Source organism: Natator depressus, chromosome 1, assembly GCF_965152275.1.
Source record: "Natator depressus isolate rNatDep1 chromosome 1, rNatDep2.hap1, whole genome shotgun sequence".
NCBI lineage: Eukaryota > Metazoa > Chordata > Testudines > Cheloniidae > Natator > Natator depressus.
The window spans coordinates 2,191,689-2,263,400 of record NC_134234.1 but is presented as its reverse complement, the minus strand read 5'-3'; the positions used below and the strand labels follow the sequence as shown (position 1 = coordinate 2,263,400).

The 71,712-nt window shown below is 46.7% G+C and overlaps 4 protein-coding genes across 4 annotated transcripts; all 4 read right to left on the bottom strand.

Annotated features, from left to right (window-relative positions):
* Nucleotides 1-6,561: 6,561 nt before the first annotated feature.
* Nucleotides 6,562-7,559, bottom strand: LOC141996710 (olfactory receptor 52R1-like). Its single transcript, XM_074969012.1, is given in 2 exon segments — nt 6,562-7,535; nt 7,538-7,559. Coding segments are annotated over 2 exon segments (996 nt in total).
* A 9,163-nt stretch (nt 7,560-16,722) lies between these two features.
* LOC141996650 (olfactory receptor 52E4-like) lies at nt 16,723-17,721 on the bottom strand. Its single transcript, XM_074968883.1, has one exon. It carries the CDS (start codon nt 17,719-17,721, stop codon nt 16,723-16,725), a length of 999 nt encoding a protein of 332 aa, XP_074824984.1.
* Nucleotides 17,722-38,423: 20,702 nt separating this feature from the next.
* LOC141996579 (olfactory receptor 52M1-like) lies at nt 38,424-39,371 on the bottom strand. Its single transcript, XM_074968765.1, has one exon. It carries the CDS (start codon nt 39,369-39,371, stop codon nt 38,424-38,426), a length of 948 nt encoding a protein of 315 aa, XP_074824866.1.
* An 18,658-nt stretch (nt 39,372-58,029) lies between these two features.
* On the bottom strand, nt 58,030-58,977 carry LOC141996517 (olfactory receptor 52B2-like). The gene has a single exon (XM_074968635.1). The coding sequence runs from the start codon at nt 58,975-58,977 to the stop codon at nt 58,030-58,032; it is 948 nt and encodes a 315-aa protein (XP_074824736.1).
* Between the last annotated feature and the right edge of the window lie 12,735 nt (nt 58,978-71,712).

Genomic DNA, 71,712 nt, shown 5'->3' with positions numbered 1-71,712 from the left:
AAAGAAGTATGGGCTGGATGAATGGACTATAAGGTGGATAGAAAGCTGGCTAGATAGTCGGGCTCAACAGGTAGTGATCAATGGCTCCATGTCTACTTGGCAGCCGGTATCAAGCAGAGTGCCCCAAAGGTTGGTCCTGGGGCCGGTTTTGTTCAATATCTTCATAAATGATCTGGAGGATGGTGTGGATTGCACCCTCAGCAAATTTGCAGATGACACTAAACTGGGAGGAGAGGTAGATACGCTGGAGGGTAGGGATAGGATACAGGGGGACCTAGACAAATTAGAGGATTGGGCCAAAAGAAATCTGATGCGGTTCAACAAGGACAAGTGCAGAGTTCTGCATTTAGGACGGAAGAATCCCATGCACCGCTACAGACTGGGGACCGAATGGCTCGGCAGCAGTTCTGCAGAAAAGGACCTAGGGGTTACAGTGGACAAGAAGCTGGACATGAGTCAACAGTGTGCCCTTGTTGCCAAGAAGGCCAATGGCATTTTGGGATGTATAAGTAGGGGCATTGCCAGCAGATCGAGGGACATGATCATTCCCCTCTATTCGACATTGGTGAGGCCTCATCTGGAGTACTGTGTCCAGTTTTGGGCCCCGCACTACAAGAAGGATGTGGAAAAATTGGAAAGCGTCCAGCGGAGGGCAAAAAAAATGGTTAGGGGACTGGAACACATGACTTATGAGGGTCGTCTGACAGGAAGTCGAATGAGATGACTCCAAGGGTGGCAGTAACATGGGAGGTAGAGGGGGGAAGAGATGGGAATGGCATCGGGATCAGGGATGGGACTGGGGTCGGGGCGGGATCAGGGAGTGGAGCAGATCTGGGATCGGGGGCCCTGGTAGCCAAGCTATCAGAGTGTGGCACCTCTTGGATGGACTCAGGGGTTGGGGAGCAGGAGCAGGATGAGGGCCCTCGGTGATGCTGGACTCGGGCACCACAGCGGATTTCACACCAGTAGGGATGGAAGGGATGGAAGTTCAACAGTGGGGCCCCCACCTGGGAAGGAAATCAGCTGCCCTACTCCAACATGGGGCCCTCCCAATGGCTCAGGGCCTTGCCGCATGGCACTGGCTGTCACCTCAGAGGGCTCAGTGGCCACTGGTGGGGTGCCGTGTGCTGCCAGCCAGGTAGATGATTCCGGGAGCGTCCCGGGAGTAAGAGTAGGAGAAACAAATAGGGGAAGGGAAGGAAGGAGGAGCAGTGTGAAGCCACCCAGATTGAGGTCCGCTGACAGGGGGACGTCCTCCCCTTGGGTGACTGGGGTCAGACCCAGGGCCTTGATTGCTTCAAAAATGGAGGAGAACTCTCCACCCTCTACCCCAGGGGCCTCCCCACCAGCATCTGAGGAAACACTGGAGGGGGGAATGGGGAAGGGGGAGATAAAGGTTGACTGCTCCTCCCCACTAGGCTGCAGGTGGAAGAGGAGGGGGTAAGGGGGCACCTATCAAGGCAGGGAAGGAGAGGTGCAGTCACCATCACAAAATGGGATTACTGACTCCTCCAGCTGCACTAGGGGAGCAGGAAGATCTATAACAGCAGAGGGGGAATGCAGTGAATAATGAGGCTCAATGTAATGGGAGAGGGGATACAAGCATGTTTGGAGGGGACACAGATGCACAGAATGAGGGGGCTGAGGAAAGCAGGGTCACCGCAGAGGAAAAGGGGAGAAGTAAACAGGCTGGGAACAGATGGGGCAGGGCAAGCAAATGAAAAGGACTAGCTTCAGTGGCTGAATCGGGGCAGGCAAGCAAACTGAAGCTGCAATGGGTCCAGGGCAAAAGGTGGGGTAGAAAGGGCTGCAAGGGGTGGGCGTGACAGGTAGCAATGGGGAAAGAGGTAGACTGCTGCAGGGATCAGGGAGGCATGTACCCTTGTAAAAGCTCAGTCTGTGTTTGCGGCTGCTACAGGTCCAAGCGGTGGAAAAAGGGGTGAGGCATGCCACTGAGTCCTGGAGTAAGGAGCGAAGGCCAATGGTAAGTGAGGGTAGGAGGGACAAATGGACGAGGGCAGGCTCCAGGCCACTCCCCCTGTCTCCCCACAGCAAATCCCCACCACAAGAGCAAAGTTGGAAAGTTTCTCAGTCCTGCTGGAAGCCCCCTCTGCAGTGTCCTGCAGGGTTTCTGCGTGCTCCCCCAACAGCAAGGGCTTCCTCTTCTTCCCCCTCAAGGCACCAGCAGCTTCCAAGCAGCACTGGCAGGCAGTCTGGCAAACAGGCGGGAGGGACCCCTCGGGTGGTGTCAGCAAGCTGGGACAGGGTCCCTCACTCCCCCTTCTGGGGAGCAAGCTGTTAGGATGCAGATATTCAGGCCTGTCTGTAAAGGCATAGACTTGAAGAATTTAGGCATATATTTATTAGTTAGTTAGTTATAAAAGTACAAAAAAAAAAGAATTCAAAATCACAGTCCGACTGTGTACCGGCCTTCTCTCACTAGGACAGTCTAAGGCCTTGTTCTTAAGGCCTTTGGCTAAGCAGCAGGGGCAGCCAGAAGCTGGGAAGCGAATGGTCACATCCTCACACATTTCAAACCAGTCATATTGAAATAAGGCAATTTTGGGCTGTTAGAAAGGAGATCCAATCTATCACCTCCAGAGAAAGGGAAGAGCCTAGAGATTTAAAGAAAACTTAGCTTGATAGAGAAAAGGAGGACTTGTGGCACCTTAGAGACTAATAAATTTATTTGAGCATAAGCTTTCGTGAGCTACAGCTCACTTCATCAGATACAGACTAACTCGGCTGCTACTCTGAAACCTTCGTTTGATAGCTTTCTGTTTGGTAACAATATCACTTATCAGTAGATGTGGTTGTGAAACCCCCATTTCTTTATTGTTTTGCCATTATGGTCCCCACTTCCCTATTGTTTGTCTGTCTGATCTCTGTCTGGTTCTGTGATTGTTTCTGTCTGCTGTATAATTAATTTTGTTGGGTGTAAACCCATTAAGGCGGGGGGGATATAATTGGTTAGATCATCATGTTACAATATGTTAGGATTGGTTAGTTAAATTTCTGTAAAATGATTTGTTAAGGTATAGCAAAGAATATTACTATGTCAGTGGGGGACAAACAGGAAGTAAGAAAAAAGGAAATTAGAATCATTGCTTGCTGGAAGCCAACCCCCATAAACTTCGCATTGCAGCATCTCCGCACCCACCCAGGTTTGGGACAAGGTGGGGGGGGGGGGGGCAGGGACTCCTGAGCCAACCCTCTGTCATGCCAGCTACAATTAATGGAAGTCAATTGGAGGTGCCTAGAGAAACCTGCACCTGATTGGCAAAGGGGAAGCAGCTGCCAGCCTAATTAGCTTGGGGCTGCAGAAAAGCCTCAGAGGAAGGAAGCCAAAGTGGGCAGACAGAAAGGAGGAAGCCAGAGAACAGGTGGATAGAAACAGCTTTTCCTTTTTGGCTGTAGAATAGAAGCCCTTAAGGCGGATGCAACCAAACTGTGTATGGCAAAAAGGTGGTGGGATTGCATGGTGTAAATAAATGGCACCTGTGATTGCTGAGCCAGAAGGTCTCTGAGTGGTTTTTCTAGCAGAGGCAGGTCCAAGGAGGGCAATTATAGATAAATGAGGGATAGTGGGGTTACAGGGCACTCCCCTGCGGTAGAGAGGATACACATTAGAATGGCAAACAGACACAGAGTTTGCAAAAGGGGTTGTTAAAACATTTCCTCTACTTGAGACAGGACGAGATACCCAGATCCAGGTCAAGTATGACACCTGCACACCATTCCCTGCCTCTGTGTCCTCGCTGCTTTTGAGCATTCTTTGGGGTTTGGTCAGAGTCCTCTAAGGTATCCAGGGGCCATCTTCTGCAATTCATGGCTTCTCCTCCACTTGGAGTCTGTCTCTGTCATAAAAATAAAGGGAAGGGTAAACCCCTTTGAAATCCCTCCTGGCCAGGGGAAAGCTCCTCTCACCTGTAAAGGGTTAAGAAGCTAAAGGTGACCTCGCTGGCACCTGACCAAAATGACCAATGAGGAGACAAGATACTTTCAAAAGCTGGGAGGAGGAAGAGAAACAAAGGGTCTGTGGGTCTGTCTAGATTCTGTCTTTGCTGGGGATAGACCAGGAATGGAGCCTTAGAAGTTTTAGTAAGTAATCTAGCTAGGTATGTGTTAGATTATGATTTCTTTAAATGGCTGAGAAAAGAATTGTGCTGAATAGAATAATTATTTCTGTCTGTGTATCTTTTTTGTAACTTAAGGTTTTGCCTAGAGGAGTTCTCTATGTTTTGAATCTAATTACCCTGTAAGGTATTTACCATCCTGATTTTACAGGGGGGATTTCTTATTTCTAATTACTTCTATTTTTATTAAAAGTCTTCTTGTAAGAAAACTGAATGCTTTCTCATTGTTCTCAGATCCAAGGGTCTGGGTCTGTAGTCACCTATGCAAATTGGTGAGGCTTTTTACCAAACCTTGTCCAGGAAGTGGGGTGCAAGGTTTTGGGAAGTATTTTGGGGGGAAAGACGTGTCCAAACAGCTCTTCTCCAGTAACCAGTATTAGTTTGGTGGTGGTAGCAGCCAATCCAAGGACAAAGGGTGGAATATTTTGTATCTTGGGGAAGTTTGACCTAAGCTGGTAAAGATAAGCTTAGGAGGTTTTTCATGCAGGTCCCCACATGTGTACCCTAGAGTTCAGAGTGGGGGGGGGGGGACCTTGACAGTCTCTCTGCTGCAGCCAGAGACCTGCAACCAAAGAGTCCTCTCTGCTCCTGTCAGGGTTCCTTCCCCACTCTGAACTCTAGGGTACACATGTGGGGACCTGCATGAAAACCTCCTAAGCTTATTTTTACCAGCATGGGTTAAAACTTCCACAAGGTACAAACTATTTTACCTTTTTCCCCTTGGATTTTATTGCTGCCACCACCAAGCGTCTAACAGATATATAACCAGGAAGGAGCCCGCTTGGAAACGTCTTTCCCCCCCAAAATCCTCCCCAAACCCTACACCCCCTTTCCTGGGGAAGGCTTGATAAAAATACTCACCAATTTGCATAGATGAACACAGGCCCAAACCCTTGGATCTTAAGAACAATGGAAAAGCAATCTGTTTCTTCAAAGAAGAATTTTAGTAGAAGAAAAAGTAAAAGAATCACCTCTGTAAAATCAGGATGGTAAATACCTTACAGGGTAATAGATTCAAAACATAGAGAATCCCTCTAGGCAAAACCTTAAGTTACAAAAAGACACAAAAAACAGGAATCTACATTCCATTCAGCACAGCTTATTTTCTCAGCCATTTAAACAAACAGAATCTAATGCATATCTAACTAGATTACTTACTAAGTTCTAAAACTCCATTCATTTCTCTTCCTGGCAAATGCATCACACACACAGACAGAGAGCGCCTTTGTTTCTTCCCTCCTTCCAGCTTTGAAAGCATCTTGTCTCCTCACTGGTCATTTTGGTCAGGTGTCAGTGAGGTTATCCTAGCTTCTTAACCCTTTACAGGTGAGAGGATTTTTCTTCTGGCCAGGAGGGATTTTAAAGGTGTGTACCCTTCCCTTTATATTTATGACAACTCCCTTGTGCCTCTCTCCTGCCCCGGATTCTTCTGTCTCATCCAGTCTCTGTGTTTTTAAAGGGCTGGACCAACCCCTCCTCTCTCTGCTCCCTCTTCTGGGGAGGTTTCATTCCTTCCACGCCCACCACTCTACAGAGAAACTAGAGAGAACTGGCTTTTATCTAGGGTGCAGTTACTCCCTTCTTCTGTCTGGGCAAAATCTCATTAGGTGCTGATAGTCTTTAATGACCAACCTATTTATAGACAGATGCTGCCGCCCCAGCCTCCTGCCTCTTAGCATGAGCAAAGACTATAGGAAAAGCACAAAGACATAAGCTTAATTCAATCAAACTTGAGTTAACATGGTTTCCACCCATCTGGGTTTTACCCAGACAGTTCTTTTTTTTTTCCCTTCTGTGTCTCGGTGCCCAGTTTTGAACAAGAAAGTCTGGTCAAAAAGGGAACCTGGCAGTGTTCAGTTAATGCATAGCAGTGGGAGGCAGCAGGCCATTAACTCACAAATCCCTGCTCATCCAGGGCCATCTCCTACCTGCAGCCAGGCTCCTCATCAGGCTGCAGTAGCTCCTGTCCCAACCCCAGAGCAGAGGAACCCCAGGTAGGGTGAGGAGGAGGGGAGGTGGAGATGATCCAGAAAGTGATGGGGGAGGTTAGGAGAAGGGTGTGCAACAGGGACAGGCCCTGGGGGAGGAGGTGGAGAAGGGAGCTGGGCCTTGATAGGACTAGGTGGCACAGGGAGTGGGGCATTTGGGGGAGGAGATGGGACGGGGCAAGATCTTGGAGGAAGAGGTGGGGCAGAGGGCAGAGTCTCAAGGTTCCTGTTACCAGCCATTAGAAAGGTGGAAACCCTATGAGTTGTACATAGGCCAATTCCACAGTTTATAACACTGACACCACAGTAAGTTCAGAAAAGGGTTTAATGTCTCTTTAACTGTCCAGTCAGTGATTCAGGGAAGAGGGTCCAACACCAAGTCACCAGCCAGCTCTGCAGAGAGCTCAGTCTGAGAGCCAGAGCACCAGGAGAAAAAATTACGTCCTTTTATGAGAAAAGAGCCGGAGCAGCCTGCCCCGGATCTCTTTGTTCCTCACCCCATAGATGATGGGGTTTAGCATGGGGGGCACCAGGAGATACAGGTTGGCAAAGATAACATGGAAATGCAGGGGCACATTGTGGTCAAACCGGTGTGTGAGGAAGGAGAAGAGAGCTGGGATGTAAAAGGCTACAATGGCACAAAGATGGGAGCTGCATGTCCCAAAAGTCTTGAGCCGGGCATCCTTTGTGGGGAGGCTGAAGATGGCCCTGAGAATCTGGGTGTAAGACATGGTGATAAAAAACACATCCAGACCAGTCACCAAAATTGCCACAAAGAGGCCGTAGTAACTACTGATGCGGATGATGGCACAGGCCAGCTTCACCACGGCTATGTGCTCACAGTATGAGTGGGGGATGATGTTAGCTCTGCAATATGGCCACCGCCTCGCCAGGAAGGGATAGGGCAGTACGAGTATGCTCCCACGCAGCACCACGGCCAGGCCAATCTTGGCCACCACGGGGTTAGTCAGGATGGTGGAATGTCTCAGGGGGTCACAGATGGCCACGTAGCGATCCAAAGCCATGGCCACAAAGATCCCAGACTCCATCACTGAGAAGCAGTGAATGAAGTACATCTGGGTGAGGCAGGCACTGAAATCGATCTCCCTGGAATTGAACCAGAAGATGCTCAGCATTTTAGGCAGGGTGGATGTGGACAGGACCAGGTCGGTGACAGCCAGCATGCAGAGGAAATAGTACATGGGCCCACGGAGGCTCGGCTCCACCTTCACAATGAACAGGATGGTGAAGTTCCCCAAGACAGCTATGATGTACATGGTGCAGAAGGGGATGGAGATCCAGACATGGGCAGCCTCCAGTCCAGGAATGCCCAGCAGGATGAAGGTGGAGGGGTTGGTGAAGTCGGTTGTGTTGGGATCTGACATGGAGTAGGGGAGAAGGTATCCAAATGTAGGAAGAACGGTGTCTCCTGCATGTACCGTACGTTCCCCTGATTTCCTGTATGTGCCCAAGTTCTAAGGTGATGGTCGCATTACAAATGCCTGGATAGAGATAAAATGTTAATATGAATCACTACATGCACTCCTGGAGGCTGTTCTCATGAGTGAAGCAGATTAGTTGCTCTTCACACACTGATAAATGACATTTTCATTATTCAGATAAATGAATTATGAACACCTGAACCTACTAATGCCAATTCCATATTGGATGGTGCTTCATACATCAATAATTCTTACATGTCATGGTGTGGGACATTAATAGTCACCATCAGGAAACATGACTTGTGGTTACGTACCATTGTTCCTTAATGCAATGAAATGCAGGCTAGAGGACCCATACTGTAGGGAGTTCCCCATTTGCCGGGTTGCTCAAAATCTGAAAGTTAAAAAAAACCCAAACCTTTTTGAAGAGATGTGCCAGGGGAAACATCCCAACTAAAACACACCTCAGTGAAAAGACCTGGGCGACATTGATAGCAGCTCCTCGGAAAGACGTGCTCATTCGCAGCAGTGGTTAAAACAAAGACAATGTTCAGATAGATGGCTGAGGAAGGGGATGAAGAATAACCTGCTCTGGAGATGTGATCAGTTTTGGTCACCCAATCTCTATTAAGGATTTAGCAGATAGAAAGGGGGTTTCTGAGACAGGCTGTGAGAATGGGGGAGATTGCTGTGAGAATGCCATATGCGCACAGACTGAAAAGTCTGGGAATGTTTAGTTTAGAGAAGAGACAAAGAAGGGGACATATGATAGAGGAGAACAAAATAAACAATGGAACTGATTACATTCAAATGGACAAATAGAGAACAGTTCCCAACCAGTAATATCGATAGACACTTAGGACTTTGAAAGGGCTAATTCACCAATGCTGAGGCAAATTATCTGCAAAACTGATTTGGAAGAAAAAATTTAGACAAAAAATAGGAATGAAAATTGAGAGTTATTCAAGAGTTTATTAGATAGCTAAAAAGCTACAGTCAAGAAAGCGGACACATTGTACTAAACTCAGTTCAGTGACAAAGTGAAGTCAATAATTGGGGGAAGGAGGAGCAATATAAAACTAAAGGGAAAATAGATGGCCAACAACACAAATCAGAAGTTATAAACATTGATAAGGGATGTTAAAAACCTCCGGGGAAAATCCATGTGTGGCAGGTAAATGGAGGTTATTCAGTATATTAGGAACAAAGGAAATCCTAGAAAAAGGTTTCGACCAATTCCTAGAGGGACAAAGGAAGCTTGTTAATGTTGCAGGAAAGGTAGATGTTTTTCAAGAAATATTTTTGTTCTGGATTTGGAAAGAAGCAGTATGAGGTACTCATATCACATGAGGTGATGAAATACTTTCCAGTCCATTAACAGTCAAGGAGGATACTAAGCAGTATCTAAGGTAGAACCTTAGAGTTTTGAACACCAGACTTATGAACTGACTGATCAACCGCACATCTCATTCACAACTAGTATGCAGTCAGGCACTAGCAGAGCCAAAACGACAACAAAAAGAAAATACAGGACAGCACTGCATTAAACATAAAACAATTAAAATAATAAAGGGAAAGTTAAAAAAGATTTGACAAAGTTCGGAAACAATGGAAAAGCTGGTATTGGTCTAGTTAAAAATATTGTCAGAATATAATTAATGCCAGTCAACAACAGGGTTTATGGAAAACATAACACACAGGTCTTGCTAAATAAAACTTGAATTCATCCTTTAATAAGAATACACATTTGGGTGATCCAGGGAACCACACAGATGCACTAGCCTTTGATTTCTCTGAGGCATTTGATTTAGTAGGGGAAAATATTCAGATAAAAATGAACACTTTTCAATATCAGTAGAGCATATGTAAAATGGACTGAAAACTAGCTAACTGAGAGATCTTAGAAAGCAGTTGTTAATGGGCCATTTTGAGTGAATGGGGGTGTTTTTAGCAGGGTTTTCCAGGGATCAATTGTAGGCCCAATGCTATTCAATAGTTTCATCAATGACGTAGAAGGAAACAGAAAATCACAGCACATTACATTGGTGGATGACCCAAAGATTGGCAGAGAGTTACAATGAGGAGGCCAGGGCAGAAATACCAATTGATCCAGCCTATTTGATGAGCTGGGCTCATACAAACAAAATGTTTTAATACAGTCATACGCAAAGTTATCCCATTGGAACAGAGAATACAGGCCCAACCCACAGACTACGACACTTTATTATGGAACGTAGGGACCATGAATAGAATGCAGGGGTCACTGTAGACGCCCAACTCATCGCGAGCTCCCTGAGCGATGCTGTGGCCAAAAGGGCTGATGTGACCCTTGGATGCATAAACAGGGGAGCGGTGAATTGAATACCTCTGCACATGGCATTGGAACTGTGTCCAGTTCTGAGGTCCACATTTCAAAAAGGATGTTGAACACTTGAAGAGGGTGTAGAAAAGAGACACAAAAATAATTTGAGGCTGGACAATGAGAGAAACTTAAAGAGCTTCATTTATCTTATCAAAAAGATGATCAAGTGAGATGTTCATGGGGAGAAAACTGAGGGTAATAATGGGCTTCTTAACCTAGTGCAGAAAGGCAGAGCAAGGCTCGACTGCTGGAAGTTGAAGCCAGACAAATTCCAGATGGAAATAAGGGCCAAATGCTTAGCACTGAGGGTGGTTAACCATTTGGACACACTGAAAAGGTCACTGGTGGATTCTCCAACTCTCCATGTCAGCAGATCCAGACTGAATGCTTTTCTGGAAGATCTGCTTGAGGGCCTGTCTACACTTAAACCACTACCATGGTGCTGCCATAGCTCTTGAGTGTAGATACTGCTTACATCAATGGCAGGGGTTCTCCTGTCAGCCTCCCCAGGGGGTGGTAGCAAGGCCGTTGGAAGAATTCCTCCATCAACCTCATGCTGTCTACACTGGGGTTAGGTTGGAACAGTTGCATCTCTCAGAGATGTGGATGTTTTTGCTCTTGCAAAAACTGGCAACGCATTAGCATAAGCGTACCGTGCAAGTCACAGGCAGTGATAGTACCTCTCCACTCCGCGCGGGCCAGGCCTCAGATGGAATCCTGTGTCCAGTCTCGGTCACCAATGGATAGGAAGGATGTAGAGAAACTGGAAAGGATCCAGAGGTGAGAGACAATGATCAAAGGTATGCAAGCCATACAAGCAAATGCTGAAGGAACAGGGTATGTTTATTTTGGAAAAGAGGAGATTAAAGGTGGACATGATAGCAGCCTTTTGATAGTTGAATGGCTGTAATAAAAGTATAGAGAAAATTGGTTCTCTCTGGTGGAGGGAAAGAGGCAATGGTTTCAAGCTCCAGCAGAGCAGATTTAGATAAAATCTCAGGAAAGACTTCCTAACTGTGAGAACAGGAGGACAATGGAACAGATGGCTAGAGAAGTTGTGGAAGGTCCTTCATTGAAGGGTGTCACAAGGAGACTGGATAACTAGCTGTGTTGAATGGCTTACACACAAGAAATCCTGCATCCTGGCAGGGAGTTAGACTAGGTGACCCTTGTGGGGTCCTTCTAACCCTGTAGCTGTATGATTCTATGATGTAAAATCTTAGTGTAGACCAAGCTTTAGTCCCACACAATTTTTTGGGCTCAATACAGGGGTAACTGGGTGAAATGTAATGGCCTGTGTTATACAGGAGGTCAGACTGGATGATCTTATGGTCACTTCTGACCATAAACCCTATAAATCTATCAATAAAGAAAGGAGATCAGGTATTTATATTTACTCTTTCAAAACACATGAACAAGGAAACATTCAATTGCACTAAAAGTCTGAACATATAAAATTGATAAAATAAAACTGTTTACGTAATCCATATTTGGCCTGTGGAACTCCTTGTCTGTGATATTATTGGAGCGAATCGCTCAGCTGAATGGGATTCACAAATGGATGGGCCCCTGTAGGTGGTGCTGGTGGCACCACCATTGGTTAAGTCTGTCTGACACCTTCCATTAGGTGACCTCATTTTCAGTGGCTTATAAGTTTGCCGATCTTTAACCATTTGAACAGATATTTTTCATGCTGGGTGTCTCCTTCCAGCTGAACTTTTTCTAAAAAAGTTCCATGCATACCAGTTCAGCTGACTTCTAGAATGAAACTAGGAGAGGATGTCTTGATCATGTTGAATTTTTTTAGAATTATTTCAGTGAGGAGCCCCAGTACCTCCAAGCTCTCCGGCAGATAAAAAGTCAGGGAACATCCTCTTCCCCACTGAATAGCCAGAGCACTGAGATGCAAGAGGAGGAGGTGACAGTCTCTGTGCATTAACACACAGCTGGCTCCTGTGTTCTTTACTCAGTTCTTACTCCAAGGGGAGTTTTGTTTGAGTGGGGCCTGAGCAAGCTATGGGCCATGGCCTCAGAATTTGAACTTAATTTGTCCATCTACTAACACCTACCATTCTGAAGGATCAACTGGGCCACTGAAATGCAGCTGCCTTGGGTCTAGAGGCCATCAGCTGGGAGGTGGGGGCATAGCAAAGAGGGAAATTTTGGTCCATCATATTGGAGAAAACTCATTCCCTGTGAAAAGTGCCCTGGGATGTTTAATGACTGTGCAGAGCAGAAAGGACCCCTAACCTATTCTTTATCCCATCAAACCACATTGCACTGGGTTTATTCAGCAGGTGAGCTCCTCAGCAAGGGATGGGTACCTGTGAATCCTGAGATGGTGGTGTCTTCTGGAAATCCCACTCAGGTAGGCAGGTCTCACACCTCTCTCACCAGAGCATCTGCAGCAACAACCCACACGGACACCATTCATAATAAAGCTCTGTGCAGTCCCAGAGGGGTTCGCCCAGCATCTAACAGAGAAGTGGCATCTTAACATAAACAGGCTGGAGAAAAACCTGTACATGCTCATGTGTTCTTTATCCAGCTTGAGGAGTAAACAGTAATTATCGGACCTTCCCAAAGGGAGATGGGAACTCTTGGGCTCTGGGCTGAGTCAGAAAGGAATTGGCTGCTCTGTGTATATTTGTGTATATTTTAAAATTATAGTTGTTTACGAAGAAGACTAGGGATAATGGATGGGTCGAGCAGGAGACTGCACACATTCCATTCTCCAGTCACACACTGGAGTTCAGCTCAAAGTCAGTGCAACTGGAATTATAGATACAAAGCACCAGACACACAACGGTTTGGTTCATGCACTGAAGGACGCTGGGAGTGTTATATAGAGAGAAGTAGGGGTGCACACAGAATCACAGGGAGTCTGGTTCATTTGCAACCAGCCACATTGAGTAGCAAGCATCACTGAGCTTTGAATATCCTATCAATCCTTAAAGTGTTAACTTGGGATTCTTAAGTAATCAATATAATTAATACACAATCTAAAGATTGGGCAACAGCATCCAGCATTTGACAAGGACCCAGACTGAGGCTCACACAAATATAATCCTTGTAGGGGACTCTAGATAGATTTATAGATTATATGGTTATGAGGGACCCACTCTGACCTCCTGCATCGCACCGGCATAGGACCTCCCTATATTAATTCCTGTTTGAACTAGAGCAGAGCTTTGAGCAAAAACATCCCATCTTGATTGAAAAGTGGCCAGTGATGGAGACATACCACAATTCTTGCTAAACTCTTCCAATGGTCAGTTACCCCACAGTGTTAAAAATTTCCACTTTGTCTCTAATCTCAATTTCTCTGCCTTCAACGCCCAGCCACTGACACTTGTTAGATCTTTGCCTGCTAGCTTTAAGAGCCCACTGTTATCAAGTTTCTGTTCCCAATTATAAGTGCTGATAGAATGCAATCACATCACTCCATAACCTTCTCCTTGTTAAGAGACTGAGCTCATTGAGTTCCTGGGGCAGTCTTGCACTGCTGGATTTCCCTGTCCAGAGGCTTGGTGACCTCCTTGAAGAATTCTAGTGAGGCATGATTTTCCTTTTACAAAAAACATGATGACTCCTCCCCCTGCAAAATATGTTCATCTATGCGTCTGACAATTTTGTTCTTTACGATAGTTTCAACCAATTTGCCTGGTACTGAAGTGAGGCTTACTGGCTTGTAATTGCTGCGATCACCTCTGGAGCCCTTTTTAAAAATGTGCATCACATTAGCTATCCTCCAGTCATTTGGTACAGAAGCTGATTTAAATGATCCGTTACAAACCACAGTTAGTAGTTCTGCCATCGCACATTTGTGTTCCTTCAGAACCCTTGGATGAGTTACTGTTTTCTAAGTAAGACTATGCTATTTACATACATATATCACCTTTGTGTCTGATGCTCTGATTATTGGCACTGTACTGACATCTTACACATGGGTTGTGCTCATGGGTAACACCTACCAGGTAGAATTTAAATTAAGGCCACACAACTACATGTTGATGGCCCATCAAGGACAGTTATCTCTCACAATGGGCCATAGAAGAAATACCCTCAGCAAAAATACAGGCAACGGCTGCCCCTGTGAGTCATCAAAGCGAGTGAGGACGTGTGACATGCTCATGTGACCATGGACTCCATCTTGGGCCAATAACTTTCCACAAACAGAGGCAGTGGGCTTTTTTCGGGACAGTAAAATTCCACACACAGGGCAGAGGAGGATTGGGAGCAGCGTGACCATTAGGTAAGATCTGAGTTATACACTGGCCTGGCTATGTGGCTGAGCTCTTGGGATTGGAAGGACCCGATATGTGGTGAAATTGGTTTTCACTAAATGCTCATCATGGAGTCCGGTGTCTGGGTGGTGAGCCAAAGGCTGGGATGCCTCAGGAGGCTGCATTTTTGGCTTGTAGTTAACCAGTGCCGTTCCCTGTGAGCTGCACAATGGCTATGCAGCAGCCTTCTTAGCGCCACGCACGTGCTCAGCAAACCCTCCTGGGGGACCTGCCGGGGTGGCCTGGCCTGGACCCTTCTGCGGCCAAGGTGCCCTTCCCCTGTCCTGAACTCAGCCCTGGCCTGGACCTGCTGGGGGAGGGGTGCCTATCCTCTGGCCCCAGGCCCAGAGCTGCTGTAGTGGGGAAAGACCATCTTCTCTCCCCCAGCCCAGGTGCTTCTGTGGGGAAGGAGAGCTGGGGGGAGTCCTCTGTCCCTGACATAGCCCCAGAGCACCTTCCTGAACCCCAAATGCCTCATCCCCACTCCAACCCCAGAGCCTGCACCCACAGCCCGAGCCATCACCCCATACACCCAACCATCTGCCCCAGCCCTGTGCTCCTCATCTCTGGCCCTACCCCAGGACTCACCCCCCCCAGTCAAAGCCCTCACACCTCTGCACCCCAACCCTCTGCCCTAGCCATGAGCCCCTCATCCATGGCCCAACCCCAGAGCCTGCACCCCCTGTCAGTGCCCATCCCCCTCCACATCCCAATCCTCAGCCCCACGCCCACCATATGAATTTTGTTAAGTGCACACATCACCTTCATATTGCTGCACATAACAAAACTCCTTCTGCACTTGGGTGGGAAAAATTAGAGGGAACACTGGACTGGTGAGACAGAAATTTATATTTGTTGCTGGCTTGGTATAATCTAATGATAGAATAACCACCAGTCTGGGGTGCATGTGCCCTGTTTCTCAGCAGTTTGTCCTGAAATTGGCATCCTCAGCTGTGTCCCACTGAGACACGGTGACACATGGAAACCACTGACACTCACTACTTGCAGGGGTTATCCACCTTTTACAGATGGAGAAACTGAGGCAGCAGGAAGGGGAGTGTCCTGAGCCAGGAACATAATCCACAAGTCCCTAGCTGCCAAACCCTTGCTTAGTCGCTCTCAGACCTGGCTCATGTGGTCCATGCAGCAGCACAGAGGCCTGGTGCTCTCTGTCCACTGGATTCTCTAGTGAGGGGATCTCCCCTGATTTCAGTGGGGCTGCACCACTTTCACCAGCTCCTCAGCTGGTGGAAGTCACATGGTGCACTGATTTAGTTCCTTGCAGCACATTGGAAGGGATGGAGTCGTTAGCCTCTGTTTGCCAGAGGCTGGGAATGGGTGACAACGGATGGATCACTTGCTGATGACCTGCTCTGTTCATTCTCTCTGGGGCACCTGGCGTTGGCCACTGTCGGTAGACAGGATACTGGGTTGGATGGACCTTTGGTCTGACCCAGTACAGTCGTTCTTATGTTCTTATCATTGGCCTCTATGCATTGCCCAGCAGCCTAGCTAATGAGATTCTAAATTCAGTGATAAAAAGCATCATGCAGAGAATATGTTAGGCTCACCTTCACCGTTCAGCTTCAAGCCCTAGGAAATGGGTGCCCCGTAGTTCTTGATAGGGTGCCATGTACGTGTATAAGTAGGCAGCTTATCTCCCTCCGTGACAGCTACCAAAGCCACCCTGGCCTCTGCCCAGCATCCCACCTCCCCAGCTAACACAGGGGCTTGTCTTTCTGCCTCTCTCATCTGTTGTCTTCCAAGCTTCAAAGCTCATTCCTTGCCCTGCCCCCGAGGCCTGGCTCAGGGCAAAGGGCTCCCAGCCCATCCCCATTGCAGAGACCCTGCCTGCTACAGGTCCCCAACCAGGAGGAGAAAAAGGGAACTAAAAGCTAAAGAAATAAGCCACACAATGGTCTCTGCCCTCAAGACTATGTAGCCCACAAGCTGTATGATGCACAATCTTGCCCACCTGCCACACAGCCCTGCTCCCAACCCTCAGTTGCTTTTATACAGCTTCCTGGCTTCCCTCTTTGCTCCAGACTGGCCTATCAGACCCAGATCTTTGTCCACGCTGCCCTCACTGCAGGCTCCTTGTCAGGCTGTAGCAGCCCCCCTTCCAACCCCAGAGCACAGGGAGCCCAGCTGGGGAGGACTAGGGAGGAGGAAGTTAGAGCTGATCCACCAAGTGATGAGGGAGGGGTGGAGAGGAGAGAGTGACAGGCAGAGCTTTGGAGAAAAAGAGGCAAAACTGGGTGGGGCTTTGAGGGAATATTTGGGGCCTCCAGGATCCAGTTATGAGCAACTAGAAAGGTGGCAACACAGTGAGTTCTACGTACACTGATTCCCCAGTTTGTCACACTGACTCAGCATAGTAAGGCCAGAAAAGGCTTTAATGTCACTTTGACTGTCCAGTCAGTGCTTCAGGGAAGGGGGCCCAGCACCATGTCACCAGCCAGCTCTGCACAGACCTCGGTCTGAGAGCCAGAGCAACAGGAGAAAATTTTACGTCCCTTTATGAGCAAAGAGCCGGAGCACCCTGCTTCTGATCTGTTTGGTCCTTACCCCGTAAATGATGGGGTTTAGCATGGGGGGCACCAGGAGGTACCCGCTGGAAATCAACACGTGGAAATGCAGGGAAACATTGTGGCCAAACCGGTGCATGAGAGAGGAGAAGAGAGCTGAGACATAAAAGATTAAGATGACACAGAGGTGGGAGCCGCAGGTCCCAAAAGCCTTGAGCCGGGCATCCTTTGTGGGGAGGCTGAAGATGGCCCTGAGGATCTGAGTATAGGACATAGCAATAAGAAACACATCCACACAGATCACAGAGAATACCACAAAGAGGCCGTAGTATGTATTGACGCGGATGTCGGCGCAGGCCAGCTTCACCACGGCCATGTGCTCGCAGTGTGTGTGGGGGATGATGTTGGTTCTGCAATATGGCCACTGCCTCACCAGGAGGAGATAGGGCAGTACGATTATGCCACCACGCAGCATCACAGCCAGGCCAATCTTGGCCACCACGAGGTTTGTCAGGATGGTGGAATGTCTCAGTGGGTTGCAGATGGCCACGAAACGATCCAAAGCCATGGCCACTAGTATCCCAGACTCTATGACTAAGAAAGAGTGAATGAAGTACAGCTGGATGAGGCAGGCACTGAAATCGATCTCCCTGGAATTGAACCAGAAGATGCTCAGTGTTTTGGGCAGGATCGATGTGGACAGAACCAAGTCAGTGACAGCCAGCATGCAGAGGAAATAATACATGGCACCATGGAGGCTCGGTTCCCTCTTTACAGTGAACAGAATAATGAAGTTCCCCAAGATGGCTATGGCGTATACGGTGCAGAAGGGGATGGAAATCCAGACGTGGACCATCTCCAGGCCAGGAATACCCAGCAGGATGAAGGTGGAGGGGTTGGTGAAGTCGGTTGTGTTGGAATCTGACATGGAGTAGGGGAGAAGGTGTCCAACTCTGAGGCAGAACGGTGTCTTCTGCATGTACTATATGTTCCTCTCACTTCCTTTATGTGCCCAAGCTCTAGGATGATGGTCGCAGTACAAATTCCTGGATGGGGAGATAATGTTAATATGAGACACCACATGCACTACTGGGGGCTGTTCTCATGGGGGAAGCAGATTGGTCACTCTTCACACACTGAAAAATGACATTTTCATTATTCAGAGAAATAAATTATGAAGAACTGACCCTTACTAATGCCAATTCCATATGCTCTGGTGCACCATGTGTCAATAATTCCTACACATCTTGATATGGGAAACCTTAATAGGCACCAGCAGGAAACACGAGTGTGGATACTGGTTATCCATCATTGTTCCTTAATGCAATGAAACCCAGGCTAGAGAGTCCATGATGTAGGGAGTTCCCCATTCACTCAGTTGCTCCACATCTGAGAGTGGGAAAAAATACCCCAAATCTTTGCCAAGACATGTGGCGGGGAAAACATCCCAACTAAAGCACAGCTCAGGGAAAAGACCCGGGCGTCATTCCCAAAGATTCCCAAACCTGAGCCATCTTTTCTAGGTGACAAATCTGAGGAATTGTCACAGATTGAAGTGTCATTAGAGGAGGTTTTGGAATTAATTGTGAAACGTAACAGTAACAAGTCATCGGGACCAGATGGCATCACCCAAGTGTTCTGAAAGAACTCAAATGTGAAATTAGTGTATTTAGATTTCCAGAAAGCCTTTGACAAGGTCCCTCACCAAAGGCTCTTATGGATGGGTAAGGAATTTTGTACCTACCCTCTGTTTGTCAGAAGATGCAGCTGGATGGCAGGAGAGAGATCACTTGATCATTACCTGTTAGGTTCACTCCCTCTGGGGCACCTGGCATTGGCTACTGTTGGTAGACAGGATACTGGGCTGGATAGATCTTTGGTCTGACCCAGTATGGCCATTCTTATATTTTTGTTGATAGAAGCTCCAAGGAAACACCTGCTCATTCACAATAGTGCCTAAAACAAAGACAATGTTTGGATGCCTAAGGTATGGGATGGAGAATAACCTGCTCTGGAAATGTGCTCAGTTTTGGTCATTCATTCCCTATAAATGATTTGACTGAAAAATCTGGGAATGTTTAGTTTAGAGAAGAGACTTAGAACAGGGCATATGATAGAGGATAGCAAAATAAAGAATGCAACTGATTACATTCAAATGGACAAAAAGAGAACAATTCCCAGCCCCTAACATCTATATATACTTAATGTTTTAAAAAGGCTAATTCCTCAGAGCACAGGGAAATTATCAGCAAAACTGATTTGGAGCAAATATTTAGACAGAAAAATTGAATGAAAAATTGAGAGTCCTTTAAGAAGAGTTTATTAGATAGTTAAAAAAGCCACATTTCCACAGTCAAGAAAGTGCTAAAAGCCCGTTTCAGGGGCAAAGTGAAGGCAGCAATTTTTGGGGTGGGTGCGTGGGAAGCAATATATAACAAATGGGAAAAAGGGAAAATAGCAAGCAATACAAATTGGAAATTATGAAAATTGATAATGGATGTTAAAGACATCAAGGAAAATCCATACTTGGTAGGGCTAAGAATCACAAAAAGGAGGTTATTACGTATATAAAGAACAAAAGAAATCCTAGAAAAGGTTTAGGCCAATTATTAGAGGATGAAAGGAAACTTGTTAACGTAGATACTTATAGGCAGTGATGAAATACTTTTCAGTATGGTAGCAGTCAAGGAGAAGGTTAAACAGCATCTACAGTAGAAACTCAGAGTTATGAACACCGGAATTAGGAACTGACGGATCCACCACACGTCTCATTTGGAACCAGAAGTACGCAATCTGTCAGCAGCAAAGCACCTCCCCTCCACCCCCAGGCAAATACAGAACAGTGCTGTGTTCAACGTAAAGTATTTAAAAAAGGGTTGTTTTTTTTTTAAGATTTGACGAGGTTAGGAAACTATGAAAAAACTGGTTAAAAAAAAGTCTAGGAATATAATGAATGACATTCAACAACAAAAACAATAACAGAAAATGTGGAAATGGCAGAGGTACATAATGACTTCTTTGTTTCGGTTTTCACCAAGAAGGTTGGTGGCATTTGGGCGCCGAACATAGAGAATGTCAGTGAAAATGGGGTAGGTTCAGTTGCCAATAGCTATTATCTTTGCAAAGTCATGGAAGAGAGGAGAGAGTCCAGAAGACTTGAGAGGAGCACGTATAGTGCCTATCTATAAAAAGGGAAATAAAGGCCACCCAGGGAATTACAGACTAGTCAGCTTAACTTCTGTACCAGGTAAGATAATGGAGCAAATAATTAAGCAATCAATTTGCAAACATCTAGAAGATAATAAGGTGATAAGTGATAGTTGGCATGGATTTGTCAAGAAAAAATCATGTCAACCCAACCTGATAGCTTTTTCTGAGAGGGTAACAAGCCTTGTGGATATGAAGAAAGTGGTAGATGTGGTATATCTAGACTTTAGTAAGGCTTTTGATACTGTCTCACATGACCTTCTCATTAAGAAATTAAGGAAATACAACCTAGATGGGCTACTATAAGCTGGGTGCATAACTGGTTGGAAAACCACTCCCAGAGAGTAGTTATCAATGTTTCACAGTCAGGCTTCAAGGGCATAATGAGTGGGGTTCCGCAGGGATCAATTCTGGGTCCGATTCTTTTCAATGTCTTAATAAACTATTTAGATCATGGCATGGGGAGTACGCTTATTAACTTAATCAGACGTCAAGAATTATAACATTCAAAAACCAGTCGGAGAACACTTCAGTCTCTTTGGTCACTCGATTACAGACCTAAAAGTTGCAATTCTTCAACAAAAAAACTTCAAAAACAGACTCCAACGAAAGACTGCTGAATTGGAATTAATTTGCAAACTGGATACAATTAACTGCGGCTTGAATAGAGACTGGGAGTGGATGGGTCATTACAGAAAGTAAAACTATTTCCCCATGTTTATTCCACCCCCGCCCCCCAATGTTCCTCAGACATTCTTGTCAACTGCTGGAGATGGCCCACCTTGATTATCACTACAAAAGTCTCCCCCCCGCACTCTCCTGCTGGTAAAATCTCACCTTAAGTGATCACTCTCATTACAGTGTGTATGGTAACACCCATTGTTTTATGTTCTCTATGTATATAAATCTCCCCACTGTATTTTCCACTGAATGCATCCGATGAAGTGATCTGTAGCTCACAAAAGCTTATGCTCAAATAAATGTGTTAGTCTCTAAGGTGCCACAATTACTCCTTTTTTTCTTATTAACTTTGCAGATGGAACACAGGGATCCTGAAAAGGATTTACAGGACATTGTGGGAAACCAACGCATCATGAGCTCCCAGTGTGATGCTGTGGCCAAAAGGGCTGATGTGTTCCATGGATGCATAAACCAGGGAATGGTGTGTTGGAGCAGGGGAAGGATTTTACCTCTGCACATGGGGTCCACATTTCAAAAAGGATGTTGAAAATTGGAGAAGATGCAGAAAAGAGCCACAAAAATGATTACAGGCTGGAGAATATGCCTGACATAGAGAGACTTTAACTCATCAACAAGACACTCAAGAAAAGACTTTCATGGGGAGAAAGCCTTGGGTAAGAATGGGCTGTATAATCTAGCAGAGAAAGGCGGAGCAAGAACCAATGGTTGGAAGCTCAAGACAGACAAATTCCAGCTGGAAATAAGGGCCAAATGTTTAGCACTGAGGCTGATTAACCATTGGAATAAACTATGATGGGAAGGGGTGGATTCTCCACCTCCACATGTCTGCAGATCCAGACTGGATGCTTTTCTGGAAGATCTGCTTAACGGTTTATCTGCACTTAAAATGTCACAGTGGCGCTGCCATAGCATTTTAGACACTACTTTCCCTGATGGCACAGTTCTCCCATCAGTGTAGGTAATCCGTCTTCCAAAAGGATGGTACCTAGATTGATGGAAGAATTTTTCCATTGACCTCCTGGAAAAAAAACTAAATCCAATATTAGGTTGCATTAGCAGAGGTATACCATGCAAGTCCCGGGACATGATTGTACTGTTTTACTTGGCTCTGGTTAGTCCTCAGCTGGAGTATTGTGTGCAATGTTGGTCACCAATGTATAGGAAGGATGTAGAGTAGCTGGAAAGGATCCAGAGATGAGAGACAAAGATGACCAAAGGGATGTAAAACAAGCCATATGGGCAAAGACTGAAGGAACTGGGTATATTTCGTTTGGAAACAAGGAAATTAAGGGGAGACATCATGACAGCAGTCTTCAAATACTTGAAAGACTGCCATAAAAAGAAGTTGGAAAGTTGTTCTCTCTTACTACAGAGGGCAGGAGAAGAGACAATGAGTTCATACTACAGCAGAGCAGATTTAGATTAAATCTCAGGATAAACGTCCTAACTGTAAGAACAGTAGGACATTGGAACAGATGTGCAGGGAAGTCATGGAAGCGCCTTCAGTGGAGATTTTCCAAAGGAGTGTGGATAGCCATTAGTCTTGGATGACACAACAAATCCTGCATCTCTGCATGGGGTTTGAGTAACTGACCCTTGCCGTCCCTTCTCTTTGGGCTCAATACAGGGCTAAGTGGGTGAAGTTTAATGGAGTGTATTATACAGGAGGTCTGACTGGATGATCTAATGGTCCCTTCTAACATTAAACCCTATGAATCTATTGATAAAGAAAGTAGATCAGGCATTTATATTTACTGTGTCTCACAACACATGAACAAGGGAACATTCAATCACATTGCAAGTCCGAACATATAACATTCATTAAATGAAATTGTTTATATAATCCATATTTGGCCTGTAGAACTCCTTGTCACAGACTTTGTTGGAGCAAAGGGTTTAGCTGAATGGGATTCACAAATGTATTGGCCATTGTAGGTGGTTTTGGTGGCACCACTGTTAGTTAAAGCTGTCTGACACCTTCAATTACAAGACCTCACTTTTAGTTGTTGATAAGTTTTCCAAACGTTAAGTGTTTGGAATGAAATTTCCCTCACTGGGTGTCTGCTTTCAGCTAAACTGTATTTTGAATGTTTCAGGCATAACAATTCAGCTGACTTTCCAAACGAAACTAGGACAATAGTTGCGTTGCTCATGTTAAAAAAATATTATCATTGTTCCAGTTAGGAGCCCTTGAACCTCCATGCTGTCCAGCAGATAAAAGCCAGGTAACAGCCCCCCACCCCCCATTAACAGCCAGAACCCTGAGATGCAAGAGGAGGAGGTGACAGTCTCTGTACATTAACATATAGCTGCCTTCTCAGGTCTTTACTCAGTTCTTACTCCAAGGGGAGTTTTGCCATAGTGGAGTCTGAGCAAACTACTGTCCAGGGCCTCAGAATTTTGCCTTGCATTACAATAATAGAATATCAGAGTTGGAAGGGACCTCAGGAGGTCATCTAGTCCAACCCCCTGCTCAAAGCAGGACCAATCCCCAACTAAATCATCCCAGCCAGGGCTTTGTCAAGCCTGACCTTAAAAACTTCTAAGGAACGAGATTCCACCACCTCCCTAGGTAACGCATTCCAGTGTTTCACCCCCCTCCTAGTGAAAAAGTTTTTCCTAATATCCAACCTAAACATCCCTCACTGCAACTTGAGACCATTACTCTGCTACCACTGGGAACAGTCTAGGTCCATCCTCCTTGGAACTCCCTTTCAGGTAGTTGAAAGCAGCTATCAAATCCCCCCTCATTCTTCTCTTCCACAGACTAAACAATCCCAGTTCCCTCAGCCTATCCTCATAAGTCATGTCTTCCAGTCCCCTAATCATTTTTGTTGCCTTCCGCTGGACTCTTTCCAATTTTTCCACATCCTTCTTGTAGTGTGGGGCCCAAAACTGGACACAGTACTCCAGATGAGGCCTCACCAATGTCGAATAGAGGGGAACGATCACGTCCCTCGATCTGCTCGCTATGCCCCTACTTATACATCCCAAAATGCCATTGGCCTTCTTGGCAACAAGGACACACTGCTGACTCATATCCAGCTTCTCGTCCACTGTCACCCCTAGGTCCTTTTCTACATGTACTAACATCTTTAATTTTAGTGATTAACCATACCACTGAAATGCAGCAGCCTTGGGTTCAAGGCCATCAGTTGTGGGCAGGGGCACAGGAAAGAGGGACATTTTGGCCCATGATACTGGCCCTGGGATGTTTAATAGTAAAGGACCACAAACTATTCCCTATTACATAACATGCGTGTTGCCCTGGGTTTGTTGAGCAGGTGAGCTCCTCAGCAAGAGATGGGTACCTGTGAATTCTGAGACAGAAGCATCTTTCCTGAGAATCCCCCTCAGGTGGCCGTGTCCGACACCTGTCTCACCCCAGCATCCTCACCAGCATCCCACGCTGAGAGCTGACACAGGGATGTGCACTGTTTATAATATAGCTCTGTGCAATCCCAGGTGGGTTCACTCAGACTCTAGGGGAGAAGCGGCACCTGGATGTACACAGGCTGGAGACAAGCCTGTCTACGCTTCTGTGTTATTTATCCAGCTTCAGGAGTAATTAAGGGACATTCCCAAAGGGAGATGAGAATTCTTGGGCTCTGGGCTGAGTCAGAGAGGAATTAGCTGCTCTGTGTATTTGCGTATATTTAAAAATTATAGTTGATTACTAGGAAAACTAGAGATAATGTCTAGGTCTCCATCGGGTCCGATACACTGTAAATGCTCAGGATGGATGGATAGGTAGTAGACAAACAGATCTGGAAGAAGATGACTGAGGGAAGACACAAACACTTTCAGGAGGCACATGGGGCTGTCGCTAAGGCATCAGAGATCAGTAATTCTCATCAGTAACTGTCATCATACTGCATAGCACATTTCATTGAGGGATCTTTAAAACACCTAACAAAGGAAATTCACAGCGAACTTATCCCCATTATACAGATAGATGAACTGAGACACAGGGAGAAATGAATTGTCCAAGGTCACAAAGAGATTGAGTAGCAGGATGACAGACAGAACCCAGGAGTCCTGACTTCCCTGCTGTAACCATGGTCTCTTCATCACACCAAGAGGGAGCTTTAATGATGCAGACAGGAGAACTCTCTCCTATCGGCATAGAACAGCTCCATGGAGGTCCTTACCATGGCTCAGCTGCAGCAGTACAGCTGTATCAGAGAATCAGAGACTCATAGAAGATCAGGGTTGGAAGGGACCTCAGGAGGTCATCTAGTCCAACCCCCTGCTCAGAGCAGGACCAACCCCAACTAAATCATCCCAGCCAGGGCTTTGTCAAGCTGGGCCTTAAAAAGCCATAAGGTCTGTCTTGTAGATATATCCTCAGTTAGACAGAGAGAGCCTGTACCGGGACAGTCCCTCCACTCCAGCCAGAAAGGGGTTAAAAGCAGATGAGGGAGGCTGGTGGGGTAGTCAGCCACAGGTGTGGTTGCACCCAGTTAGGACACAGCTGGCCCTGATAAAAGGGCAGGCTGGGAGAGTGGGAGTAGAGTCTCTTGCTCCAGCTTGAGGGTGGAGAGCAGAGCAGAGCAGAGCAGAGCAGAGCAGAGCAGAGCAGAGCAGAGCAGAGCAGAGCAGAGCAGAGCAGAGCAGAGCAGAGCAGAGCAGAGCTCAGCTCAGCTCAGCTCAGCTCAGCTCAGCTCAGCAGAGCTCAGGAGCTCTGGCCTGGTGAGTCCCCAGGCTGAGGCCTTGCTAAAGGCCAGGGGAGGTCCTAGGGAGGCAGCTGGGGCTAGAAAGGCAGCAGGTCCAACCCCTTTACGAGTGATGAGCAGCCATTACAGACTGCAGTTTGCCCCTGAGAGAAGGGGCTAGATGACACCTGTCAGTAGCCACTGAGGCAAGGTGGCTATAGTGGGTTGGGGTCCCCTGGGAGGGGAGATCCAGAGTGTGGGGGCACTGCCATGGGGCAGCAGCCCAAGGTAAGGGGCACCGGGGTCCGGGAGGGACACGGGGCCAGAGGTGGTGGAGACAACACGGTGGGTAAAAGAGGATGGGACACCAGCCCATAGAGGCACTCCAGAGCTGTGAGAGCTAATTCCCTGAGGCAACCAGCGGGAGGCACTGTACCAGTGATTCAGCGCTATGCTACAGAGCCATTTTTTTTTGCAGACATATGAAGAGCCTTTCATATTGAAAAATAGAAAACCATTCAGAGGGTAGAAGTTTCACCCGAGAAGAGAAATGTAAGTTGAGTCCTTTGAAGAATTCCTAAGAGATGGAAGCAGGGGAATGGTCGCTGCTGTTGTGGGGAACTTTCCTGGCTTAAACACCACCCTGATGCAATGGGCTAGTGAAAGGTTCTGAGTCCTTGCTCCCACTCCCTTTACCCAGAGGCCTGCCTGACCTTGAGGGCTCCCCTTCCACTGTCCTGGGTGGCAGAGTCCACATAACCCCAACAAGGCTGGGCTCAGAATTCCTGGGGGCTCACCCCTAATCTTGTCCTGGTCACTTAGGACTCCTTGAGTATGGACTGAATTGCCCAGGTGTGGATGTGAACCTTCAGTCAAAGAAGGCTGCACCATAGCTGCCAACTCTTCAAAATCAGGTTGCCAACTTTCATGCTGAAAATAAGCAATGCTCTGCCCACGAGCATCGCCTCTGTCTTGCTTGGTGTCATAAATATAAAGGGAAGGGTAGCCACCTTTTTGTATACAGTGCTATAAAATCCCTCCCGGCCAGAGGCAAAACCCTTTAAACTGTAAAGGGTTCGGAAGCTAAGGGAACCCCACTGGCACCTAACCTAAAATGACCAAGGAGGGGACAAGATACTTTCAAATCTGGAGGGGGGCGGGACAAAGGGTTTGTCTGTCTGTGTGATGCTTTTGCTGGAAACAGATCAGGAATGCAGCCTTCCAAGTCCTGTAAAGTTAGTAAGTAATCTAGCTAGAAATGCATTAGATTTTCTTTTGTTTAATGGCTGGTAAAATAAGCTGTGCTGGATGGAATGTATATTCCTGTTTTTGTGTCTTTTTGTAACTTAAGGTTTTGCCTAGATGGATTCTGTGTTTTGAATCTGATTACCCTGTAAAGTATTTATCATCCTGATTTTACAGAGGTGATTCTTTTACTTTAATTAAAATTGTTCTTTTAAGATCCTGATTGCTTTTTCCTTGTTCTTAAGATCCAAGGGTTTGGGTCTGTGTTCACCTGTACAAATTGGTGAAGATTCTTATCAAGCCTTCCACAGGAAAGGGGGTGTAGGGCTTGGGGGAATATTTTGGTGGGAAGACATCTCCAAGTGGGCTCTCTCCCTGTTCTTTGTTTAACACGCTTGGTGGTGGCAGCACAAGTTTCAAGGACAAGGCAAAGTTCGTATCGTGGGGAAGTTCTTAACCTAATCTGGTAAGAATAAGCTTAGCGGGTCTTTCATGCAGGTCCCCACATCTGTACCCTAGAGTTCAGAGTGGGGAAGGAGCCTTGACACTTAGGTTCAGCTTCAGCCAGCTGTTCCATCCAAGACCTGGGCCATCTTGGTGATAGTGGTGTGGATGGACCACAGCTGCATACTGCTGGCATTTAAGTCTATATTGTATGGCCAGTTCCCATAGAGGCTGCATGGAGATGTTGAAAAGCCCAGAAACAGGGAACTGATCCTTCTGGGACTCCACCGGGGACAGGTCTAGTGCTGGAGATGCAATTTCCCATCACCACTAATTGTGTGTGTCCCTCAAAGACCATTTTAGTGCATTCCTCTGGACTCCTGCTGCCTCTCAGGTGGTACAGCAGTATTTCATTGTCAATAGTGTCAAATAATGCAAAGAGGTCCAGGAGGACAAGCATGGATGTCTGACCCCTGTCCATTGATGGAAGATCATCCATCCGTGCCTTTAAAGCAGAGGAAGTGGATAGCCATTGGTAGAAATGAGAAGTTATGAAGTATAGAAAATGGTGAAGGAAAGCAAAAGACACAAGACAAATCCATGGCTAGCAGGGCTAAAGAAAATAATAAGCCTTTTTTAGTATATTAGAAACAATGGAAATCCTAAGAGTGGTATAGTCCTTTACTAGCTGGAGATGGTAACACTGTTAATAACTATGCAGAAAGGGCAAAAATGTTCAATAAACCTTTCTGTGCTGTATTTGGAAAGAAGCAGGATGATGCACTGAGATCACATGAACTTCTTTCCAGTCCACTGGTAACTATGGAGAATGGTAAACAGCACCTAATAAGGATCAGTATTTTTAAATCAGCAGCCCCAGATATCTCACAACCAAAAAGTCCTAAAGGAGTTGCCTGAGGAGATCTCTGTCCCACCAATGTTAAATTTTAATAAATATTGGAAGACCAGAGATCCTGCATTATGCCAGTATTCAAAAAAGTGTGTCAAGGGTATTAAATGCTGGGTAGCTTGACATCAGTCCTGGGCATAATAATGGAAAAGCTGAAAGGGAATTTAGTCAATAAAGAATTGAAGGGTGCCTCTTTTAGGTGACAACAAATTTGGGTGATAAAGGGAACTGGGGAGATGTAATAGATTTAGACCATTGCAAGCTTGACCTAGTACCACATGACACTCAGATTAATTAACTAGCACTAGACAGAATCACTAGACCACTCATTAAATGGAGTGAGAACTGGCTAATGGATAGATCTCAGAAAGGAGATGTCCATGGGGAATCCTCATTCAATGGGATTCTTTCTAGTGGTTCACAAAGGTCCTTCAGCACCTAACACCAACTGATGTATGCCTCTAGGGTGCTGGTTCATTGCCAACAGAGAAGTGCCTATTTCCATGTGGGACTGTTAGCTGTGAGCCACTGCTGGAGTGAGATACAAAGGAAAAGTCAGCACTTCCTTATGAGAGACATAAGAACAGCCATACTGGGTCAGATCAAAGGTCCATCTAGCCCAGTATCCTGTCTTCTGATAGTGCTCAATGCCAGGTGCCCCAGAGGGAGGGAACAGAACAGGTAATCAGCAAGTGATCCATCCCCTGAAGCTCATTCCCATCTTCTTGCAAACAGAGGTGCGGAACTCCATCCCTGCTCATTCTGGATAATAACCATTGATGGACCTATCCTCCATGAATTTATCTAGTTCTTTTTTGAATCCTGTTATACTCTTGGCCTTCACAGCATCCTCTGGCAAGGAGTTCCACAAGTTGACTGTGCGCTGTGTGAATAAATACTTCTTTTTGTTTGTTTTTTTAAACCTGCTGCCTATTAATTTCATTGAGTGACCCCTAGTTGTTGTGCTATGGGAAGGAGTAAATAACACTTCCTTATTTACTTTCTCCACACCAGTCTTGGATTTATACAGCTCTAACATATCTCCCTTTAGTCATCTTTTTTCCAAACTGAAAAGTCCCAGTCTTTTAAATCTCTCCTCATTCAGAAACTGATCCATACCCCTATTCATTTTTGTTGCCATTTTCCAATTCCAATATATCATTTTTTGAGATGGGGTGACCACATCTGCATGTATTGTTCAACATGTGGGCATACCATGGATTTAGATAGAGCCAATATATTTTCCGTCTTATTATCTATCTTTCTTAATGATTCCCAACATTCTGTTTGCTTTTCTTTCACTGCCGGTCTGTTCCAACCCGAATCTTCTATGACTCTACAATTCTATGACTAGCAGTTCTGCAATTTCGCATTTGAATTCCTTCAGAACTCTTGGGTGAATACCATCTGGTCCAGGTGACTTTTAATACATTAAAAAGTAATATTTCGTTCCAAAACCTCCTTTAATGACATCATCTCAATCTGGGACAGTTCCTCAGATATGTCACCTGAAAAGAATGGCTCAAGTCTGGGAATCTCCCTCACATCCTCAGCCATGAAGACTGATGCAAATAATTCATTTAATTTCTCCGCAATGGCCTTATCGTCCTTGAGTGCTCCTTTAGCATCTCGTTCGTCCAGTGGCCCCATTGGTTGTTTAGCAGGCTTCCTGCTTCTGAGGGACTTAAAAAATTATGCTATTACTTTTTGAGTCTCTTAGAATAAGAAAGAGCAGGTTGGGGGGAGGGATAGCTCAGTGGTTTGAGCATTGGCCTGCTAAACCCAGGGTTGTGAGTTCAATCCTTGAGGGGGCCATTTAGGGATCTGGGGCAAAAATTGGAGATTGGTCCTGCTCTGAGCAGGGGGTTGGACTAGATGACCTCTTGAGATCCTTTCCAACCCTGATATTCTATGACCCAGAGGTGGATTTGAATATTAGCTTCTTTATTATGATACTTGTTCCCCCTCAATACAATCGTCGAGTAAACACCGTATTAGTTACAAGTATAAGGGAGTAACCATGTTAGTCTGTATCCACAAAAAGAACGAGGAGTCCGGTGGCACCTTAAAGACGAACAGATTCATTTGGCATAAGCTTTTGTGGGTAAAAAAAAAAAAAAACTTCAGATGCACCTGAAGAAGTGGGTGTTTTACTCATGAAATCTTGTGCCTAAATAAATCTGTTGGTCTCTAAGGTGCCACTGGACTCCTCATTGTTTTTTGTATTACTTACAGAACACTCTTCTTATCTAAGTTAGTATGTAAACACCTACATCCGTTACAACACCCACAAACCCCTTATTAAAAGAAACACCCATATCATTAGTATACCCACTGTTAGGATATAGCTGTTCAGGCCTGATGGCAAAGGCCTGTACTTGAAGAATTTACATGTATTCTTATCACTTGGCTAGTTAGAGGCATAAAAGAGAGAATCAAAATCACTGTCTGCCGGTGTAAGGGCCTTCTCTCCCTGTGACAGTCTGAGGCCCTGTGCTTAGGCTAAGGCCTTTGGCTAAGCAGCAGAGGCAGCCATAAGCTGGGAAGCGACCGGTCACCTCCTCACATTCCAAACTAGGTTATGTCTACACTACGAAATTAGGTCAAATTTATAGAAGTCGGGTTTTTAGAAATCGTTTTTATATAGTCGATTGTGTGTGTCCCCACACAAAATACTCTAAGTGCATTAACTCGGCAGAGTGCTTCCACAGTACCAAGGCAAGCGTCGACTTCCGGAGTGTTGCACTGTGGATAGCTATCCCACAGTTCCTGCAGTCTCCGGAAATGAGATTCAAAAGTTTGCAGTTCTTTTCCTGTCTACCTGGCCAGTGCATCTGAGTTGAGAGTGCTGTCCAGAGTGGTCACAATGGAGCACTCTGGGATAGCTCCCGGAGGCCAATACCGTCAAATTGTGTCCACAGTACCCCAAATTCGACCCGGCAAGGCCGATTTAAGCACTAATCCACTTGTCATGGGTGGAGTAAGGAAATCGATTTTAAGAGCCCTTTAAGTAAAAAAAAAGGGCTTCATCGTGTGGATGGGTGCAGGTTTACATCGATTTAACGCTGGTAAATTCGACCTAAAGTCCTAGTGTAGACCAGGGCCTACTCACATTGAAATCAGGTGCTATTGGGCTGTTAGGATACAATCCTGTCCTGATAGCGCCTATCACCTCCAGAGAAAGGGAAGTGCCTAGAAAATGTAAAAGGAAACTTAGTCTGATAGCATCCTGTCTCGCAAGAACTCACTTATCCATAGCTGGGATGTGAAATCCTCATTTCTGTGTTGTTCTATCACTGTAGTCCCCATTTCCCGATTGTTTGTCTGCATAATCTCTGTCTGGTTCTGTGATTGTTTCTGTCTGCTGTATAATTAATTTTCCTGGGTGTAAACTAATTAAGGTGGTGGGATATAATTGGTTACATAATTGTGTTACAATATGTTAGGATTGGTTAGTTAAATTTTAGGAACATGATTGGTTAAGGTATAGCTAAGCAGAACTCAACTTTTACTATATAGTCTGCAGTCAGTCAGGAAGTGGGTGAGTGGGTGTGGGGAGGGGAAATGGGAACAGGGAATGGGGGTGGGGAAATTGGAATCATGTTTGGCTAAGGGCAGGAATGGGAACAGGGACACAGGTGTAAGGCTCTGTGGTGTCAGAGCTGGGAAGAGGGACACTAAGGAAGGAAACTGGAATCATGCTTGCTGGAAGCTCACCCCAATAAACATCGAATTGTTTGCACCTTTGGACTTCGGGTATTGTTGCCCTCTGTTCATGCGAGAAGGACCAGGGAAGTAAGTGGGTGAAGGAATAAACCCCCTACCACCCACCCCTCTCTATTGTTCACAGCATTACGCATGTTATACAGGCATTTTTACCTTGAAAATACATTTCTTTGCAATAATCTGTTGCTCCACATTTCCCTAATCAGTGGTTCTCAGGAGAAGGAGGAAGGGGCCATGACCCAGGGCTTGGCTGTGTAGCTGGGAAAGGAAGGGGCGGGGAGAGAACACTTCTGCTACACAAAGAGTATTCATGAGACCACTACATTTCTCATGCAGCTGTAGGGCTTATCAATCCTTACAAGCAACAGGGAAGGGGAAAATATGAGAACGTACCTATCAAACAAAGCCATACGGCCTGCTTCTGCCTTTATCCCCGCATGCCTGTGGATGTCTGTGTAAGTGCAGGACCTGCCAGAGCTTTGTGGCTTGACTCAGCATCACATAAGAGAGGGATACCCCAGGTTGCTGGGATGGAGGGCTCAGCTGTCCCACAGTCCTGCTTGCACCCCGGGGATCCCATCCCAGGAGTTCTGTCCTTGGGCTAGTCCCAGAAAACACAGGGACATTCAAAAGAACCTCTGTATGGGCAGGTTCTTCAAAGCCAAGTGGACTGGCTGGTGATGCTTGGAGGAAACAGCCAAGTTCACAAACGTCCACATCTCACTTTTCAAGAACTCTTTCCTCCTTTCTTTATACAGGGAGCAGACTCCCTGTGGCAAAACAGATTTTTATCTGCTCTTCCCATCCTCAAGTGGCTCTAGTGTTCAAGCTGCTTGCCCTGCTCGAACCCAGGCAACGCGCCTTGCTTAGGTGGCTAGCAGCTGTTGAACCGTGAGGGGGCGAGAACAGGGTGTGATGCGTATGACTGAATACGACCAGTTTTATCACTGTTGCTACCACGGTTATATAATTGCAACAAAGGTTGTCCTGTCAGGTGTCAATGGGAAAGTTATGATTTGCTAAGTACGATTCTCCTGTGTATCTGCATGTATCATCCTTGTGTCCGATGCTGTTCATATTGGCGATGTACGGGAATGGGCTTTGTCTGGGACAGTAATACTCCAAGCACAGGGCAGAGAATATAAAAGGACTCCCGAAACATCTCTGTATTGTCTTCATTTCTCTGCACTGGATTTCTAACAAGGAAGCTCTGAACAAGGACTAATAACCCCCAGACTGCTTTGGTTATTTCTAGAGAGACTTTTGCAAGCTAGCAGTTGATTCCATCACTGCTGTGATGCTGATCTCTGAACCCTGAAAAACCCCTGGGATGGATCTGATCTAATAACCATTTATAACTCTTCTTGATTTCTTTTATTATCAAACTTATCTTTTTCAATTGCTACAGGGATGGCAGAAGTGGTCTTATTGGGTAAGATCTGAGTGATAGTTTGACCTGCATAAGTGGCTGGTCTCTTTGGATGAGAAGGACTCGCTATGTGGTGGAAATTGGTTTTCACTGACTGCTCCTCATGGAGTCCAGTGTCCGGGTGGTGAGCCAAGGGCTGGGATGTGTCTAGTTAACCAGTGCGGTGAGACAGAAGTTTATGTCTGTTACTGTCTTGGTTTAATGTAATCATAGAATAACCACCAGCCTCTTTCTCAGCAGTTTGTCCTCAGTTTGGCATCCTCAGCCATGTCCCTCTGAAGCACGGTCACACATGGACAGAATTTACTGTTGATGGGTTCTACACACAGTATTGCTCACTACTCCCAGAGGTATCCCCCTTTTACAGATGGGGAAACTGAGGCAGCAGGAAGGAAAATGTCTGGAGTCAGGAAACGAGCCCAGAGTCCCCAGCTGCCAATCCCTTGTTCAGCGTCTCAGACCTGGCTCGTGTGGTCCATGCTGCAGCACAGATTCATGGTGCTGTCTCTCCACTGGGTTCTCTAGTGCGGGGACCTCCCCTGATTTCAGTGGGGCTGCTCCCACTGACACCAGCTGAGGATTTGGCCCAAGACATTTAACTGGAGATGAAGCATCTGCAGAGGCCAGGGAGCTGGGAGTGAAGCATCCCAGCTCTTCCCCAGATGCGCTGGTGACCTTGGGCACATGCTCTCTGCATTGAATGGAGATGATAATTTGTTATGTCTAGTGTGCTGCTAAGGAAAGGCCCTACTCAGGGCTGCAGAGTCACACACTGCCTGGATGTGGCTCCTTTCAGCCCATCGTTGGCCTGTATGAGCTCTGTAGAGTTCCAGCAGCGTGTGGTCCCTGGTAAACGCGCAAGACAAGGCAGAACCCTGAACTGTGTGGTGCTGGGGGGAGTGGGGGGAGTCAGGAATCCTGATTTTTATTCTCAGCTCTGCCACCGATTCATTGTGTGGCCTTGAGTAAATCACTTGACCTCCGTGTGGTTCGGCCCATCCATGACACGGGAAGAACGCTGCCGAGCAGCCTCGCTAAAGAACTTCCAGATGCAGTGATCAAAAGCTTCACGCAGAGCGTATCTTAGACTCAGCTTCACCGTTCAGCTTCAGCGCCTGCACAGTGGGTGCTCTGTCATTCCAGATAAGGTGCCGTGTAAATTGCCAGCTAATGGTACCTGTGCCATTCATCTCCCTCTGCGAGAGCTCCCGCAGCCACCCCAGCCTCTGCCCAGCATCCCGCCTTCCCAGATAATGCAGGGGCTGATCCCTCCGCCTCTCTCAGCTGTTGTCCTCCTAGCTTCAAAGCTGATCCCTTCCCCTGCCCCCGAGGCCTGGCTAAGGGCAAAGGGCTCCCAGCCCATCCCTATTGCTGGGACCCTGCCAGCTGCAGGCCCCCCACCAGCAGGAACAAACCATAGAATCATACAGGATTAGGGTTGGAAGAGACCTCAGGAGGTCACCTAGTAAAACCACCTGCTCAAAGCAGGACCAATCCCCAATTAAATCATCCCAGTCAGGGCTTTATCAAGCCAGGCCTTAAATACTTCTGAAGATGGAGATTCCACGACCTCCCTCGGGAACCCATTCCAGTGCTTCACCACCCTCCTAGTGAAATAGTGTTTCCGAGTATCCAACCTAGATCTCCCCCACTGCAACTTGAGACTTTCGCTGAAAGCTGAGGAAATGAATCACACAATGGTCTCTGTCCTCAGGACTTTGCAGCTGAGCTTTCGGGCCCACATGCTGAATGATGCACAATCTCGGCTGCCTGCCTCTCAGCCCTGCTCCCAACCCACAGATGATTTTATACGGTTTCCTGGCTTCCCTCTCTGCTCTGGACTGGCCAGCCTGCTGCATCGTCCCTGCAGGGTCCTTGCCAGCCTGCAGCAGGTCCCTTCCCAGCCCCGGGGAAGAGGGAGCCCAGGCTGAGGAGGAGGAAGGTGGAGATGAACCAGCAAGTTTTTGCGAGCAGGCTGGCTAACCTAGTAAGGAGGGCTTTAAACTAGGTTCACCGGGGGAAGGAGACCAAAGCCCTGAGGTAAGTGGGAAAACGGGATACCGGGAGGAAGCACAGGCAGGAACGTCTGTGAGGGGAGGGCTCCTGCCTCATACTGAGAATGAGGGGCGATCAGCAGGTTCTCTCAAGTGCTTATATACGAATGCACAAAGCCTTGGAAACAAGCAGGGAAAACTGGAGGTCCTGGTGATGTCGGGGAATTATGACGTGATTGGAATAACAGAGACTTGGTGGGATAACTCACATGACTGGAGTACTGTCATGGATGGTTATAAACTGTTCAGGAAGGACAAGCAGGGCAGAAAAGGTGGGGGAGTAGCACTGTATGTAAGGGAGCAGTATGACTGCTCAGAGCTCCGGTACGAAACTGTGGAAAAACCTGAGTGTCTATGGATTAAGTTTAGAAGTGTGAGTAACAAGAGTGATGTAGTGGTGGGAGTCTGCTATAGACCACCGGACCAGGGGGATGAGGTGGATGAGGCTTTCTTCCGGCAACTCGCAGAAGCTACTAGATCGCACGCCCTGGTTCTCATGGGTGACTTTAATTTTCCTGATATTTGCTGGGAGAGCAATACAGCGGTGCATAGACAATCCAGGAAGTTTTTGGAAAGCGTAGGGGACAATTTCCTGGTGCAAGTGCTAGACGAGCCAACTAGGGGGAGCTTTTCTTGACCTGCTGCTCACAAACAGGGAAGAATTAGTGGGGGAAGCAAAAGTGGATGGGAATCTGGGAGGCAGTGACCATGAGATGGTCGAGTTCAGGATCCTGACACAGGGAAGAAAGGTAAGCAGCGAGATACGGACCCTGGACTTCAGGAAAGCAGACTTCGACTCCCTCAGGGAGCGGATGGGTAGGATCCCCTGGGGGACTAACATGAAGGGGAAAGGAGTCCAGGAGAGCTGGCTGTATTTCAAGGAATCCCTGTTGAGGTTACAGGGACAAACCATCCCGATGAGTCGAAAGAATAGTAAAAATGGCAGGCGACCAGCTTGGCTAAATGGTGAAATCCTAGCGGATCTTAAACATAAAAAAGAAGCTTAAAAGAAGTGGAAGGTTGGACATATGACCAGGGAAGAGTATAAAAATATTGCTCGGGCATGTAGGAATGAAATCAGGAGGGCCAAATCGCACCTGGAGCTGCAGCTAGCAAGAGATGTCAAGAGTAACAAGAAGGGTTTCTTCAGGTATGTTGGCAACAAGAAGAAAGCCAAGGAAAGTGTGGGCCCCTTACTGAATGAGGGAGGCAACCTAGTGACAGAGGATGTGGAAAAAGCTAATGTACTCAATGCTTTTTTTGCCTCTGTCTTCACGAACAAGGACAGCTCCCAGACTGCTGCGCTGGGCATCGCAACATGGGGAGTAGATGGCCAGCCCTCCGTGGAGAAAGAGGTGGTTAGGGACTATTTAGAAAAGCTGGACGTGCACAAGTCCATGTTGCCGGGCGAGTTGCATCTGAGAGTGCTAAAGGAATTGGCGGCTGTGATTGCAGAGCCATTGGCCATTATCTTTGAAAACTCGTGGCGAACGGGGGAAGTCCCAGATGACTGGAAAAAGGCTAATGTAGTGCCAATCTTTAAAAAAGGGAAGGAGGAGGATCCTGGGAACTACAGGCCAGTCAGCCTCACCTCAGTCCCTGGAAAAATCATGGAGCAGGTCCTCAAGGAATCAATCCTGAAGCACTTACACGAGAGGAAAGTGATCAGGAACAGTCAGCATGGATTCACCAAGGGAAGGTCATGCCTGACTAATGTAATCTCATCATAGAAGGCGATTAGATCCACTGCTTTCCCTTCATCCACAGAATCAGTATTGTTTCTTGACTTTAGCAAAGCTTTTGACACGGTCTCCCACAGTATTCATGTCAGCAAGTTAAAGAAGTATGGGCTGGATGAATGCACTATAAGGTGGGTAGAAAGTTGGCTAGATTGTCGGGCTCAACGGGTAGTGATCAATGGCTCCATGTCTAGTTGGCAGCCGGTGTCAAGTGGAGTGCCCCAGGGGTCGGTCCTGGGGCCGGTTTTGTTCAATATCTTCATAAATGATCTGGAGGATGGTGTGGATTGCACTCTCAGCAAATTTGCGGATGATACTAAACTGGGAGGAGTGGTAGATACGTTGGAGGGCAGAGATAGGATACAGAGGGACCTAGACAAATTGGAGGATTGGGCCAAAAGAAACCTGATGAGGTTCAATAAGGATAAGTGCAGGGTCCTGCACTTAGGACGGAAGAACCCAATGCACAGCTACAGACTAGGGACCGAATGGCTAGGCAGAAGTTCTGCGGAAAAGGACCTAGGGGTTACAGTGGATGAGAAGCTGGATATGAGTCAGCAGTGTGCCCTTGTTGCCAAGAAGGCCAATGGCATTTTGGGATGTATAAGTAGGGGCATAGCGAGCAGATCGAGGGACGTGATCGTTCCCCTCTATTCGACATTGGTGAGGCCTCATCTGGAGTACTGTGTCCAGTTTGGGGCCCCACACTACAAGAAGGATGTGGATAAATTGGAGAGAGTCCAGGGAAGGGCAACAAAAATGATTAGGGGTCTGGAACACATGACTTATGAGGAGAGGCTGAGGGAACTGGGATGGTTTGGTCTGCGGAAGAGAAGAATGAGGGGGGATTTGATAGCTGCTTTCAACTACCTGAGAGGTGGTTCCAGAGAGGATGGTTCTAGACTATTCTCGGTGGTAGAAGAGGACAGAACAAGGAGTAATGGTCTCATGTTGCAGTGGGGGATGTTGGATGTAGGTTGGATATTAGGAAAAACTTTTTCACTAGGAGGGTGGTACCTAGGGAGGTGGTAGAATCTCCTTCCTTGGAAGTTTTTAAGGTCAGGCTTGACAAAGCCTTGGCTGGGATGATTTGATTGGGGATTGGTCCTGCTTTGAGCAGGGGGTTGGACTAGATGACCTCCTGAGGTCCCTTCCAACCCTGATATTCTATGATAAGTAGATGGGGTTGGAGAGGAGGAGAGCGAGTAACAGGGGTGGGGCTCTGGGAGAAGATGTTGAGAATGGAGCGGGGCCTTGGGGAATATGTGGGAGAGGGGAAGGGGCCTTGTGGAACAAGTTGGAGCAGGGCCTTGGGGAATAGGCAGGACTGGGTGTGGGGCCTCAGAGATCCAGTTAAAAGCAATTAGAAAGGTGGCAATCCTAAGGAGAATGAGTTGTACACAAAAATATTACTCAGTTTGTCACGCTGACACAGCACAGTAAGGTCAGGAAAGGATTTAATGTCACTTTGACTGTCCAATATGTGATTCAGCTAAGAAGCCCCAGAACCATGTCATCAGCCAGCTCTGTCCAGATCTCAGTCTCAGAGCCAGAGCACCAGGAGAAAACTTTAGGCCCCTGTATGAGTAAACAGATGGAGCAGCCTTACCCGGATCTCTTTGGTCTTCACAGCATAGATGATGGGGTTTAACATGGGTGGCATCAAGAGGTACGCATTGGCAATGAGAACATGGAAATGCTGGGGCACATTTTGGGCAAATCTGTGCATGAGGGACATGATGAGACTGGGGATGAAGAAGGCTAAAATGACAAAAATGTGGGAGCCACAGGTCCCCAAAGTCTTGAGCCGTGCATCGTTTGTGGGGAGGCTGAAGATGGCCCTGAGGATCTGGGTATAGGACACAGTGATAAAAATCCCATCCAGACCCATCACAAAGAATAACACAAAGAGGCCGTAGTAACTACTAACACGGGTGTCAGCGCAGGCCAGGTTCACCATAGCTATGTGTGCGCAGTACGGCTGGGGGATGACGTTGGTTCTGCAATATGGCCACTGCCTCGCTAGGATGGGAAAGGGCAGTACGACCATGCCGCCACGCAGCACCACGGCCAGGCCGATCTTGGCCACCAGGGGGCATGTCATGATGGTGGAATGTCTCAGGGGATGGCAGATGGCCACGTAGCGATCCAAAGCCATGGCCACAAGGATCCCAGATACCATCACTGAGAAGCAGTGAATGAAGTACATCTGGGTGAGGCAGACCCTAAAATCAATCTCCCTGGAATTGAACCAGAAGATGCTCAGCATTTTGGGAAGGATGGAAGTGGACAGGACCAGGTCAGTGACAGCCAGCATGCAGAGGAAATAGTACATGGGTGCATGGAGGCTCGGCTCCCTCTTCATGATGCACAGGACAGTGAAGTTCCCCAAGACGGCGATGGTGTACATGGTGAAGAAGGGGATGGAGATCCAGACGTGGACTGCCTCCAGGCCAGGAATGCCCAGCAGGATGAAGGTGGAGGGGTTGGTGAATTCTTTTGTGTTGGAATCTGACATGGAGTAGGAAAGAAGGTGTCTCCTGCTTGTACCACGTGTTTCCGTGACGTCCTGTATATGCCCAGAGTGATGGTCACAGTTCAATTACCTGGATGGAGAGACAATGTTAATATGAGACAATGCAGGCACTACTGGGGGCTGTTCTCATGGGTGAAGCAGATTGGTCGCCCTTCACACACTGAAAAATGACATTTTCATAATTCAGAGAAATGAACTATGAACAAATGACCTTACTAATCTCAATTTCATATTTTATGGTGCTCCCTGTCTCAATAATTCCCACACATTATGGTGTGGGAAACCTTACTGGGCACCAACAGGAAACACAAGTGTGGATATTGGTTATCCATCATTGTTCCTTAGGCCTTGGCTACAACGTCAAGTTTTTCTGCAAAAAAGCAGCTTTTGACGAAGAAACAGTGGCTTTGCAGTGTGTACAAAGCCACGTTCAACGACGGAACTCCTCAGTTTCAGTGACAGAATCTAACCACCCTGACAAGAGGCTTAAGGCTTTTTACGGAAAAGTTTTCTTGATTATTATAGCTGAAATGGGCTCTGGAAGGCATCCCACATTGCCCATCCTGAGTGCCCTAGTGAACAGTTTCAACTCCTCTCCACTCCATCGAGGTGAACAGCTTTCGCGCATCCCCCTTTAAAGTCTCGGAAAATTTGAAATTCCCCTTCCTGTTTGCTGGGTGTGGAGTACTCACATCACACCTTCCCAGGTGGCCATGACGGCTCCACACTTGGGCCACTGTGGATCTGCTCAGTATTTGTGGAGGGGAGGCTGTGCTGTCCCAGCTGCGCTCCAGCCGTAGGAATGTCAATACCTACGGGAAGATTTCATGCAGCTTGTGGTCATGACACACTGCAGTGCACAGCGAAGGTGAAGGACCTGAGGCACGCGTACCAGAAGGCAAGGGAGGCAAACAGTATCTGTGGTGATGTGCCACAGACCTGCTGTTTTTCTAGGAAGGTGGATGCTATCCTCAACAGTGATCCATTTCCACCACCAAGAGCCCTGTGGGTACTTCGGCGGGGGTACTCCTGTCAGCGAAGTTAATCCACCTGTCCGAGAGGTGGTAGCTATTTCGATGAATTCTTCAGTAGACTTTTTGCTGTATGTACCAGGGTTAGGTTGCTCTCGCTACATCTCTTAGGGGTGAGATTTTTTTTCTACTGCAAAAAGGAGCAAATGCAATTTTCGTTTGCAGTAGCAGAGGCATAGCATGCCAGTCACGGGAGGGGAGAGTAGCCCTTTTCCTGGTGATGATGAGGCCTCAGCTGGAGTATTGTGTCCAGTTTGGGTCTCGAATATATAGGAAGGATGTAGAGCAACTGGAAAGGATCCAGAGGCAAGTGATGAAGATGAGGGACAGGGTGGAATGCAAGCCATATGAGCAAAGGCTGAAGAAACTGCGTACGATTAGTTTGGAAAAGGGAGGATTTGGGGGGGATATGAGAGCGGTCTTGAGATACTTGAAAGGCTGCCATAAAGAAGATGGAGGAAAGTTGTTCTCTGTTGCCACATGGGGCAGGAAAGGGGCAATGGGTTCAAACTACAGTTTAGCAGATTTAGATTTAATCTCTGATAAACTTCCCAACTGTAAGAACAGCAGGACAATGGTACAGACGCCCAGGCAGGTTGTGGAAAGTCCTTCACTGGAGGCTCTCAACAGGAGGCTGGACACTCATCTGTCTGAAGTGGTTTAGTCACATCAAATCCTGGATCTCGGCAGAGGTTAGACTAGCTGATCCTTGCAGCTCCTTCTAACCCTGTCGCTCTTTGGTTTCATGATATAAAATCCTGGTGTCGACCCGGTCTTATTCAAACTCAAGTTATGGAGCTCAATGCTGGGGTAACGGGGAGAAATGGAATGGCCTGTGTAACACAGGAGGTCAGGCTGGGTGATCTAATGGTCCCTTCTGACTTTAAACCCTATGGATCTCTCAATACAGAAAGTAGTTCAGGCATTTATATTTATTCTGTATCATAACACAGGAACAAGGGACCGTTCAATTAGATTGAAACTCTAAACATATAAAACTGTTAAAAGAAAATTGTTTACATAATCCATATTTGGCCTGTGGAACTCCTTGCCACAGACATTATTGGAGCAAAGAGCTTAGCTGAACGGGATTCACAAATGGATTGGCCACAGTTGGTGGTGCTGGTGGCATCACCCAGAGTTGAGTCTGTCTGGCACCTTCAATGACAAGACTTCATTTTCAGTTGTGTATAAGTTTGCCAAACATTAACCTGAAATTTCCCAAGTTGGGTGTCTACTTCCACCTGAATTGCATTTTGAAAGTTTCATGGCATAACAATTCAGCCAACTTTGAGAATGATGCTCGGGGAGAAGGAGTCTTGCCCCCACTGAAAAATTGTCATATTTATGCGAGTAAGGAGCCCTGGCACCTCCATGCTTTTCAGCAGAAAAATTCTCGTAAGAGCCCTACCCCTCCCCCACCCCATTAACAGCCCAAGCCCTAAATTGCAAGGGGAGGAAGTGGCGGTCTCTGTGCATTAACACACAGTTGGCTCCTGAGGTTTTATTCAGTTCTTACTCCGGACTGGATGTTTTTCTGGAAGACCTGCCTGAGGGCTTGTCTACACTTAAAACATGGCACTGGGGTGACATAGCGCTTCACTGTGACCTGAGCAAACTACAGCCCATGGCCTCTGAATCTAGCCTTGTTCTGGATGTCCATCACCGAGGGGCAGAGCAAACAGGGACATTTTGGCCCATGATACTAGAGCAAATTAAGCACCTGTGGCAAGGGCCCTGGGATGTTTATTGGCTGTGTGGAGCAGAAATTAATTCAGACCTATTCTCTGTCCCATCATTTATTCATTGCACTTGGTTTGTCGAACTGAAAGAGATGGGTGCCTGTGATTTCTGAGACGGAAGCGTCTTTCTTGGGAATCCCCCTCAGGTAGCTGTGTCCCAGAGTTCTTTCACCCCAAGATCTGCAGCAGCAGCCCACGCTGAGAACCAACGCAGGAATGTGCACCATTTATAATATAGCTATGTGCAATCCCAGTGGGTTTGCTAAGCCTGTAGGGGAGAAGCAGCATCTGGAGCCAATCTCTCTTTTTCCTTGTCTGCGCTTCTGTGTTTGTTATCCAGCCATAGCAGTAAACAGTAATTAAGGGACCTTCCCAAAAGGAGATGAAAACTCTTGGGCTCTCTGCTGAGTCAGAGAGGAATTGGCTGCTCTGTGTATTTGTGTATATTTAAAAATTATAATTATTAATGAGAAAGCTAGGGATAGTGCCCAGGTCTCATAGGGTCTGATGCTTTCTAAGTGCCCCAGAGTGATGGGTAGATAGTAGATATACAGATCTGGAGAAAGATGACTGAGGGGAGACACAAACACTTTTTGGAGGCACATGGGATTTTCACTAAGGGATCAGAGATCAGTAATTCTCAACAGTAACTATTATCTTACCAAAAGTCTTCAAAAGTCATAGCAAAGGAAAGTCACTATAAACATATACGTATTATACCCATAGATAAACAGAGGTACAAGGAGACATGACCTGGTCAAAGTCAAACAGAGAATGACAGACAAAACTTAAGAGTCCTGACTTCCCTGGCATAACAGCAGTCTCGCCATCAGTAACTGAACACATAGTAAGCTGGAAATGGACTCATACTGTCGTCGGGCCCGTTCATTGGGTGTCCGTGACAGACTTCTGTAGGGTTCAACCTGGCACAGCGATACCACTGAGCCCCCTGCCGTACCAGCCTGGCCCCCTCTCACACTGTGAGGCTCTGAAAAGCTTCAAGCCCATTGTTAGGATACAGATATTCAGGCCTGTCTGTAAAGGCCTAGACTCTAAGAATTTAGGTGTATTTTTATCTGTTAGCTAGTTCTAGAGGTATATAAGAAAGAATCAGAATCACTATCTGCCGGTGTAAGGGCCTTCTCTTCCTGTGACAGTCTGAGGCCCTGTGCTTAGGCTGAGATCTCTGGCTAAGGAGCAGGGGCAGCCATAAGCTGGGAAGCAACCGGTCACATCCTCACATTGCAAACGAGTCACATTGAAAGAAGGCAATCTGGGGCTGTTAGAAAGGGGATCTGATCTACCACCTCCAGAGAAAAGGAAGAGCCTAGAGGATGTAAAAGGAAGTTTAGGTTGATAGTTTTCTGTCTGGTAAGAACTCACTTATCAATAGACACAGCTGGGAAATGCTTATGTCTTTATAGATGTCATTGTGAAATCCTCACTTCTGAATTGTTTTGTCATTAGAGTTCCCACTTTGCTATTCTTTATTTGCATGGTCTCTGTCTGGTTCTCTGATTGTTTCTGTCTGCTGTATAATTAATTTTGCTGGGTGTAAAGTAATTACGGTGCTGGGATATAATTGGTTACATAATCATGTTACAATATGTTAGGATTGGTTAGTTAAATTTCAGGAGAATGATTGGTTAAGGTATAGCGAAGCAGAACTCAAGTTTACTATATAGTCTGCAGTCAATCAGGAAGTAAAGGGGGGAATGGGAACAGGGAATGGGGGTGGGGAAATTGGAATCATGTTTGGCTAAGGGGGGGAATGGGAACAGGGACACAGGTGTAAGGCTCTGTGGTGTCAGAGCTGGGAAGAGGGACACTAAGGAAGGAAACTAGAATTATGTTTGCTGGAAGTTCACCACAATAAACGTCAAATTGTTTGCACCTTTGGAATTTGGGTATTGTTGCTCTCTACATGCGAGAAGGACCAGGGAAGGGAGTGGGTGAAAGAATAAGCCCCTAACAGCCATCCAGATCTTGCACTTCCACAGTCATACACAGACAGAGACACACAAACCTGAGGTTACATGAAAACTTTCACTAGCCACTCATGAACCAACAAGAGAGGGGCTCCAGCCAGTTCCCCAGCTCCCCAGCCAAGGACCTCAGAGCTGTACTGTCTTGCCCTTGTCAGAAGACTGAGCAGTGTAAGTTTATTGCCCTGCCCCCTTCCCTCAATGTGGAGAAGACAATGCACCAGTCCCTTTTCCTGAGCAGATTTCCCTTTATACTTCAAATAGCACACTGTTTCAAGTAGATGTACTAAGTACAGAAAGATGGATTTTAAGTCGTTATAAGTTTTAGGGAACAGATCAAAGTTGGTTACTTAAGAAATAACCAAAATTGCAATCTAAGTTCTATATGCAAGACAGGATTTCAATCAAAGAGTGTCTCACCCTGATGGGACAAACAGCCCACCCATCCTTCATTCACAGGTTAGAAACCCCTTCAACTTGGGACAACATACCCAGTTCAGTCCTTATTCCTAAGGTGGTTCCGGGTGTTGAATTGTGGGGGGAGTGAGGCCAAGTGACGATGTCGCTTTCCCCCATTACAGCTTCTGCCGTGTGGAGGGAACTTCATTTTTCCAAGCAAAAACCCCCAGCGCAGTTAGTGGAAAAGTTCAGGCACAAGACGGAGTCCAGTGTCACATGAGCTGATCACATGCCCTTGCATGCTTCGATAATTCATAACAGGGGCCATTATCCATCTCCTGGCTAGAACATTCACAGGAAAGTCCATCAGGTGTGGATAATTTTCTTCGAAGGCCTATTGTGTTTCTTAATGCACCATTACTTTGAATGGTTCATTCATAATATGTTGTCTCGATGGGATGTGAACTACATTGTGGCTGTTACCAAAGAGCAAACACATTTGAAATAGTGGTACATAGTCAATATTCATAACTTTAGGTCCAAAGTAATACATGCATACTGTTAGGGGGCTTATTTCTTCACCCACTTACTCCCCTGGTCCTTCTCGCATGAACAGAGAGCAACAATACCCGAAGTCCAAAGGTGCAAACAATTCGATGTTTATTGGGGTGAGCTTCCAGCAAGCATGATTCCAGTTTCCTTCCTTAGTGTCCCTCTTCCCAGCTCTGACACCACAGAGCCTTACACCTGTGTCCCTGTTCCCATTCCTGCCCTTAGCCAAACATGATTCCAATTTCCCCACCCCCATTCCCTGTTCCCATTTCCCCACACACACACCCACCCACTTCCTGATTGACTGCAGACTATATAGTAAAAGTTGAGTTCTGCTTAGCTATACTTTAATCAATCATTTTCCTGAAATTTAACTAACCAATCCTAACATATTGTAACATGATTAGGTAACCAATTATATCCCACCACCTTAATTAGTTTACACCCAGCAAAATTAATTATACAGCAAACAGAAACAATCCCAGAACCAGACAGGGATTATACAGACCAACAATAGGGAAATGGGAACTACAATGATAGAACAACACAGAAATGAGGATTTCACATCCCAGCTATTGATAAGTGAGTTCTTGCGAGACAGGATGCTATCAGACTAAGTTTCCTTTTACATTTTCTAGGCACTTCCCTTTCTCTGGGGGCGATAGGCATTATCAGGACAGGATGGTATCCTAACAGCCCAATAGCACCTTCTTTCAATGTGACTAGTTTGGAATGTGAGGAGGTGACTGGTCGCTTCCCAGCTTATGGCTGCCTCTGCTGCTTAGCCAAAGGCCTTAGCCTAAGAACAGGGCCTCAGACTGTCACAGTAAGAGAAGGACCTTACACTGGCAGACAGTGATTTTGATTCTTTCTTTTATACCTCTAGAACTAGCCAAGTGATAAGAATTCTTAGAGTACAGGCCTTTACAGACAGGCCTGAATATCTATATCCTAACACTCCACCCCTTTTTTTTCTTTTTCTTTTGGGATCCTCCTGCCAAGGTATCCCTGGAAAAGCATAGGACATATGGCGACACATTTCCTGATAAAGCCAGGCACCAAGGTGGAAGGTGTCGATGCTCCGTCTGTCCCACTGCCCCTTGTGTAGTACAGTGCCCTGCACCTTCTCTTGTACGGGCATACCACACCTATTCCAATTAGTGTCACAGACTTCCCATTGGAGTGGGCCTGAGAAGGTTGGGTCCAGGTTGTCTAGCACACTGTAGGGTTTGGAGGGCTTACTACATTACTTATAGGTTATCTCCCTATGCAACGTAACACAAGTACAGTTAACAATAAAAATCCACAGCAGCACTGAGTCCTGACCACTGCAGTATGGTCCAACAGCCGAGCCACCCCCAAACCACTGCCTCTCCTCCTTCGACAGGGTCACGATCTGATGTGTCCAGTTGCTGGCAGTTGCAACAAGCTGCCCCTGAAGGTTTTGCTTGCTTTTGTCCAAATCATAAGTCCATTGAATGTTCACAGAGAAATGGGATATTGTCCCAACCAGCTTGACCACTTGGTGTGGAATCAGGCAGTATGCCCTGGTTTGATTATTCACAACAATAAGATTCACAGATCCATTTGTGCACCAAAGTCCAGATAGCAGCATATAGATGGGTGTAGTTTGGTTATGGGCTGGTGTAATTGTGCCCCCAGTAATATGTACATTCCCAGCAAAACACCTTATACACAGTACACCCAATTGTCCACCCCTTGCATAGGCCATTGATCCTGCTCCTCCATAGTCATAGGAGAGGGGCACATCCAAACATCTTCTCTTGATTTACATTATTTTACACACCCCTCCATTGATTCCCAGTGAGCTCCTCCCCTTCTCATTATTCCCATAGGGCTTGTGGGGGCCACCTTAGTTGCCATTCCATTTCCAGGTACCATAATAGCTATTACGCAGGTGCTGGCCTCCTAGTTGAGCATTTTGCATTCCCATACACATCTCCCCCCCAAGCTCAGCCTTTTGAAGCCATCCCCCACCCATGTCATGAGGTTTTCTGTTCATTAAAACACAACAATGCTAGCAACAAGACAAACACCACAGACAAACAACACAAAACACAGATCCATGGTATTCTGGGTTATTTTTTCCGCTGGTGCCAGCTTGCTTGTAGAGTGTCTGAAAAACAAAAGAAACAATTTCCTCCACCCCCCTGGTGGGGACAGATTATTGCTTAATAATAATATCACTTTCTTTTACAAATTTCCTTGCTAATTGCAGGAAAAACAGAAGAATTACCTCCACGCTGTCCTTATTTTGTTCTACAGTCAGGCTAGTAAATTACCCCAATCACTGGTCATTTATGAAATTCATGAGATGGTGTACCTCAGTTTCCCCTCTTGTACAACAGATGAGGGTTGCAATAGTTTCTCTGCTGTACCAAGCTTTAAGTTTATTCTCAGGTAATAGCTGAGACACAGCTTCAGATTTTAGCACTGTACACATCCTGGGAAAATGCACAGTCCTTCCATAGTTTAGCCTCCATAACATTATATTAGCAATATTAATTTTACACAAGGTGTAACTGCCTCCCCTGTGCCCACAGAGTTTTTATGCACACCCACCAAAGCAACAGTCCGATCCCCCAGAGCCACCCCAAGGCTCAGTGTTCCCATCATTCCTCCCCTTTTCCTTTTCTTTTACCTGTGCACACACACAAAATTCTCTTTTGCCTAACATCCCTTGCACTGCGATTACTCTTTTTGATGGAACTGTACCCCAATTACACTCCCATCTTGTACAACCAGGGGCAGCCAAGTTAAGCTCCAATAGAAACCCCTTCCATCCTTTAGTGATTTTGATTACATTATCCAATAGTCAAATAATTTTGATCAGATTCTCTCTCCACCTGCTGCCTGCAGCAGTCCCTTATAGACCATTTCTGTGGGAAAAGGGCCCATTTCCCCTCAGAATAGCTGTAAAGGATTCTGGGGACAGAAGCCTAGTGGTGGGAGTAGCCACCCTACCTGACCCGCTTGGATAATTTAATTACCAAGCTTCCATCCCATGTGACTGCACAGAGTTGCACATACAGTTACAGTGATATAACTGGGTTTTATCATTAAACAAAAACTTCCTTCTTGTACCACCACAAATGTTACTCTTTTAACCTCTTCACAACAGGTACCTTTTACCATTTCCACAACTCCCAAATGTTTACTTTCCTCCAAACCCTGTATTATCAATTTTTGCAAAAGCTATTTCTAACCTTTCACTCACTTCTTTAAATCACTTACTCCTACATTTAGTTCTTTAAGGTCGTGCATTTTGTCTGCAACAACTTAGCCACCAAGTACAATTATTGCCACACGGCTGCCTTAACCTGTGCTGTCTTCACCTTGAGACTGTTCAAAGAGGCAGTAAAACATTTGTCTCCATGGATGCCCATGGATCTTTTACTCCAAAAAATTCCAGTGGAATACAGCAGACCTCCCTCATACTTTGTCCAAAATAACCAAAAACAGCTCACATAAGTATCCAAAGTACCCTCCATTGAAACTTCAGAAAAACAAAAGAGTGTGGCAAGGCAGGGGGAGAGGTGGAAAGAAACCAATTAAGCCTGTCAGGTCAGTTTAAAGTATAGGCTACCAGCAGCAAATTAAGTAAACCGAGAAAAAGAAGGAAAAGAAGAAAAGGACATAGTTAGCTCTGAGCCAAGAGTAGGTTCCCTGGGTTAAAACAGTTGGGAACCCTTATCCCCAGGTTCTCATTCTGGCTCTGGGAGAAGAGTGGGGGTTGTTACCTGCTCCTGCAAACCCTGCCATTTTGCACATTGAAACCTTTTTTTTTTTTCCTTCCCCTTCTTTCTCTCCACTCCCCCAGGACCAAGTCCCAGCTCCAGTCTCTAAAGGTCGTCGTTAACTCTGCTTTTGACCCTAAACCCTGTTGTACCAAATCATCTTTAACCACCCCTAACTAATTTACAACCCTTCAGTAGCCCTTGCTGAAGCAGCACCAAACTTGAAAGATTCCTGGCAGCTTCCCATAATGCTGCTCTTACTTCAAACCTCTCACAAGGAGACTGAAGTGCCTCCTTTCCCTGGAAGGCATCCAGTCTCCATGGGCATGGACCTTCTTCCACTACACATATACCAAGGAGGGTGGGCTCCTCAGCCACCCCCCATCCCTCTGGGTCCCCTAACACTTCCTCCATTTCCTTTTTAATCTCATTCCAGGTTGACCCCTGCACCTGGTATGGGCCCTGGTTCTTCCTTATCCATTTATCCAAGAAATCCTTTACCCTGGCTTGCCAGAACCTGCAACTACCATCACGAGAGTTCGCGATACCCCCTCCAAGCAGCTGCACGGACTGTTGGGGAGGGGGACTTACAGGCTGCCACTCACCTATCCGATGCGATGTATCCAAGTCACAGCACCAAGATGTTAGGGGCTTGTTCCTTCACCCACTCACTTCCCTGGTCCTTCTCGCATGAATAGAGAGCAACAATACCCGAAGTCCAAAGGTGCAAACAATTCAATGTTTATTGGGGTGAACTTCCAGCAAGCATGATTCCAGTTTCCTTCCTTAGTGTCCCCCTTCCCAGCTCTGACACCACAGAGCCTTACACCTGTGTCCCTGTTCCCGTTCCTCCCCTTAGCCAAACATGATTCCAATGTATAGGGTAATCCTATTCTACAAATGATAATTTTTCCATTGATACATTACATGACAAACTTTATATAAAACACATCATAATCATATCACCATTGTAAATATGGGGATGGGAGGGTGTTGCTTTGGGGCACATAATATCAGACCTCGCCCCTTAGTTTACTGCAGGAGTGTTTGTCAATGACTAATGCAGTGGCACTGTGCCCAAGGCCTTAATTAGGTTTTGACCCACAACTCCCAAGTGTTGCAAACACTGTGGTCTCACCCCCAGGTGTTCTTACAGAGTTCTGTGTACCTTTCAACACTTTGTAGATCAGTCTAGTGATATCAGGGGGCTGATGACCTATTACTGTGGCTCTTTGGCAATGTACATTGGTAAATTCTGGCTCCTTCTCAGGCTCAGGTTGGCCACCCCTGGTGTAAGGTTATCTCCGGTGTCTTGGTATGCCAGGGTCTGCTGAAGTGAGGATGTAAGTGGACTTTGCATGTTCGCTAGCCCTCTGTGGAGCTTAGAGGAATGGGGTAAAACAGCACATGCTTCCCACCAAGTGCAATCGCTCTGTCTGTGGTTTATTCACAATAGATGCTAGTGTCTGCTCAAAATCGTCAGCTCGAGAAGCCATCTCATCCATGGTTTTCACCTTTTTGTCCCACAGACACTGTTTTACATCATCTTAACATTCACTTAAGAAATGTTCCTGATCAGAAACATCAACCATTCCTTCAAAGCTTGTAATACCTTTGCCCCTTGCCCACTTCCCCATCAAATCCTTCATTTTATTCACATATTCCACAATACTCATACCAGCACCCCTCTGAGGATTAGTAAATTGGAACAATAATTGTACAATAGCTTCTTCCATGTGGAGGGAAACAGAGATACCAGCATAGATAGTGGGAAAGTCCAGGCACAAGATGGAGTCCAATGTCACATGAGCTGGTCACATGCCCATGCATGTATGTTACACAGGCATTTTTACCTTGAAAATACATTTCTTTGCAACAATCTGTTGCTCCAAATTTCCCTACTCGGTGGTTGTCAGGGGAGGGAGGAAGGGGCCATGATCCAGGGCTCACTTGTGGAGCTGGGAAAGGAAGGGGCGGGGAGAGAAGACTTCTTTTACACAAAGGGTATTCATTAGATGACTACATTTCTCATGCAGCTGCAGTGCTTATCAATTCTTACAAGCAACAGGGAGGGTAAAATATGGCAACTTATCTATCAAACAAAGAAATACTTCCTGCTTCTGCCTTTTCTCCCTAATGCCATGTCAGCACATATCAGGGTTCCCTCCCCACTCTGAACTCTAAGGTACAGATGTGGGGACCCAAATGAAAGACCCCTAACCTTATTTTTACCCACTTAGTTTAAAAACTCCCCAAGGTACAAATTTCCCTTGTACTTTGGATGAGGTAAACACTGCCACCACCAAGTGATTCAAACAAACATTTTGGGAGGGCCACTTGGAACCCTATCTCCCCGCTAATATCCCTCCAAGCCCTACGCCCCTTTCCTGGGGTGGCTTGAGAATAAACAGGATGAGCACAGACCAAGCTTGGGTTTTTAGGGACACTAAAAACCCCAGTCAGATTCTCCAAAAACTGAACTTGATTAGAAACACAAAGAAAAGATAAAAGAACAACTCTGTAAGATCAGAATGGAAGATAATTTCACAGGCTGTCAGATTCAAAACATAGAGAATCCCTCTCGGCAAAACCTTAAGTTACAAAAAGACACAAAAAGAGGAATACACATTCCCTCCAGCACAGTGAATTTCAGAAGCCAAAACAAAAGAAAATTGAACGCATTTTCTAGCTAGGTTACTTACTAACTCTGTAGGAGTTGGATGGCTTGCTTTCTTGATCTGTTCCTGGCAGAAGCATCACACAGACAGACAAAGCCCACCACCCCCCGCCCCAGATTTGCAAGTATCTTGTCCCCTGACTGGTCATTTGGGTCAGGTGCGAATCAGGTTAATTGAGCTTCTTAACTCTTTACAGGTAAGAGGATTTTATAGTAGTGTATCACAGCTTCTTAACGCCTTCCCTTTATATTTATGATACGCCCCCCAAATCACAGATAGTTTGAAACACTGGCTGTGATTTCTTCCTGGAGCTCAGAGAAAACAAAATGAATAAGACACATGCATCTCTAGATATGCTACTAACTGTATAAAGACTAACACCATTTTCCACATCTAAAGGACGATTTTAACCAGTTGATTCTTGGAAACTTTCATGGGACAGTGCATCAGCCACTTTGTTAGAAGCTCCTGAGATGTGTTGGATGTTGAAAGCAAAATCTTGGAGAGCTAAACTCCACCAAAGATTTTTTTTGTTATTTCCCTTGGCGGTATGAAGCCACTGTAGCGCGGCATGGTTGGTTTGCAGGTGGAAACGCCGTCCCCAAACGTATGGGCGTAGCTTTTCCAGAGCGTAGACAATGGCGTAACATTCCTTTTCCATGATTGACCAGTGGCTTTCCCTCTCAGACAGCTTCTTGCTGAGAAACACTACAGGGTGGAATTTTTGATTCAGTCCTTCCTGCATTAAGACTGCTCCCACACCACGCTCAGATGCATCTGTGTTTACTAGGAACAGTTTGTCAAAGTCTGGGGCCCTTCGCACAGGGTTAGACATGAGTGTCGCTTTAAATTGGTTAAAGGCCTTCTGACACTCTTCGGTCCACTGAACGGCATTTGGCTATTTCTTTTCCTTAGGTCTGTCAGCGGGGCGACGATTTGTCTGTAGTGCGGTACAAATTGCCTGTCATATCCGGCCAAGCCTAAAAAGGAGAGGACCTGTTTCTTTGACTTTGGGACAGGCCCTTTTGGATAGCATCTACCTTGGCCCCTAGGGGATTGATAGTTCCTTAACCCACCTGGTGTCCAAGGTAAGTCACTCTGTTTAGGCCTATTTGACACTTCTTTGCCTTAACAGTTAGTCCTGCCATCCTTCTGCACTTAAAGACTTTTTGTAAATGCTCCAGGTCTTCTGCCCAGGAATCCAAAAAGATGGCCACATTGTCAAGGTAGGCAACTGCAGATTCTCCCAATCCCACTAGGAGACCATCTACAAGTTTTTGGAAGGTGGCGGGTGTATTCCGCAGCCCGAAAGGGAACACATTAAATTCATACATCCCAACAGATATGATGAAGGCTGACCTTTCCTTGGTGGATTCCTGTAGAGGTACTTTCCAGTACCCCTTTGGTTAAGTCTAAGGTAGAGATGAACTGAGCTCGTCCCAGTTTCTCCAACAGCTCGTCTGTGCGTGGCATTGGATTAGTTGTCTGGGCGATTTACAGCATTTAGCTTACAGTAGTCCACGCAAAAATGTATCTCCCCATCTGGTTTGGGAACTAGAACCACTGGAGATGCCCATGCACTGCCGGAGGGGAGGATTACCCCCATCTGGAGCATATCCTGGATCTCCCGGTCTGTAGCAGTTTTAGCTTGAGGAGACACCCGGTAAGGTTGGGCTCTAATTGGGTGAGCATTACCTGTGTCAGTGGAGTGGTATGCCCGTTCAGTCAATCCTGGGGTGGCTGAGAACATCGGCGCGTAGCTAGTGCACAGCTCCTTGATCTGCTGTCGCTTCATATGCCCAAGGGTCATGGAGAGGTTCACCTCTTCAAAGCCACCAGCACTGTTCCCTTCGTAGTAGACACCTTCAAGCCACTCAGTGTCATCTCCTCTCTGAGCTGTAATCTGACAAACCTTTAATTCTCTGGAATAAAAGGGCTTTAGAGAATTAATATGGTACACCTTAGGCTTTCAGTTTGAGGTGGGGGATGCTATGAGATAATTAACAGCTCCTAGGCGCTCTTGGACCCTTAATGGCCCTTCCCACGATGCTTCCATTTTATGGGCCTGGAGCACCTTTAAGACCATGACCTGGTCCCCTACCTTGAAGGAACGCTGTCTGGCATGTTTATCATACCAGTCTTTTTGCTCTTCCTGAGCCTCTTTCAGGTTTTCTTTAGCAAGGGCTAAAGAGGTCTGGAGGGTGTTTTGAAGGTTGGTTACAAACTCCAGAATATTAGTTCCTTGAGAAGGTGTAAACCCCTGCCATTGCTGCTTCACCATCTGTAATGGCCCCTTAACCTGGTGTGGATTGCACCCTCAGCAAGTTTGCAGATGACACTAAACTGGGAGGAGAGGTAGATACGCTGGAGGGTAGGGATAGGATACAGAAGGACCTAGACAAATTAGAGGATTGGGCCAAAAGAAATCTGATGAGGTTCAACAAGGACAAGTGCAGAGTCCTGCACTTAGGATGGAAGAATCCCATGCACCGCTACAGACTAGGGACCAAATGGCTAGGCAGCAGTTCTGCAGAAAAGGACCTAGGGGTTACAGTGGACGAGAAGCTGGATATGAGTCAGCAGTGTGCCCTCGTTGCCAAGAAGGCCAATGGCATTTTGGGCTGTATAAGTAGGGACATTGCCAGCAGATTGAGGGACGTGATTGTTCCCCTCTATTCGACATTGGTGAGGCCTCATCTGGAGTACGGTGTCCAGTTTTGGGCCCCACACTACAAGAAGGATGTGGAAAAAATTGGAAAGAGTCCAGCAGAGAGCAACAAAAATGATTAGGGGACTGGAACACATGACTTATGAGGAGAGGCTGAGGGAACTGGGATTGTTTAGTCTACGGAAGAGAGGAATGAGGGGGGATTTAATAGCTGCTTTCAACTACCTGAAAGGGGGTTCCAAGGAGGATGGACCTAGACTGTTCTCAGTGGTAGCAGATGACAGAACAAGGAGTAATGGTCTCAAGTTGCAGTGGGGGAGGTTTAGGTTGGATATTAGGAAAAACTTTTTCACTAGGAGGGTGGTGAAACACTGGAATGTGTTACGTAGGGAGGTGGTGGAATCTCCTTCCTTAGAAGTTTTTAAGGTCAGGCTTGACAAAGCCCTGGCTGGGATGATTTGATTGGGGATTGGTCCTGCTTTGAGCAGGGGGTTGGACTAGATGACCTCCTGAGGTCCCTTCCAACTCTGATATTCTATGATTCTATGATCACACTAATCTCTGATCTCCTAACAACAGCCCCATGTGTCTGCAGATACTGTTCTTTTCTCCCCCCAGGCATCTTTCTGCAGATCAGTCTGTGTGCTATCGACCCAGACATCCTGGGCATTTACAGTCTATCAGACCCTATGGAGGCCAAGGCGTTTTCTCTATTTTTCTTAATAATCAACTCTAATATTAAATATACACAAATACACAGAGCACAGAGCCTGAGTGTTTTCATCTCCTTTTAGGAAGGTCCCTTAATTACTGTTTACTCCTAAAGGTGGACAAAAAGCACAGAAGTGCAGACAGGTTTGTCTCCAGCCTATTCCCATTCAGATGATCGATTCACCACTAGAGGCTGAGCAAACCCCACTGGGATTCCACAGAGCTATATTACAAATGGTGCACCCCCTGTGTCGGCTATTGGCATCGGATGTTGCTGCAGAAGCTGATGTGAGAGAGGTGTGGGACACGGCGACCTCATGGTGATTCCCAGGGAAGATGCTTCCATCCCAGAATTCACAGGTACCCATCTCTCATTGAGAAACTCACCTGCTCGACAAACTCAGTGCAACCTGGGTGTGATGGAATAGAGAATAGGTCTCTGTGGTCCTTTCCACTCTGCACGGCCATTAAACATCCCAGGGCCCTTGCCACTGGTGATGAGTTTGCTTCAGTATCACTGGTCAAAACATCTCTCTCTTTTCTCTGAGTCCCTATTGACCCTGGCTTATGGCCTCTCACCCCAAGATGACTGCATTTCAGTTGCACAGTCGCTATTTCAGGATGAAATTGGTTCATAGATGAACAACACAAGGCCAAATTCGGAGGCTGTGGCCCACAGTTTGCTCAGGACCCAGTAAGGCCAAACTCCCCTTTGAGTATGAACTGAGTAAAGATGTCAGGAACCAACTGTGTGTGAAAGAGCAGAGACTGTCACCTCCTCGTCTTGCATTTCCGGGCTCTGGCTGATAACGCAGAGGCACTTGCCTGACTTTTATCTGCTGGAAAGCATGGAGGTGGAAGGGCTCCTCACTGGAATAATTATAAGAATGTTTCAACATGGGTGAGACATCTTATCTCCTAGCTTCATTTGAGAAGTCAGCTGAAATGTTATGCATGAAACGTTCAAACAACAGATGAGCCAGAAGCAGACACACAGCATGGGAAATTTCAATCCAAATGGTTAAAGTTTGGTAAACTTATAAGCAACTGAAAATGAGGTCTTCTTACTGAATGTATCAGAGACCCCGAACAAAAGGCAGTGCCCCCATCGCGACATACAATGGCCAATCCATTTCTGAATCCCATTTGGCTAAGCACGTTCCTCCAAGTGATTAAGGGAAGTTTTGGAACAAATTGATAAACGTAACTGTCAAGGTTCCTCCTCCACTCTGAACTCTAGGGTACAGATGTGGGGACCTGCATGAAAACCTCCTAAGCTTACTTTTACCAGCTTAGGTTAAAACTTCCCCAAGGTACAAATTAATTTTATCCTTTGTCCCTGGATCTCCACTGCCACCACCAAATTCTAACTGGGTTTACTGGGAAACATAGTTTGGACACGTCTTTCCCCCCAAAATCCTCCCAACCCTTGCACCCCACTTCCTGGGGAAGGTCTGGTAAAAATCCTCACCAATTTGCATAGGTGACCACAGACCCAACCCTTGGATCTGAGAACAATGAAAAAGCATTCAGTTTTCTTACAAGAAGACTTTTAATAGAAGTAAAGGAATCACCTCTGTAAAATCAGGATGGTAGATACCTTTCAGGGTAATTAGATTCAAAACATAGAGAATCCCTCTAGGCAAAACCTTAAGTTACAAAAAAGACACACAGACAGGAATAGTCATTCTATTCAGCACAGTTCTTTTCTCAGCCATTTAAAGAAATCATAATCTAACACATACCTAGCTAGATTACTTACTATAGTTCTAAGACTCCATTCCTGGTCTATCCCCGGCAAAAGCAGCATACAGACAGACACAGACCCTTTGTTTCTCTCCCTCCTCCCAGCTTTTGAAAGTATCTTGTCTCCTCATTGGTCATTTTGGTCAGGTGCCAGCGAGCTTACCTTTAGCTTCTTAACCCTTTACAGGTGAGAGGATTTTTCCTCTAGCCAGGAGGGATTTTCAGGGGGTTTACCCTTCCCTTTATATTTATGATAGTAACAGTCATAAGTTACCAGCACCAGATGGTATTCACCCAAGAGATCTGAAGGACCTCAGGAACCAGTTCTATATTAATGCAGAGAGACTGTCACATCCTCTTCTTGAATTTCAAAGCTATGACTCTTAACAGAAGGATTGCTATCTGTCTTTTATCTCCTCTAAGGCATGGAGGTGCTAAGGCTCTTAACTGGAATAATTATAAAAGAATTTCAACATGAAGAAGAAATCTTCTGTCCTTAGCTTCATTTGAAAAGTTGAACAAACTGTTTTGCCTGAAACTTTCAAAAAAACAATTCACACCGAAGCAGACACCCAACGTGGGAAATTCCAGTCCAGATGTTTAAAGATTTGTCGAACTTATAAGAAACTGAAAATGAGGTCTTCTAATTGAAGTAGTCAGATAAACTTAATTAATGGTGGTGCCACCTATAAAGGCCAATCCATTTGAGAATCCCATTCAGTTAAGCTCTTTCCTCCAATAATGACTGTGGCGAGGAATGCCACAAACCAAACATCACGGAATCACAGAATCATAGAAGATTAAGGTTGGAAGAGACCTCAGGAGGTCATCTAGTCCAATCCCTTGCTCAAAGCAGAACCAACCCCAACTAAATCATCCCAGTCAGGGCTTTGTCAAATCAGCCTAGATTGGGGTGGGGGAGGGTGGGAAGGTGGAGATGATCCAGCAAGTGGATGGGGTTGGAGACGAGCGGAGCGAGCAACAGGGTGGGGCTTTGTGGGAAAAGGCAGAACTGAGCTGGGGCATTGGAGGAAGAGGCGGAGAAGCGAGAGGGCCCTTAGGGAGATGGGACAGTGGAAGCTGCCTTGTGGAAAGAGGTGGGGCAGAGGGAAGGGCCTTGAGGAATAGACTGGGTAGGGCGTGGCGCCCCAGAGGTTGAGTTAAAAACAATTAGAAAGGTGGCAATCCTATGAGTTGTACACAGACCGATTCCTCAGTTTGTCACACTGACACAGCACAGTAAGGCCAGGAAAGGATTTAATGTCACTTTGACTGTCCAGTCAGGGATTCAGGGAAGGTGGCCCAGCACCATGTCACCAGCCAGCTCTGCATGGAGCTCAATCTCAGAATCAGAGCACATGAAGTGAACTTTAGGTTCCTTTATGAGTAAAGAGATGGAGCAGGCTGTCCCGGATCTGTTTGGTCCTCACCCCGTAGATGATGGGGTTTAGCATGGGGGGCATCAAGAGGTACACATTGGCAATGAGAACATGGAAATGCAGGGGCACATTCTGGGCAAATTGGTACATGAGGGAGATGAAGAAACGTGGGATGTAAAAGGCTAAAATGACAAAGAGGTGGGAGCCACAGGTTTCAAAAGTCTTGAGCTGGGCTTCCTTTGTGGGGAGGCTGAAGATGACCCTGAGGATCTGGGTATAGGACACAGCGATAAAAATCCCATCCAGACCCATCACACAGAATATCACAAAGAGGCCATAGTAACTACTGACGTGGGTGTCGGTGCAGGCCAGCTTCTCCACGGCTATATGCACACAGTATGGATGGGGGATGATGTTGGTTGTGCAATACGACCACTGTCTTACCAAGAAGGGATAGGGCAGTACGACCATGCCACTGCGCAGCACCACGGCCAGGCCAATTTTGGCCACCATCAGATTTGTCAGGACGGTGCAGTGTCTCAGGGGATGGCAGATGGCCACGTAGCGATCCAGAGCCATGGCCACAAAGATCCCAGACTCCATCACAGATGAGATGAGAATGAAGTACATCTGGGTGAGGCAGGCACTGAAATCGATCTCCCTGGAATTGAACCAGAAGATGCTCAGCATTTTGGGCAGGGTGGAAGTGCACAGGACCAGGTCGGTGACAGCCAGCATGCAGAGGAAATAGTACATGGGCATATGGAGGTTTGGCTCTGTCATCACGATGAACAGGATGGTGAAGTTCCCCAAGACAGCGATGGTGTACATGGTGCAGAAGGGGATGGAGATCCAGACATGGGCTGCCTCCAGGCCAGGAATGCCCAGCAGGATGAAGGTGGAGGGGTTCATCAATTCAGTTGTGTTGGAATCTGACATGGAGTCGGGGAATAGGTGTCTCCTGCTTTGACCATGTGTTTCCCTGACTTCCTGTATATGTCCAGGGTGATGGTCGCAGTTCAATTACCTGGATGGAGAGACAATGTTAATATGAGACAATGCAGGCACTACTGAGAGGTGTTCTTATGGATGAAGCAGATCAGTTGCTCTTCACACACTGAAAAATGACATTTTCATAATTCAGAGAAATGAACTATGAACAAATGACCTTACTAATCTCAATTCCATATTTTATGGTGCTCCCTGTCTCAATAATTGCCACACATTGTGGTGTGGGAAACCTTACTGGGCACCAGGAGGAAACACAAGTGTGGATACTGGTTATCCATCATTGTTCCTTAGGCCTTGGCTACACTGTCAAGTTTTTTTTCGTGAAAAAGCAGTTTCTGACGAAGAAACAGTGGCTGTGTACACACTGCAAAGCCACTTTCAATGACGGAACTCCTCAGTTTCAGTGACAGAATATAACCACCTTGACAAGAGGCTTAAGGCTTTTTACGGAATAGTTTTGTTGATTTTATAGCTGAAATGGGCTCTGGAAGGCATCCCACATTGCCCATCTTGAATGCCCTGGTGAACAGTTTCAACTCCTCTCCCCTCCATCGAGGTGAACAGCTTTCGCCCATCCCCCTTTAAAGTCTCGGAAAATTTGAAATTCCCCTTCCTGTTTGCTGGGTGTGGAGTGCTCACATCACACCTTCCCAGGTGGCCATGGCGGCTCAGAGCTTGGGCCAATGTGGATCTGCTGGATCTGCTCAGTATTTGCGGAGGGGAGGCTGTGCTGTCCCAGCTGCGCTCCAGCCGTAGGAATGTCAATACCTACGGGAAGATTTCATGCAGCTTGTGGGAAAAGAGCTGTGATCAAGACACACTGCAGTGCACAGTGAAGGTGAAGGACTTGAGACACGCGTACCAGAAGGCAAGGGAGGCAAACAGTATCTGTGGTGATGTGCCACAGACCTGCTGTTTTTCTAGGAAGGTGGATGCTATCCTCAATAGTGACCCATTTCCACCACCAAGAACCCTGTGGGTACTTCAGCAGGGGTACTCCTGTCAGTGTAGTTAATCCACCTCTCTGAGAGGTGGCAGCTCGTTCGATGAAGAATTATTCAGTAGACTTCTTGCTGTATATACCAGGGTTAGGTTGCTCTCGCTACATCTCTTAGGGGTGAGATTTTTTTTCTACTGCAAAAAGGAGCAAATGCAATTTTCGTTTGCAGTAGCAGAGGCATAGCATGCCAGTCACGGGAGGGGAGAGTAGCCCTTTTCCTGGTGATGGTGAGGCCTCAGCTGGAGTATTGTGTCCAGTTTGGGTCTCCAATATATAGGAGGGATGTAGAGAAACTGGAAAGGCTCCAGAGGCAAGTGACGAAGACGATCGACAGGATGGAATGCAAGCCATACGAGCAAAGGCTAAAGAAACTGGGTATGATCAGTTTGGAAAAGGGAGGATTTGGGGGGGACATGAGAGGGGTCTTGAGATACTTGAAAGGCTGCCATAAAGAAGATGGAGGAAAGTTGTTCTCTGTGGCCACATAGGGCAGGGAAGAGGCAATGGGTTCAAACTACAGTTTACCAGATTTATATTTAATCTCTGATAAACTTCCCAACTGTAAGAACAGCAGGATAATGGAACAGATGCCCAGGCAGGTTGTGGAAAGTCCTTCACTGGAGGTTCTCAACAGGAGGCTGGACACTCATCTGTCTGGGGTGGTTTAGACACAACAAATCCTGGATCTCGGCAGAGGTTAGACTAGCTGATCCTTGCAGCTCCTTCTAACCCTGGTGTCGACCAGGTCTTACTCAATCACAAATTATGGAGCTCAATGCTGGGGTAACGGGGAGAAATGGAATGGCCTGTGTAACACAGGAGGTCAGGCTGGATGATCTAATGATCCCTTCTGACTTTAAACCCTATGAATCTCTCAATACAGAAAGTAGTTCAGGCATTTATATTTATTCTGTATCATAACACACAAACAAGGGACCATTCAATTAGATTGAAACTCTAAACATATAAACTGTTAAAAGAAAATTGTTTACATAATCCATATTTGGCCTGTGGAACTCCTTGCCACAGACATTATTGGAGCAAAGAGCTTAGCTGAATGGGATTCACAAATGGATTGGCACAGTTGGTGGTGCTGGTGGCATCACCCAGAGTTAAGTCTATCTGGCACCTTCAATGACAAGACTTCATTTTCAGTTGCGTATAAGTTTGCCAAACATTAACTTGAAATTTCCCATGTTGGGTGTCTACTTCCACCTGAATTGCATTTTGAAAGTTTCATGGCATAACAGTTCAGCCAACTTTGTGAATGAAGCTAGGGGAGAAGGTGTCTTGCCCATGTTGAAAAATGGTCATATTTAAGGGCATGAGGAGCCCTGGCACCTCCATGCTTTTCAGCAGATAAATTCTCGTAAGAGCCCCATCCCCTCCCCCGCTCCGTTAACAGCCAAAGCCCTGAATTGCAAGGGGAGGAGGTGGCGGTCTCTGTGCATTAACACACAGTTGGCTCCTGAGATTTTACTCAGTTCTTACTCCAGACTGGATGTTTTTTTGGAAGATCTGCTTGAGGGCTTGTCTACACTTAAAACATGACAGCCGGGGTGCCACAGCGCTTCACTGGGACCTGAGCAAACTATGGCCCACAGCCTCCGAATCTGGCCTTGTAGTGGACCTCGACTAACAACTTTCGTCCTGAAGGATCCACTGTGTGACGGAAATGAAGCCACCTTAGGGCTGGAGCCATCACCGAGGGTCACAGCAGAGGGGCATTTTGGCTAATGGTACTAGAGGAAATTCAGCACCTGTGGCAAGGGCCCTGGGATCTTTAGTGGCTGTGCAGAGCAGAAATAGATTCAGACCTACTCTCTGTCCCCTCATGTGTACATTGCACTTGGTTTGTCGAACCGAAAGAGATGGTACCTGTGATTTCTGAGACGAAAGCCTCTTCGCCAGGAATCCGCCTATGTTAGCCGTGTCCCACACTTCTCTCACCCCGATATCTGGAGCAGCACCCACGCTGAGAGCTGACACGGGGATGTGCACTGTTTATAATACAGCTCTGTTCAATCCCAGTGGAGTTCGCTCAGCCCCTCGGGGAGAAGCGGTGTCTGGATGCAAACAGGCTGGAGACCAGACACTCTCTAGCCAGTCTCCTTCTTTCCATGGCTGCACTTTGTGTTTGTTATCCAGCTTTAACAGTAAACAGCAATTAAGGGACCTTCCCAAAGAGAGATGGGAACTCTTGAGCTCTGTGCTAAGTCAGAGGGGAATTGGCTGCTCTGTGTATGTATGTGTATTTAAAAATTATAGTTGATTACTAAGAAAGCTAGGGATAGTGCCTAGGTTTCTTAGGGTCTGATGCTAAGTACCCAGGATGGAGGGGTAGATAATAGACAGACATATCTGGAGAAAGATGACTGAGGGGAGACACGAACACTTTCTGGAGGCACAAGGGATTTTCACTATGGGATCAGAGATCAGTAATTCTCATCAGTAACTATTATCATACCACGTAGAACCTTTCACTGAAGGATCTTCAAAGATGTGGCAAAGGGAAGTCACTATGAACATATCCCCATTATATCCATAGGTAAACTGATGTAGAGGGAGACATGACTTGGTCAAAGTCAAACAGAGAATGACAGACAGAACCAGTGGTGAGCTGGAGTCAGTTCGCACCGGTTCCCTCGAATCGGCTGTGAAATTTAGAAGCTGTTAAATTTAGAAACAAAACATTGTTCCTCGTGGGGGTTGTCCCTCGCGGTCTAAAAGGGTTTCTAAATTTAACAGCCAGCCAAAAGTGGCACCAACTCCGTGGGGGCTCCAGCCCCGGAGCACCCACGGGGAAAATTTGGTGCATGCAGAGCACCCACCGGCAGCTCGCTGCCTGGCTCCAGCTCCCCTCCACTCCGCATTCGCGTCCTCCCCTGAACACGCCTCCCTGCTCTACTTCCCCGCCCCTGCACCTCGGCTTCCCGCGAATCAGCTGTTCGCATGGGAATCGGGGGAGGGGGGGCTGAGAAGCACGCGACAGCTTCCCGCTCAGGCCCAGGGAGGCGGAGGTGAGCAAGAGCGGGGGAGCACCAGGAGAGCCGCCCATGCCACAACAGGTAACCCAAGGGGCAAGCAGGGGTACCGCTCCCCACCCCAGCTCACCTCCACCTCCCTGGGCCTGAGCACGAAGCCACTGCCTGCTTCTCAGCCCTCCCCGGCTTTCCACGTGAAAAGCGGATTTGCGGGAAGCCGGTGGGGGGGGAGCGGAGAAGCATGGCAGGGCGGCGCGTTCAGGGGACGAGATGGAGTGGAGGGGAGCTGCTGGTTGGGGCTCTGCACCCACCAAATTTTCCCCGTGGGGGCTCCAGCCCTGGAGCACCCACAGAGATGGTGCCGAAGGCACCACTTTTGATGTGATCGGTGGCGGGAGCGGCCGCTCCCCCTGCTCCCCCCCCCAGGTACGCTCCCCCGCCCCTAGGAGCCAGCAGGACCTGCCGGATGCTTCCTGGGAGCTGCCCCATGTAAGCACCACCAGGACTCCCCACCTCACCCCCCGGCAGGTCCCTCTGGCTCTTAGGGGCGGGGTGGGGTGGGCACCCACTACGATGGCCCATGAGACCCTCCTACCCGGTTCTGGTGGCAGTCAGGGGAGAGGGGAGGGGGGTGGGGCAGGGGTCTCAGGGTGCAGAGCAAGAGTCCCGGGGGAGGGGGCGGGCCACGACCCCCTCGTGGGGTGAGGAGGGAACCGGTTGTTAAGATTTTGGCAGCTCATCACTGGACAGGACCCAAGAGTCCTGACTTCCCTGCCATAACAGCAGTCTCTCCATCAGTAACTGGATGCGTGATAACAATAACAATAACAATAGATATGCAGGCCTGTCTGTAAAGGCCTATACTCGAAGAATTTAGGTGTATTCTTATCACTTAGCTAGTTCTAGAGGTATAAAAGAAAGAATCAAAATCACTGTCTGCCGGTGTAAGGGCTTTCTCTCACTGTGACAGTCTGAAGCCCTGTTCTTAGGCTAAGGCCTTTGGCTAAGCAACAGAGGCAACCATAAGCTGGGAGGCAACCGGTCACGTCCTCACATTGCAAACTAGTCACATTGAAAGAAGGTGCTATGGGGCTGTTAGGATACAATCCTGTCCTGATAACGCCTATCGCCTCCAGAGAAAGGGAAGTGCCTAGAAGATGTAAAAGGAAACTTAGTTTGATAGCATCCTGTCTGGCAAGAACTCACTTATCAATAGCTGGGATGTGAAATCCTCACTTCTGTGTTGTTCTATCACTGTAGTCCTCATTTCCCTATTTCAAAGTAGCAGGTGTGTTAATCTGTATCCGCAAAAAGAAAAGGAGGACTTGTGCCACCTTAGAGCCTAACAAATTTATTTGAGCATAAGCTTTTGTGAGCTACAGCTCACTTCATCAGATGCATCCGATGAAGTGAGCTGTAGCTCACGAAAGCTTATGCTCAAATAAATTCATTTCCCTATTGTTTGTCTTTATAATCTCTGTCTGGTTCTGTGATTGTTTCTGGCTGCTCTATAATTAATTTTGCTGGGTGTATACTAATTAAGGTGGTGGAATATAACTGGTTACATAATCATGTTACAATATGTTAGGATTGGTTAGTTAAATTTCAGTAAAAGGATTGCCTAAGGTATAGCTAAGCAGAACTCAAGTTTTATTACATTGTCTGCAGTCAATCAGGACGTGTGGGTGGGTTTCGGGGGGAAATGGGAACAGGGAATGGGGTTGGGGAGATTGGAATCATGTTTGGCTAAGGGCAGGAATGGGAACAGGGACACAGGTGTAAGGCTCTGTGGTGTCAGAACTGGGAAGGGGAACACTAAGGAAGAAAACTGGAATCATGCTTGCTGGAAGTTCACCCCAATAAACATCAAATTGTTTGCACTTTTGGACTGCGGGTATTGTTGCTCTCTGTTCATGCGAGAAGGACCAGGGAAGTAAGTGGGTGAAAGAATAAGCCCCCTAACAGACATCACATCCACAGTTTTCACCCTTTTGTCCCACAGACACTGTTTTACATCATCTTAACATTCACTTAAGAAATGTTCCTGAGCAGAAACATTAACCATTCCTTCAAAGCTTGTAACACCTTTGCCCCTTGCCCACTTCCCCATCAAATCCTTCATTTTATTCACATATTCCACAATACTCATACCAGCACCCCTCTGAGGATTAGTAAATTGGAACAATAATTGTACAATAGCTTCTTCCATGTGGAGGGAAACAGAGATACCAGCATAGATAGTGGGAAAGTCCAGGCACAAGATGGAGTCCAGTGTCACATGAGCTGGTCACATGCCCATGCATGTATATTATGCAGGCATTTTTACCTTGAAAATACATTTCTTTGCAACAATCTGTTGCTCCAAATTTCCCTACTCGGTGGTTGTCAGGGGAGGGAGGAAGGGGCCATGATCCAGGGCTCGCTTGTGGAGCTGGGAAAGGAAGGGGCGGGGAGAGAAGACTTCTTTTACACAAAGGGTATTCATTAGATGACTACATTTCTCATGCAGCTGCAGTGCTTATCAATTCTTACAAGCAACAGGGAGGGGAAAATATGGCAACTTATCTATCAAACAAAGAAATACTTCCTGCTTCTGCCTTATCTCCCCAGTGCTATGTCAGCACATATCAGGGTTTACTCCCCACTCTGAACTATAGGGTACAGATGTGGGGACCCGAATGAAAACTTATTTTTACCAGCTTAAGTTAAAAACTCCCCAAGGCACAAATTTCCCCTTGTACTTTGGATTATGTAAACACTGCCACCACCAAGTGATTCAAACAAATATTTTAGGAGGGCCACTTGGAACCCTATCTCCCCGCTAATATCCCTCCAAGCCCTACACCTCCTTTCCTGGGGTGGCTTGAGAATAAACAAGATGAGCACAGACCAAGCTTGGGTTTTTAGGGACACTAAAAACCCCAGTCAGATTCTTAAAAAACAGAACTTTATTAGAAGTACAAAGAAAAGATAAAAGAACAACTCTGTAAGATCAGAATGGAAGATAATCTCGCAGGCAGTCAGATTCAAAACATAGAGAATCCCTCTCGGCAAAACCTTAAGTAACAAAAAGACACAAAAAGAGGAATACACATTCCTTCCAGCACAGTGAATTTCACAAGCCAAAACAAAAGAAAATTGAACGCATTTTTTAGCTAGGTTACTTACTAACCCTGCAGAAGTTGGATGGCTTGCTTTCTTGATCTGTTCCTGGCAGAAGCATCACACAGACAGACAAAGCCCTCCAGCCTCCAACCCAGATTCGCAAGTATCTTTTCCCCTGATTGGTCATTTGGGTCAGGTGCGAGCCAGGTTACTTAAGCTACTTAACACTTTACAGGTAAGAGGATTTTATAGTAGTGTATCAGAGCTTCTTAACGCCTTCCCTTTATATTTATGATACGCCCCCCAAATCACAGATAGTGTGAAACACTGGCTGTGATTTCTTCCTGGAGCTCTGAGAGAAAACAAAATGAATAAGACACATGCATCTCTAGATATACTACTAACTGTATAAAGACTAACACTATTTTCCACATCTCAAGGACGATTTTAACCAGTTGATTCTAGGAAACTTTCATGGGAGAGTGCATCAGCCACTTTGTTAGAAGCTCCTGAGATGTGTTGGATGTCAAAATCAAAATCTTGGAGAGCTAAACTCCACCAAAGATTTTTTTTGTTATTTCCCTTGGAGGTATGAAGCCACTGTAGCACAGCATGGTCGGTTTGCAGGTGGAAACGCCGTCCCCAAACGTATGGGCGTAGCTGTTCGAGAATATAGAGAATGGCATAACATTTCTTTTCACTGATTGACCAGTGGCTTTCCCTCTCAGACAGCTTCTTGCTAAGAAACAAGACAGGATGGAACTCTTGATTCAGTCCTTCCTGCATTAAGACTGCTCCCACAGCACGCTCGGATGCATCAGTGGTTACTAGGAATGGTTTGTCAAAGTCTGGGGCCCTTAGCTTAGCTCAGACATGAGTATTGCTTTAAGCTGGTTAAAGGCCTTCTGACACTCTTCGTTCCACAGAACGGCATTTGGCTGTATGCATTTGACAGTATGCATCTGATAAAGTGAGCTGGAGCTCACGAAAGCTTATGCTCAAATAAATTGTTTAGTCTCTAAGGTGCCACAAGTACTCCTTTTCTTTTTGCGAATACAGAGTAATATGGCTGTTACTCTGAAACCTGTCATTTGGCTGTTTCTTTTTGGTTAGGGGTGGTGGGGCGGCGATTTGGCTGTAGTGCTGTACAAATCGCTGATAATATCCGGCCAAGCCTAAGAAGGAGAGGGCCTGTTTCTTTGACTTCGGGACAGGCCACTTTTGGATAGCATCCACCTTGGCCTGTAGGGGGTTGATAGTTCCTTGACCCACCTGGTGTCCAAGGTAAGTCACTCTGTTTAGGCCTATTTGGTACTTCTTAGCCTTAACAGTTAGTCCTGCCTCCCTTCTGCACTCAAAGACTTTTTGTAAATGCTCCAGGTGTTCTGCCCAGAAATCCAAAAAGATGGCCGCATCTTCAAGGTAGGCGACTGCAGATTCTCCCAATCCTACTAGGAGACCACCTACAAGTTTTTGGAAGGTGGCGGGTGTATTCCGCAGCCCAAAAGGGAACACATTAAATTCATACTTCCCGACATGTCTGATGAAGGCTGACCTTTCCTTGGCAGATTCATCTAGCTGTACTTTCCAGTACCCCTTGGTTAACTCTAAGGTAGAGATGAACTGGGCCCGTCCCAGTTTCTCCAATACCTCGTCTGTGCATGACATTGGATTAGTTGTCTGGGCGAGTTACAGCATTTAGCTTATGGTAGTCCACGCAAAAACATATCTCCCCATCTGGTTTGGGAACTAGAACCACTGGAGATGCCCATGCACTGCCGGAGGGGAGGATTACCCCCATCGGTAACATATCCTGGATCTCCCGGTCTATAGCAGTTTTAGCTTGAGGAGGCACCCAGTAAGGTTGGACTCTAATTGGGTGAGCATTACCTGTGTCAATGGAGTGGTATGCCCATTCAGTCAGTGCTGGGGTGGCTGGGAACGTCGGCGTGTAGCTAGTGCACAGCTCCTTGATCTGCTGTCACTGCATATGCCCAAGGGTCATGGAGAGGTTCACCTCTTCCAATCCACCACCACTTTTCCCTTCATAGTAGACACCTTCAGGCCACTCAGTGTCATCTCTTCTCTGGGCTGTAAACTGACAAACCTTTAATTCTCTGGAATAAAAGGGCTTTAGAGAATTAATATGGTACACCTTAGGCTTTTGGTTTGAGGTGGGGGATGCTAGGAGATAATTAACAGCTCCCAGGCACTTTTGGACCATGAATGGCCCTTTCCACGGTGTGTCCATTTTATGGGCCTGGAGCGCCTTTAAGACCATGACCTGGTCCACTACCTTGAAGGAACGCTCTCTGGCATGTTTATCATACCAGCCTTTTTGCTCTTCCTGAGCCTTTTTTAGGTTTTCTTTAGCAAGGGCTAAAGAGGTTTGGAGGGTGTTTTGAAGGTTGGTTACAAACTCCAGAATATTAGTTCCTGGAGAAGGCGTAAACCCCTCCCATTGCTGCTTCACCATCTGTAATGGCCCCTGAACCTTGCACCCATACACAAGTTCAAATGGTGAAAACCCTAAACTGGGATGTGGTACAGCTCTGTAGGCAAAGTGCAACTCCTGCAACAATAGGTCCCAATCATTGGAGTGCTCGTTTATGAATTTACGTATCATGGCCCCCAAAGTTCCATTAAACTTCTCCACCAGGCCATTTGTTTGATGGTGGTAAGGGGTGGCAACCAAGTGATTTACCCCATGAGCTTCCCAAAGGCTTTCCATAGTTCCTGCCATGAAATTAGTTCCTGCATCTGTTAGGATGTCAGAGAGCCAACCTACCCTGGCCAAAATGTTAATGCCTGGCACACACTTTTATCCCTGGTGTTGCTTAGAGCTACTCACTGAAATGGAACCTCAGTGATGGGGAGTGGCTGGAGAGGGGCTTTGACCTGGTCTTGGGGTTTTCCCACTCTTTGGCAACCTCACAAAAATGGTCATAGGGAGAAACATCCTTGCCCATTCCCTCCCAGTGAGAGAGGGATACGCCAGGTTGCTGGGACAGAGGGCTCAGCTGTCCCACAGTCCTGCTTGCACCCCGGGGATCCCATCCCAGGAGTTCTGTCCTTGGGCTAGTCCCAGAAAACACAGGGATATTCAAAAGAGCCTCTGTATGGGCAGGTTGTTCAAAGCCAAGTGGACTGGCTGGTGATGCTTGGAGGAAACAACCAAGTTCTCGAACGTCCACATCTCACTTTTCAAGAACTCTTTCCTCCTTTCTTTATACAGGGAGCAGACTCCCTGTGGCAAAACAGATTTTTATCTGCTCTTCCCATTCTCAAGTGGCTCTAGTGTTCAAGCTGCTTGCCCTGCTCGAACCCAGGCAACGCGCCTTGCTTAGGTGGCTACCAGCTGTTGAACCGTGAGGGGGCGAGAACATGGTGTGATGCTGTATGATTGAATATGACCATTTTTATTACTGTTGCTACCATGGTTATATAATTGCAACAAAGGTTGTACAAATTATGTCCTGTCACGTGTCAATGCGAAAGTTATGATTTGCTAAGTACGATTCTCCTGTGTATCTGCATGTATCATCCTTGTGTCTGATGTTATTCATATTGGCGGTGTACTGGAATGGGCTTTGTTTGGGACAGTAATATTCCAAGCACAGGGCAGAGAATATAAAAGGACTCCCGAAACATCTCTGTATTGTCTTCATTTTTCTGCACTGGATTTCTAACAAGGAAGCTCTGAACAAGGACTAATAACCCCCAGACTGCTTTGGTTATTTCTAGAGAGACTTTTGCAAGCTAGCAGTTGATTCCATCACTGCTGTGATGCTGATCTCTGAACCCTGAAAAACCCCTGGGATGGATCTGATCTAATAACCATTTATAACTCTTCTTGTTTTCTTTTATTATCAAACCTTTAGTTTTCAATTGCTACAGGGATGGCAGAAGTGATCTTATTGGGTAAGATCTGAGTTACAGATTGACCTGCAAAAGTGGCTGGTCTCTTTGGATGAGAAGGACTCGCTAGGTGGTGGAAATTGGTTTTCACTGACTGCTCCTCATGGACTCCAGTGTCCGGGTGGTGAGCCAAGGGCTGGGATGTGTCTAGTTAACCAGTGCGGTGAGACAGAAGTTTATGTCTGTTACTGTCTTGGTTTAATGTAATCATAGAATAACCACCAGCCTCTTTCTCAGCAGTTTGTCCTCAGTTTGGCATCCTCAGCCATGTCCCTCTGAAGCACGGTCACACATGGACAGAATTTACTGTTGATGGGTTCTACACACAGTATTGCTCACTACTCCCAGAGGTATCCCCCTTTTACAGATGGGGAAACTGAGGCAGCAGGAAGGAAAATGTCTGGAGTCAGGAAACAAGCCCAGAGTCCCCAGCTGCCAATCCCTTGTTTAGCATCTCAGACCTGGCTCGTGTGGTCCATGCTGCAGCACAGATTCATGGTGCTGTCTCTCCACTGGGTTCTCTAGTGCGGGGACCTCCCCTGATTTCAGTGGGGCTGCTCCCACTGACACCAGCTGAGGATTTGGCCCAAGACATTTAACTGGAGATGAAGCATCTGCAGAGGCCAGGGAGCTGGGAGTGAAGCATCCCAGCTCTTCCCCAGATGCGCTGGTGACCTTGGGCACATGCTCTCTGCATTGAATGGAGATGATAATTTGTTATGTCTAGTGTGCTGCTAAGGAAAGGCCCTACTCAGGGCTGCAGAGTCACACACTGCCTGGATGTGGCTCCTTTCAGCCCGTCGTTGGCCTGTATGCACTCTGTAGAGTTCCAGCAGCGTGTGGTCCCTGGTAAACGCGCAAGACAAGGCAGAACCCTGAACTGTGGAGATACCTGGTTTTGTGTCTGTAGTTTTTAGCTCTTCCTTTAATAAATTATCCTCTTTAAGAAGGATGAAAACTCCACTGATCACAACACACAAATAGCCTCACTGTGTCTAACAGAACACGTAGGAGCAATGCCAGTTCATGGCCAGAGCAATGGTGCTGGGTGGTGGGGGGAGTAAGCACTCCTGGTTTCTATTCCCAGCTCTGCCACCGACATATTCATGGGGACAAAGCTGCCAAGCAGCCTAATTAAAGAACTTCCAGATGTAGTGATCAAAAGCATCATGCAGAGCATATGTTAGACTCAGCTTCACCGTTCAGCTTCAGTGGGTGCTCTGTCATTCCAGATTAGGTGCCGTGGAAAAGGACGGATAGTGGTACCTGTGCCGTTCATCTCCCTCTGTGTGAGCTACCGTGGCCACCCCGGCCTCTGCCCAGCATCCCGCCTTCCCAGCTAACTCAGGGGCTGATCCCTCCACCTCTCTCAGCTGTTGTCCTCCTAGCTTCAAAGCTGATCCCTTGCCCTGACCCCGAGGCCTGGCTCAGGGCAAAGGGCTCCCAGCCATGCCTACTGTTGGGACTCTGCCAGCTACAGGCCCCCCGCCAGAAGGAACAAATCATAGAATCATAGAATATCAGGGTTGGAAGGGACCTCAGGAGGTCATCTAGTCCAACCCCCTGCTCAAAGCAGGACCAATCCCCAATTAAATCATCCCAGCCAGGGCTTTGTCAAGCCAGGCCTTAAATACTTCTAAGGAAGGAGACTTAACC

What these genes read in the sequence shown, in the direction of transcription:
- LOC141996650 (XM_074968883.1), bottom strand. Translation starts at nt 17,721, where the DNA reads ATGCAGAAGACACCGTTCTGCCTCAGAGTTGGACACCTTCTCCCCTAC.
- LOC141996579 (XM_074968765.1), bottom strand. Translation starts at nt 39,371, where the DNA reads ATGTCAGATTCCAACACAAAAGAATTCACCAACCCCTCCACCTTCATC.
- LOC141996517 (XM_074968635.1), bottom strand. Translation starts at nt 58,977, where the DNA reads ATGTCAGATTCCAACACAACTGAATTGATGAACCCCTCCACCTTCATC.